At 45.3% G+C, this 71,066-nt stretch overlaps 2 protein-coding genes across 4 annotated transcripts; one reads left to right on the forward strand and one right to left on the reverse strand.

Moving 5' to 3' along the window:
- Positions 1–11,845: 11,845 nt before the first annotated feature.
- On the reverse strand, positions 11,846–39,439 carry LOC311586947 (putative olfactory receptor 2W6; the record flags this gene model as incomplete). 3 transcript variants are annotated; one of them, XR_014775704.1, is made up of 2 exons in its annotated part: positions 11,846–12,257; positions 31,805–31,971. XR_014775704.1 is itself a non-coding variant. In XM_084763269.1 (2 exons), the coding sequence occupies 2 exons, from the start codon at positions 39,437–39,439 to the stop codon at positions 28,562–28,564; spliced, it is 954 nt and encodes a 317-aa protein (XP_084619395.1). In that variant the 3' UTR covers positions 27,638–28,561. The 3 variants fall into 3 exon arrangements, 2 of the variants coding, with proteins under 2 accessions (XP_084619395.1, XP_084619394.1); XM_084763269.1 differs by lacking the exons at positions 11,846–12,257; positions 31,805–31,971 and adding exons at positions 27,638–29,167; positions 39,092–39,439; XM_084763268.1 differs by lacking the exon at positions 11,846–12,257 and adding an exon at positions 27,638–29,528.
- A 21,674-nt stretch (positions 39,440–61,113) lies between these two features.
- On the forward strand, positions 61,114–62,070 carry LOC311586376 (olfactory receptor 2B11-like; the record flags this gene model as incomplete). Its single annotated transcript, XM_084762323.1, has 1 exon — positions 61,114–62,070. The coding sequence occupies one exon, from the start codon at positions 61,114–61,116 to the stop codon at positions 62,068–62,070; it is 957 nt and encodes a 318-aa protein (XP_084618449.1).
- Between the last annotated feature and the right edge of the window lie 8,996 nt (positions 62,071–71,066).

Consider the following 71,066-nt stretch of genomic DNA (forward strand, 5'->3'; position numbering starts at 1 on the left):
GACTAAACCTCTGAAGCTATAAGCCGGCCCCAAATGGAATGTTTTCCTCTATAACAGTTGCTGTGGTCATGCGTCTCTTCACAGCAATAAAACCCTAGGGCAGTGCCCCTCGTGTTAGGAAAAGAATAATCTTGGTGTTGTACAAAGGAACACACAAAGTAAAATGATATGACAAGGTGATTTCCTTTTGCAAAAGAGGATTCTAGAATCCAAAGTGGGCTATGGACATATTGGGCCCAAATGACCCTTTGTGTTTTATCCCTAGCAGGATAAAAGGAGGTGGTTGCATATCCCTCCATTGGTGGGGGTTCAGTGTCACAATCTGACACAATTGGCTTGTGGGGGCAGGGGAGACTCAGGAAACATGGCCCTTGGCAGGCTAACTACCTTTGATAGAAAAAGGTGGGTTTTTTCCTCATAATTCCTACCTCTTTATTATATATTTTTTCAAGCTTAGCTAGCATATATTGACCATTTGAGCTCTCTGGTAACAGTAAATTTTTATTATGATAGGCAATGGCTTAAGCATTGTTTTAAAATGAGCCCCTTTTTCCTAAAGATGGTCCCTTGACAAGCAATTGACCTTGCCCAACTGTTGTATGAAAATCTTCATCCTGCCCAGAGATTCTGTTCTCTTGACCAGAAAGGGGTTTTTCTTAACAGACCTTTATTGTTATTTTATTATTCTCCTGTCGGGGAAGTTCACCCTAGAATCCTTTAGGAACTAGATCAGACAGCAAGGTCCCCAAAACAATTTTGGCACCACTCTGGTCTCTGAAAAGTTAAGGCTATCAAGAAGCTTAGTGACACATTTTGCTTTTAGCCAAAAGAGAAATTGGTTATTTTTCTCTGGACTCTTTTTACTCTAGTCTGTTGGGCCAATTACACACACACACACACACACACACACACACACACACACACACACGCACACACTCATCTTCACCTCCTATTACTCTGAAGAGGCAATCCTAATAGTGATTACAGAATTGGGGCAATTGTTGATCTTGTTTGATCCATGCACTTGGAAGCATGTAGAAAAATGTCCCCTTTGTTGGTACTGAACACTGTGGTTGGAGTTCACTGGGTAGGCTCTCCATGGCCTTCCTGAACAAGAGAACACAAGAGACTCCCCACAGTTATGGGGCCTTTCAAGAGATGTCCCATAGTTCCCTGGCATCTAGTTGACCTTGAAAAGCAAGGGGAAAATATTTTCCTCCTTTAATTCTTCTGACCACATCATTATAGGCTTCCAAATATGGTTATTGAACACTCAGAAAGTCAGTTATACAGTCTGGTACTTTTAACTGCTGTGTAATATTTATATAAAGCTGAGGCAAAACCAAACATTTAAAAATAAACTTTGATTATACTTACATTTAGCCAGACGTGTTTCATTAATGTATTGAACTTTGACCTTCGAAGTTTTAATGATATATACCTAAAGTCTCTTCTTTTACATACCTTATGTTACTTGCCCAAATTGTTGTAAAGCTGCTTAATTTTTACAAATCTTTTTCCATTCTAAACACACACACACACACACACACACACACACACACACACGCCTAATCATCCTAATCTTTGTCAATGATTAACAAGCTGAACTATGATACTTTGCCGTAGCTATGCTCTTACTTTTGAATGAGTGCAAATCTCCGATAGAGAAACACAGCAATTCACAGTAAAGCATTGTCTAATTGGTGTTTACGACCCCCAGGAGAGCTTATCTAAGGAAGCCATACTAAAACTATGATGCTAGAGGTAAAAGAACTTAGGCACAGTAAACATAGCACAGAGGAGTTTTGAGAAGCATGCTGTGGATTGAGATCAGATAGATTTATGAATGCTGAAGAAGTAAGGAGATGCTCTGGGCCTGCCCGAGGAGAGAGTGACCAGTGTCTGAGGGAATCTGTTTCTTTGGAGTTCTTTTTACCTAATTGTTTCCCATACTCACTTTGTAAGAGTTAACTTGTCAACATCTCAGTCCTGTAAAACAGAGATTCCTCCTGCTCCAATAATAAATCAAAAGCTCAACCTTCCAGAATAGATGTTTGGTTTTGTTTAATACTCTGATTTTGAATGCTTCATCCATTTCCAACTGTTTCTCCTATGGGACAGTATCCCGTGTTAGGTGTGTCTTAGCAACCAGAATTCACCAAAGACACCTATGAAGGAGCTATGGGTCAGGGCTCCACATTTGCTTCATGTCAGTGACACAGTTCATTTGCTGTCTCTTATTCGACCTCCAGGTTGACTCAAGCAATGGAGAAGTGCTTTACTGTTCTTTGTGTTTCCCACCTTGGTTTTATGCACAAGAATTACTTTGTTACTGCCGTATTTTCTTAAGCCTTCCCATGTTTCCGAGGAACTTTCCACACTGCTATCATTATTGGTCTGAATGAGATCCTGGAGGCCACTGTCCTGAGGATGGAGCAAGCCTCCTCCAAGGGAGAGGATCTGAATACTTGCCTGATGGACTTGAAATTCCGGAGAGTTTCCAAATTGTTGAGAAAAGAGGAATCTTGGTGTCTCCTAAAGGAACACACGGGTGAGGTAAAGGTAATTTAAGAAAGGCAATGTGCTGGGTGTGGTGGCACACGCCCTTAATCCCAGCACTCAGGAGGCAGAGGCAGGTGGTGAGTTCGAGGCCAGCCTGGTCAACAACACGATTCCAGGACAGCCAAGGCCACACAGAGAGATCCTGTCTCAGAAAAACAAAAAAAGAAAGAAAGAAAGAAAGAAAGAAAGGCAATGTTGCAAAAGAGGTGTGTCAGAACAAAACTGGCCTAGCAAACACACTTACCCAAAAAGGCCTTTGTCGTTAACCCCTGACATAGGTGGTGATTACATCTCATCCCATTGGTGGGAACCTGACTTTGAACTCTGACTTGATTGGCTGATCAGCACAAAGGGGAAGGAGGTTGCTTCAGGGACTATGGCTCTTGTGAGGCTAATTATTTTTGATAGAAAAACAAACAAACAAAACTTTTCTCACACTGGTATGCTCAAGGTTCTAGGGTCAATCTCCAGTAAAACACACACACACACACACACACACACACACACACACACACACACACACACAACAATAGAAACCAAGGATGTGAGACATGATGGCACACATTTATAGTTGCCTGGGAAGATAAGTCAGGAGGTGACACAAACTAGCAGGTATAAGGGTCCTGAACAGTGAGGTGTTGAGTGGGAGAACGAGGATGAGGAATAGAGAAGACAGAAATAAGGAAGACAAAAGCAACAGCTGGGACCAGGAGGTCTTGCAAAAGCTGATGATTTCTACCAAGCAAGTTTGTTGAGAGGTGCAGCATCCTATGCAGTATATGCAGGAGGGGGCGGGGGATGGCCAAAGGCAGCAGAGCGCTACATTAGGCAATGCTGGCAAAGAGAATACAGGTTACCTCAGATGCGGCTGTCTAAGGACTCTTAACAACAGCCCAAGTGTCCTCCTTCTGAGAAGGTTCTAGTCCAGCCTTGCAAAGTCCACTCATGGACAAGAATATAAAACTAAATTCCCTTTTCCTTTCACCAAGGCCTCTGAAATTCTTGGGTCGATCTGGCTCCGCACAAGGAGGATCTCTTGAACCTAGGAGTTTGGAACCAGCCTTGAAACATAAAGAAACCTCATCTCGTTGGGCGTGGTGGCACACTAATCCCAGTACTCTGGAGGCAGAGGCATGTGGATCTTCGTGAGTTCGAGGCCAGCCTGGTCTGCAAACTGAGTCCAGGCCAGGCTGGCCTGGAACTCATAAAGATCCACATGCCTCTGCTTCCAGAGTACTGGGATTAGTGTGCCACCACTGAGTCCAGGCAAAAAAACAAAAAAACAAAACAAAATCTTAAAAGCCAGGCGTGGTGGCGCATGCCTGTAATCCCAGCACTCGGGAGGCAGAGGCAGGTGGATCACTGTGAGTTCGAGGCCAGCCTGGTCTACAAAGTGAATCCAGGACAGCCAAGGCTAACATAGAGAGACCTTGTCTCGGAAAAAAACAAAAAACAAAAAACAAAAAAAACCAAACAAACAAAAAAAGCAAACTGAGTCCAGGACAGCCAGGGCTTTTACACAGAGAAAACCTGTCTTGAAAACCCAAAAAGGAAGGAAGGAAGGAAGGAAGGAAGGAAGGAAGGAAGGAAGGAAGGGAGGGAGGAAGGGAGGGAGGGAGGGAGGGAGGGAGGAAGGAAATCTCATCTGAAGAAGAGTAACTCCAATTCCAGGAGATGCAATGACCTCTTCTGGCCTCCGTGGGCACCAGATACATACATGTTGCACAGACGTATGTGCAGGCAAAATACTTACACACATTTTTAAAAAATTAGAATCAATGGAGCTGGAGAGATGGCTCAGCAATTACGAGCACTCTTTGGCTGTTCTTCCGGAGGACGCAGGCTCAAGTCCCAGGACCCATATGGCTGCTCACAGCTGCCTGTAACTCCATTTCTATCAGATCCAGTGCCTGCTTGTGACCTCTGTGGGCACCAGGCACACATGTGGTGCACAGACATATGAGCAGGCAAAACACTCACACACATAAAATAAAAACAAAATTAAATACTTAAAGAAAGAAAAAGAGGAGAACGAAGAAGGACGAAGAGGAGGAAGCAGGAAAGGCCTTTGTGCACCTGTAAAGGAAAAGGACTCTCTTAAAGGAGAAGCTACAGCACCATCATCATGCCTAAAACCTCCTCAAGCACAATCTACAGTAGCATCAAATTTCCATAAGTAACTTCCAGCTATCTCATTAAAAAAAAAAACATATTTGTCTAGGAAAAAACTTGGTCTACAAAGTGAGTCTAGGACAGCCAAGGCTACACAGAGAAACCCTGTCTCGGAAAAAAGAAAAAAACAAAAACAGAAAACAAAAAACCAACCAAACAAAAAAACCAAAACTTGGAAAAGAAGAAAAAGGTTAGTCTAGGGAGTAAATGTGTATAACTTCCTCTGAGTTTTGTTTAATAATACTATCACAAGCCTTCATACTATGGTTTGTTTGTTTGCTTGTTTGTTTGTTTGTTTTCTTGCCCTGGCTATGCTAACCCAAGAATTTATATGAAAAGAAAGAGATGCCTGTAAGTGTAGCTAGCTGAGCACCCCACTGCACACGGGGAAGGTGCTTGGAAATACTTGCTGCAGGTGAGTTATAGCACTGTTAATTGTGACCTTGTCTGTAGAAGAAAAACTAAAAGTAAAGGAGTGTCCAGCTCACCAGCAGGATAAATCCCTATATGGTGCACTGTTTGCCTTTCAAAATGAGAGATTATTATTATTATTATTATTATTATTATTATTATTATTATTATTATTTTGGTTTGGGATAGGTTTCTCTGTGTAGTCTTGGCTATCCTGGAACTCACTTTGTAGACCAGGCTGGCCTCGAACTCACAGCGACCCGCCTGCTCTGCTTCCCAAGTGCTGGGATTATAGGCATGAACCACCACACCTGGCCCAGAGGCTATTATTGATGCTGTAGAGACTGGGGTGCAGCAAGTGTAGAAATGGAAGTCCTTTACAGAATAGAGAAAACAGACAGCACAAATCACATAGGCTGTCACATACCTGTGATGTGTGTAATGTCAAGGAGACCCCACCTTTTTGGTCTTCTGTCCCAAACCCATATCCTCAGACTTATGAGAGAAACACTAGCCCAACACAAACAAGGAGCATTCACAGAGTACTTGAGTGCTCTGCACATGTCCCCAAATACGTGATAGGTGTTCACAGTTCCCTGAACTACCTGAGCACCCTTTATCATTTTCAAAATATATCTTAGAACTCAGTTTCCCAAATACCTGATTGCTGTCCACAGTTCTCCCAAATGCTTGCGTGCTCCTTATAGTTCTCAGAATACCCAAATACTAAGCGGAGTGTGGTAGCGCATGCCTTTAATCCCAGCCCTTGGGGAGGCAGAAACAGGTGGATGTCTGTGAGTTTGTGGCCAGCCTGATTTACAAAGCGAGTCCAAGAGAGCCAAGGCTACAGAGAGAAACTCTGTCCTGAAAACAAAACAAACAAAAACCAAAACCAAAGAGCAAACAAACAAAACCACTTCACACCATTTTTGAACGTTCCTGAGTGCCTTGAAAAGCTGCCAAACTATCTGAGAGCGATGCAGAGTTCCCCAAGTACCTGAGCACCATGCTCAGTTACCATGGATACCTGAGCACTGTGCATAGATCCTCAAGATGCTTGAGCGCTCTTCACTGTTCCCAGAGTGCCTGGGTACTCTGCACAGCTCCCCAAGTATCTGAATGTTCCTTCTTGTTCTCCAACCACATGAAATGTTCTGCACCATTTCCGAGAGCTCTGTACAGTTCCCGCAAATACCTGAGCGCTCTGCTCAGGCCCCACACACTGTACAGCGCAGATCATGGCTGCAGCAGACTGTCCTGCCACATGAAGCTCTTGTGTGGTGTTCAGAGCGGGTCTTGATGGCTGAGGATGATATCTGAGCAGTACTGTTGAGTGGCACTAGCATGTTGTACCTGCAGAGCCATAGCACAAGCAAAGGGTGTGAGGTAGAGATGAGCAGGTAAGCTCAAGGGCAGAGGGACACTCAGCCAGGAGAGAGGAGTTGGACTCAGGGCTTATGGGTGTGTGTGTGTGCTTTGGGCTTTAATAGGAGGCTCTGCTTTATTTTAAGAGCATCCAGAATCCGTGGGGGGGGGGGTTGTTACACACACGTGTGGCTTTTAACATACATGTAGGCTTTTAACATATGGGGGGACGGGAATAAAAGGAAGGAGAGACCTGTAATGATGAGGCTGGACTATAGAAAAGGAACATGGCTGAGATTTAGGTTTTACAGTCAGAGTAGGAGAGACACGAGCTACACATAGCCAACCTCAGGATCACAAGTCTTCTCTTGGTGACTAGGCACTAAGCTGAGCAACGCCCCCCCCCCCATACCCCTACCTGGCTCTGCCAGTCTCTGTCAGATCACTTAGAGTGGGTGCCAGCTTCACGTGGTGCCCTGGGTCTGTTGTCTTTGCCAGGACCTGGCCCTCATGCTCTCTTGGGCAGTTCTGAGTAGTTGCTTTTAGTTAATGGGATGATACCTTAGGCCATTCAGGTTTTTGCTAGCTTTTCTGGGAGCTTGTATGAAGGAGGAGGAAGGAACCAGGTTGCTCAGGCGTTAAGGGGCCCTAAAAGAATTACTTCAGTAGCACCAGATGGGGCTTTGGTTCAAGCTAACAATGATCATTTCTTTAAAAACAAAGCCAGCAAGCTGGATGTAGGCCACTGGTAGAGAGCACTTGTTAGCATGGACTTGGCTCAACTCCCACCACTGAAACCAACCCCAAAAGACTGACATTGCAGCCATGAAGGGGTCCTCTGAAGGCCCCAAGAAGGTGACAGCTCCCTCCCTGAGAGGGCACTGCTGAAGCCTGCTGCCCTTAGCCTAGAAGGTTCTTTTCCCGCACCCCAAGGGGAGAGCTTTCTCCATCTCACCCAAGTCTCCTCCTCAGAGGTGGCAGTGTTTAGCTTATGCATCACATCTCCCTCGAAAATCACCTTGTGAGGCTGGAGAGATGGCTCGGCAGTTACGAGCACTAGTAACTCTTCCAGAAGACCCTGGTTCAATTCCCAGCACCCACATGGCAGCTCACGACTGTCCGTAACTCCAGTTCCAGGAGATCTGACACCCTCACACAGACACACATGCAAGAAAAAACACCAATGCACATAAAAAATAAATAAATAATCTAAAATCACATTGTTTGTCCCCTGAGCAGAATGTTAGCTCTACAGGTTGTTCTGTCCTGAGTCCAGCTGAAGCCTGGCACATCCTGGGGGCTCCATAAAGCTTGGGGATGATGTGAAGGGCTTGTGTAGGTGAGTAGGTCCTCACACAGAGCCAAAGACATACCAGCTTTGCCAGTCTGACTATATGGTACCCTGCAGCATCCCCGGTGAAGGAGCCATGCACCAAGACCCATCCCCAAGGCAGGAAACTAAGGTCAATAATTGATGAGTGCCCAGGCAGCATATGGCCGACTCAGAAGGTTCTTTGGAGGACCAGAGGCTGGATACAGGTCTGTAGGTACACTGCCTTTCACATACCAGTTCTCCATCCATGGACAGGCTTTGGTGTTCTCTGCCAGCCCTGCCTGGAAGAGTGGCAGGCCCAGTGGCTCAGAGTTACATAACAGCTGGAAATCATATTGGCCCCGGCCTGAGCTGGACCCAGCCCTGGGCACACATGTGGCTCCACCCGGGTGGGGCCTTCAGACTAGCCCTTCTAGGTGCTGTTTGTCATGCCTGGGCTGACATCAGCTGGGTGTACTTAGGCAGCCCCTGGAATTTGAAAAAGCCTTGCTGCCTGCCTGGTGAACACTTCTTCCTCACTCGCCCCACCCAGAGGTGAGTCAGCCCAGGTTGAGCAATGACCAGTGGGAGCCGATGTAGCTGCCCCTCACCAGCTGGTGGCAGAGAGAGGGGTCCAGGGATAAGGAACAGCGCGCACGTCTCCATAGACCCTTACTGCCGCACATGCGCACATGACTTTCACCATCACGTGCGGTAGAGACAGCCTCCGTCTGGTGCGCTCACCTCAGGCCTGAGCTAGGCAGCAAGTCATTTCATCCTCGCTATCTTTCTGGCTAGGAAGCGGTGGCGGCACTTTCGTCACGCAGAGAAGAGACTGAAGCTAGGGGACGCGTCCACGTACGTAGAGCCAGGCGACAGGAGCTAGGAGTCAACTAGAATGGCCCTGTGACCTCCTACTTGTTAACCAGCACAGCCAGCAGCTTACAAAGTCACAGTGGATACCCCGTGGAAGGGTGGAGGGAACCGGAGGCATTTGTCCTGCTCTGCTCCAGCTGGGTCTTACTCTTGCAGTGACACTGGTTGAGCACCCTGGTCTCACTTGAGTTTCAGTTTCATCTCTGTGAAGGGAGGAGGGGTGTACACACCTGTTCTACCTCCACGGGTAATAAAACCAAGACCTGGGTAGAAACTGTCAGATTCTACACACACACACACACACGCACACACACACACACACACGCTCACATCTATTCTGCATGGTCTGTGTTCATCTCTTCCTGTCCATGAGAAGCTCCTGTCGTGGAAGAGACATGACAAAGTGACATGCCCCTCCATAGTTCTCAAAAGAATCTCTTTCAGGCCAGGCATGGTGTTGAATGCCTTAGGCCCAGCACACTGAAGGCAGAGGCAGGTGGATCTCTGTGAGCTTGAGGCCAGTCGTGGTTTCAAAAGGAAAAACAAAATTGGCTGGGGTGTGTCTCTGTGGTAGAAACTACCATATGAGAGGCCCTCAAAGGAAGAAAAGCAAGAAAAGTCAGTGCTGCCACAGGTAAGATGCTCAGCCCAGATACCGCAGGTCCCCATTAATACATGGGCAAGGGCTTCGAGAAGACAGAGGAGTGTCTGAGACCACATGCCAGCCACTTTAGCCACTTGTGGGAATTGGGGTGACAGGTGTGTCCATCTCCGTTACGTGGTCAGTGTTTCTGTGAGCCCCACACTTCAAGTGTAGGCTTGTGTGAGAACAGACGCCATTTTAAAATTTTAAAAATTTAAAAAGTCTGAAAAAAAAAAACCAACCACAGACTCTGTTACCTTGGTTAAGTCTCAGGTTTATTGTTTGTGAGCTGGGTGACTTTCGTTACTCCCACCTTTGTCTCTGCAGGTTTGAGGGGAAAATGGCAGGTATGAGGGGAAAATGGCAGGTGTGAGGGGAAAATGGCAGGTGTGAGTGGGAATGGCAGGTGTGAGTGGGAATGGCAGGTGAGGGGAATGGCAGGTGTGAATGGGAATGGCAGGTGTGAGTAGGAATGGCAGGTGTGAGTGGGAATGGCAGGTGTGAGTGGGAATGGCAGGTGTGAGTGGGAATGGCAGGTGAGGGGAATGGCAGGTGTGAATGGGAATGGCAGGTGTGAGTAGGAATGGCAGGTGTGAGTGGGAATGGCAGGTAAGAGGAGTGGCATTACCCTAAGAACAGCAAGGAAACTGTGGAGAGGAAGAGCAAGGGATCCAACACACAGCGCCAAGCCCAGAGCACAGGGGTTCTTCAATAATTGACAGCTGTTATCAATAATGAAAGAGTGACACTGGGAACCACAAATATTTGCTAAGCACTCTGTGTGCCAGATACCCAGCTGGGTTCTAGAGAGAAAACAGACCTGGATGCTTTGCCTGCGCGATTGACCTTCTAGCTCCTCTCCATCAACAAGTTCCCCCACGACATGCCCAAGCTGCACAGCTGGTAGACACCCTGGCTGGGGCCCAGGCTGTCTGTCCCCTGGTGCTGATTCAGATGTCCTGGCCACATCCAGACGCTCTCACCAATGCCCAGAGGAGTGAAGCTTTCCTCTTCCTGCTACTTTCTCTCACTCTACTGGTGTTTCCTGGGATCCTGCCACTCGAGCTGTGGGCTCAGCATTGGCATCCTTGTCTCAACATCTCCGAGACAGTGGGCAAGTGATGTGTAGAGGCAGTGGGTAGAGCAGTTTGAGGGGAGTAGGCTGGTGTCAGGTGGGAACCCTACTATCCTCAGGAAGTGCAGTTGCAGCACAGGGTGCCTTGGACTTCACTATACCCTGGATCTCCAAGACACTCCTGGCTGCCTTCCTCTCAGTCCTGCGTGACAGTCACCTTGAGGACAGGAGACCCACTCACCTGAGACTCCTTGGTAGACTTGTGCTTCAGGGGTTGGTACCCCAGCCTGCCATGAACACCTCCCCCCCCCCTTTCACTTCCAGCCCTACAGAGGCTGACTGCCTCTAGACAGCAAACCGAAGCTCTGAGCTGAGTGGTCCTTCCAGAAGCCGTGTAGCCAGTTACTGACATTCCCCGAGGCCTGTTCTCAGGCTTTTATGAAACATGGCCCTGTGAACTATAAGACACAGAGCTGAGTTAAATCAGACACCTAGGGAGCAGGTGACAGAGGCTCATCAGAGGGAAGGGAGATACTGCAGGTTTGGGTTTAACATCGAAGGATGCTCTCAAGACCCTGCCTCTGGCTACGAACCCGGCAAACTACGCTTGCAGCCGCATGGACCACTATTGCATCTTCCATGGAGACTTAGTCATCTAGATGGCTCCACCACAATAGCCTAATGTCCTCATATAAAGGTGAAACTGGGTACAGATGCGCACACTGAGGGGGCCTGGCGAAGAGGCAGGTGATGCTACCACCTGTGTGCCAAGGCAATTTGGCCTGCAGGACGGCCTTCCCACGGGGTCTTGGGTGGGTCAGCCTGCCTGAATGGGGAGAGTAATTTATCATGTGAACGCTGCCCGGCTTGTGGCATTTGGTCAGACCTTGGCAGACTAACCCGCATCTTTATGGAGGCATCATTTATGTATTTTATATCATCTAGATACCTATTCATCTGCTTCCTGTCCCATTTTGCAGTGTACAACTCCCAGCACAGCCTAATTGTACATGTTTTCTTTTTTGTTAATTTATTTTTACGCATGGGTCCATGCATGTGTCTGTGTGTGGGTATGGGCACATTGGTGCTGTGCCTGTGCAGGTCAGTGTCAGGTCCCCTGAAGGTAGAGTTCAGGCTGTTGTAAGCCACATGACATAGGTACTGGGAGTTAAACTCAAGTCCTCTGCAGTAGCAGCAAGTGCCCTTAATAACTGAGCCACCCTCCAGTCCCTACGTATTTTCCTCATGCCTAAGTAAATCTATATGCACACTAGGCTGTAAGTCTAGCCCCTGATGTGCCACGATCTGTACAGCTTCAAGGATTGGCCTAACCGGGGTGACGAAGGGATGAAGAAAAGGCAGATGTACAGAAACACTGGCATCAGGTGGGTTGGACTTAACGCCCGTGGAAGGTACCAACTGCATCATCAGCAACACGAAGCCTCAGCACGTTTATTTATGCATCTCAACCAAGGCGGAGAGGGCTTGCTGTATACAGCCGAACAAGGAAGCAGGCTCCTAGCTTATACGTGAACAAGGAGACAGGTTTGGTTAATCTTAGTAGTGGTCTTTGTAGGAGATTAATCTCGGGCTCCAGTCATCCCAGCGGAGGAAGCCGGCATTGATAGTTTCTGAATTCACTGCCTGTATTCACACGCAGACCAGAGGAAGGGCTTTGCCGGTTCTCATGGGGCTGAGGCACTGGGGTCCTTGACATGGCTGTGTTCATGTCAACAACATACATTGGCTCAGGACTTTGTCCTCTTCTTACACCGTCACTCAGGCCTCTCTCTGCTCCCCCTCCTGATGGCCCTCATCTGGCCTCTGACTCTCTGGTTTGCCTGTTTGGACATTTCATGTAATCAAGTCATATGGCATGTGACCTGTGGTCTGCCACTATTCACTCAGTATCATGTTTTAAGCTTCACCCTCCTAGTACCTATGGGCATATCACCCTTCTGTGGCCAACTCATTGGCTCATTTTACTTATTCATTACTTGCTGTGTAAACGCGAGCACACGCACACACACACACACACACACACACACACACATACACAATTGAAATAGGGTCTCACTGTAGCTGTGGATAGTATGGAATTTTTTTTTTGTTTGTTTTGAGACAGGGTCTCTTTGTGTTAGCCTTGGCTATCCTGGACTGACTTTGTAGACCAGGCTGGCCTCGAGCTCACAACAATCCGCCTGCCTCTGCCCCCTGAGTGCTGGGAGTAAAGGCGTGTGCCATCATGCCCAGCTGATAGTATGGAACTTTTTGTGTAGACTAGAACAGGCTGGCCACCCACCCAGCAGGTCCACCTGCCTCTGCTTCCTCCCGAGTGCTGGGATTAAAGGCGTGCGCCGCCACCACCCAACCAGACTTCATATTTTAATGTTAGCAAATACATTTCAAAGTATATGGCGAAAGAAGCCAGGCACAGTGTCTTCTACCTGTAATCTGAGCACTCAGGGTACTTAGGTTGGAGAGATGCACCAGAAAAAATCACCCTATCTGAAAAAAAATTCAAAAAATTAATAGATGTGGAAAGAGACAGAGAATGCATGTCAGGGCATTAAAGGGAGAAAATGAGTTGCTGACACACAAAAGGAAGCAATGGCCCTAGTATTAAAGAGAGAGAAAAGAGCCGGGCGTGGTGGCGCATGCCTTTAATCCCAGCACTCGGGAGGCAGAGGCAGGCAGATCGCTGTGAGTTCGAGGCCAGCCTGGCCTACAAAGCAAGTCCAGGACAACCAAGCCTACACAGAGAAACCCTGTCTTGAAAAACCGAGAGAGAGAGAGAGAGAGAGAGAGAGAGAGAGAGAGAGAGAGAGAGAAAAGAATCCCACACTCTTTCCCCAACTTCCTGATCTCTTGAGAGAGCCATATAAATAAGGACATTTCTCAAGCCGTGGTCTACAAGGCTACGTTCTGTTTGATGCTTTCTTGTCTATATTCCCAGAAGACCAATGCTCAGCAAAGGTATGGGATGTTTCCTGAGAGTAGAAAGGTGTAACCACACCCCACTTAGCCTATCGTGTGTCCCTAGACACCTCAGCCAACCATAGACGACCTGCCACAAACACTGAAGAGGAACTCCCTCCTTCCCATGCTAACCACTGGGATGGGTGCCTGGGTCACTTCCTGCTTGAAAGATCGAAAGCTTGGTGCTTACCCCCAAAGCTCAGAGGTTGACACGTTTGGGAGCTATGTTGTGGGCTAACCTGTCACCTCAGCTGACCACTATGCACCTGTGTTCTATTCTCAGTATTATGGTCAATCCTCCAAACAGATACCGAAAGGAGACTGTGAGTCATACCTACCAAAAGTGGAGCTCAGAGAGGTAAAACATGGACCAAAGGTCTCAAGATCTGAACTCAAGATCTGTTTAGCAACTGCTGCTGACACCCCCTTAGTAAATTTGACAGGATATTCTTGGACGGTGGGACTTGCTGTGATCCAGAGCCATCACATTACGCTGACCTGTGAGGCTATCTGCAAGGCACCTTTTGACTGACTAATCACTGTCCCCCCCCCCACCCCGCCACCCGACCCCCGTCTATACATACGAGCTTGTTTGGCATGTTGGTAGGCCATCAGCATAGCGGTATCTGTGTTTCTCCCAGCCCCCGTGGACTTCTCCTTGAGGTCACCTACGACAAAGACTTATCTGTGCCATACTGATGGCATTTCGAGCACTGCAGCCATAATACAACCTCAGCCTAGAGAAGAAGCCTTGTCAGACCGCTTTGTAGGCTGCAGATGAGGAGAACAGGCTTGCTCACATCATTTACTCACTGGCCTGTGTCAGTCAGCCCTTGACTGTCCTCCCCAAGGCTTTGCCTAGCACTGTGTCAGCCAGTCCTGTCTGTGCACATATGAGGAGGTTTCCCTTCTCAGTAACAAGGAGCCAAGCGGCAGGGGCTGGGGGATTGGGAGAGTAGACACAGACTCCCCGCCTTCAAGACTGGCATTTTCCCCCTTAAGTCCTTGCAGAACGAGACTATGTGGTGTCCCTACTACATCTTGGGTGCTTGTGGCATTGTTGAAATGCCAGGAAGGGCTGGCACCCCTGCTGCCAGTAGCCCAAACAGCCACTGCCCGCCTCTTGGCAGCCCTGAGCTATGTGGTAAGCAGGTGGCCTTTCCCACTCAAAGCTGAGTCCCAAGAATGTTGACATCTGGTTGCTCAGGGCCTCTATCAGCGTGGCCTTTCTTATGGTGGCTGGGACAAAGGGCGTGGGTGTCCTCAGGACTCTGGGGGATTCTGGGAATGTATCTTTGCCTCCCCCCAAATTCCAGCTGTCCTAGCTGTGTGGAATTCCCGTCCCTCTCCCTGCTGAAGTGATTTGAATCCTGTAGTGGAGCCAGGGTACAGCTCAGCTCCTAACCGCTTTGTTAGTGTGCATTGAGACATGCTTAGGGACTTCTTACTGTTCTGGGTCATGGATTCCCTTAACAATGAGAAGAAAGTTCTAGATCATCACTCAGATGCCTAAGAACTGGGCACATGTCATCAAGAGATGGAGTGGCTTGGTAAGAGGGCTGTGTTCTTCATGCCTTTCTAACAGAGGCGCCCTTAGGGCACCAGACCCATTTTTCAAAGATGCAAAAACAAACAAACAAAAATTAAAAAACTAAACAAACAAACAAACAAAAACCAAACAACTGTATTTCTATGGGGAAACTACTGATATTGGCAATGAGTTCAAATTTTAAAAACTCAAACTGTCTGCCAGATTAGGCACATCTGTTGGCCAGATGCAGGCTGGGGATCGCCAGGCTGTACACTGGCTCTCAGCCTGAACCTAGGAAGCACAGGCCCTCATCTGGAGGTGCTGCAGCCACAGGCTGGAGGTGACAGAACGTGGGTAAGAAGTTGCAGGTCAGGCTTTGACCTCCACTTGCCCAGACTTGTTAGCAAGAACTCCAGGGACTGCCTGGTTTCAGTGTAGGAAACACCCACAGTGGTTAAACAAGCCAGCTGGGTAGCTTGGGGAGCAGGAGGAGGAGCTGAGATCAGAGCAAGGAGGCCGCCCCAAAGTCGTACCACACAGCCTGGGGGTGGGGGTGGGGGGCATAGGGAGGTCGATGGTCAGCAGGAGAAACCCAGTTCAGTTTGTTCCGCCTCTTTAATTCTATAAAGGTTACCACTGACTCATGTAGGGTCAGAGAGACCTGGAGGCAGGGGATGGCTGAGCACAGCCACCCTTGCGGGTTTGCTCAAGGACCTCGTGCACATGCTCTTGTGGACTTCGAAGCTCACCTAGATTGTACAGACCACCCAGCACAATGTAAACACGCAGACCACTCTATTGTTTAGGATGTAATGACATTTTAAAAAAATAGTCTGGAGCTTTTAATCCCAGCACTTGGGAGGCAGAGGCAGGCAGATTGATGTGAGTTCGAGGCCAGCCTGGTCTACAAGGTGAGTCCAGGATAGTCAAGGCTACACAGAGAAACCGTGTCTCAAACACCCCCCCCAAAAAAACCCCAAAAAACCAAAACAAACAAAACAACAACAACAACAACAAAAAGTCTGTTATATTTAACATAGACATGGTTTGGGGAGGGTATTTTCTCTTTTCTTCCCTCCTTTTTATAGATGCAATGCATCATGTGTCCCAGGCTAGCCTGGAACTCACTATATGGCACAAAATGAATGACCCCTGAGCTCCTCCTCATCTTTTTTTTTTTAACTTTTAATTGATTCTTTGTGAATTTCACATCATGCACCCCAACCCCACTCATCTCTCCCAGTCCCCTCATGCCCACCCTCCGCCCTGGCAACCTCCCCCACAACAGAGAAAAAGAATCTTGTTGTGGAAGCTGTAGTGTGTCACAGTGTGCCCCACGGTGTGCCCTTTTGTCCACACTTCTTTACTTGCACGTGTTTGTTGCCATGACTTGTTGGTCTGATTCGAGGCCCTTCGCTCCTGCTGCTCTGTCAGTACTGGAACCTCGCTGGGACGCCCTTCAGATTTCCCATTGCTGCCCTGTGTCGTGGAGATCCTGTAGGTTTTGTGTACCTTTCATGTACCTCAGCAGTTCATCAATGAGGTAGATCTTGGGGTGGGCCAATTCGAAGCCTTGGATCTGGACCTGAGAGGTATCTGAGCTGATCAGCGAGCTGGCTCTCCTGCTCTCACCTCTTTGGGGCTGGCTCACCAGCAACACCCTGCTCCCCCCCACCCCCGCCCCAATCCTGTACTCAGGGCCAGTTCTACCCTGCTGGTCAGGCAAGGTGCAGGGCTCACTCTCCTGAGTGTTGCAGCTGGTGAGGGACATGGCCCGTTCTCCCACTCTCATCACCCCAGAACCAGCTCTTCTGTCTACCATAGATGGCAAGGAGTTAGGGGGAGACCTTTGCCTTCTCAACGCCATTGCATGCTCATGCTGGGGCCGGCTCACCTGCAACTCCCACAATGTGCAGGCCCCCATCTCCCCTGCAGCTACTTAGGGACAGGGTCACCTCTTCTCCTCTCGTGCCCCTGGGCCAGCTCTTCCCCGATGCCCCAATGAGGGGTGTAGCCAGTTCTGCAGAGCTCTCGAATATCAACATGTCCCTGGGAAGCAGCCCAGACCACAGACGTCAGCCTGGACTTTCGTGGTAACAGACCTCTGCTGCTGCAGGGCCACAGACCCAAACGTGGCTCCAGGTGGCAGCACAGGCCAGGGCCCTGTCATAGTTCCAAGTGGCATCCAAGTGGCTGTTCCTCACTACCCTTGAGTCTCCAGTTCTGCCTCTATTTATTGTGCCCAGTTCCGTTGCTCCACAACGTACTTGCTTTTCTTAGTGGTGCCCAGGGTCTCTAAGTGTCTGGGGTCGCCTCAGGCGCGGTCTCAGGAGTGCCTTGCCCACGCACTATGGCGCCGCTCAAGGGTCATCTCGGGCATGGTGTGCCCCCACCCTCAGGCCTGCGCTGCACCAGACTCTCAGCCAGGTCATCTTGGGATAGCTCCCTGTCCGGGGGAGGGGTGGTGGTGGGGGTGGGGAGAAGCATAGAGCCTGTCTAGTAGTCTGGTGGTTGTCTCAAGCCTCGCCCACCCAGCTTGCTTTTTCAAACCGGGCCGTCTGTCTCAGGCTCACTCCCGCCTGGGCACGTGGGCCCCACGCGAGGTTCTTAGCCTTCTGGATCTACCTGATGCCTGACTGGTAGTCAGTCTCAGGCTCGCTCTTTTCAGGGAATGTTAAGCGTACATAAGTCAGAACCCTGAGCGTAGACATAGCCTCTCTCTTCTCTGCCACCTACTGACGCACGTGTGACACAGCAGCCACGCCTGCGGCGCCTCTAGGGGCGGGCTTCTTGTCTCGCCTCCACCTCATGAGTGTGTATCATCATGCAGTTTTTAATGCAGTACTGGAGACAGAAGCCAGGACTTCATGCTGGACAAGCAGTGTACCAACGAAGCCACATCCTCAGTCCCTTTTTGGCTTTTTTTTTTTTTTTGAGACGTAAAATGTCTAACCCTGTAGCCCAAGGTCGCCTTGAATTCAGTCTGCAGCTCACACTGGCTTTGACGTCACTGCGAGCCTTTGGCTATTTCCCAGCATACCTTCCCTGACTATCTGTCCCTCTGCTCTTGGTTCAAGTTGCTACACTCCCCATCCCTTCCTCGTGTTCTAGCACCTGTGACCCCATATTCCAGACGCTTCACTTGCTTCTGATTGTCCTTCCTCTGAACAGCCAGAAGCTCTACCGTGGGCAGTGGACTCCTGTGTGTCACATGTCCTCAGCCCTAGATCAGGTTATTCAGGATCCACCAAATGAATTCTGGAATTCAGTTTGGCATCTTACAAAGGCAAGGACTTCATCCCTCTCTGGGTGTGGCCTGGGAGATCTGGAAGGAACCCTGTATACAGAGGCATCCTGGATTGGGAAAGCCACCATGGCCCTGGCCTGATACTACCTGCCTTGGAGTGCGGACTGCGATCCCCAGGCTCTGTACTGGCTGGACAGGTTTTCCGGCTGGCTTGACAGGATTGCTGGGACAGTGACAGAGTGGCCTGTCAGGATGCTTGTGGGCTTGGTGGATCAAGGTAAGGGCTCCCTGACTGTCTCTGTGACCCAGTCCCTCTGGCTATGTAGGCACATACCTGCCACATACCAGCGCAGAGCTCTTGCTTGGGGTCCCAGGCTTATGCAAGATGCTGTTGTCTGGGAGGGGGATGCACCTGGTTTCTCGGCAGGACTTGTCCCTACAGCGGTTTTCTCCAGATTAATCCCAGGATCTAAGGGCAGGTGGCTCCTTTGGGGTCCAGGGGTGACCAAGGAGGTGGCAGGAAGTCAGGCAGACAACAGTGCAGGAATGAGCCAGTGACCATGGGGGACCTTCCTTCTATTTTTTCCTGGTAGCATTCTCCACCCTGAGCTCCTCCTGTGCGTGCGTGCGTGCGTGCGTGCGTGCGTCTGTGTGTTCCCACAATGAAGGGATCTTGCTGGGTGGGCACTTGCCAGTTCTCAGCCTGTTTGTGTCCTTAACATAGTGTGTTAGTTACATTTTCATTTCTTTGATAAAACAGCAGGACCAAGAGCAACTTCATAGAAGGCAGAATTCATATGTGTTTATGGTTCCAGAAAGACAAGGGTCCGTCATGCCGGGGAAACACAGCAGCAAGTGGCAGGTAAAGGGGTGGGAGCAAGAAGCCGCATGTTCACCCCTCAACCGTGAGTATAAAGCAGAGACTGTGAACTGGGATTTGCTCAAGGCTTTTCTTCTCCAAGCCCGCCCACAGGGATGCACTTCCTCCAGCAAGACTGTCCTACACAAACCTCCCCAAACAGCGCCATCACCTGGACACCAGGTGTTTAAATGACTGAGCCGATGGGGACAATTTCTCTTTCAAGCCACCCCACACAGTGACCAGGGAAGGCTTGTTAGGCCCCACCGCCTCTGACCTTGGGGAATCTCATGAGTAAAGCAGCCACCCCCTGTCCGTGCTTCAGAGTCTCCAAAGATAGTCAGTCATATCACCTTCCAGTCAGTGGCAGTGAGGCGAGGCCAGGCCAGAGGAGGCTGCGGTACCCAAGTCTGTGCTGACTAAGAAGGCTTAAGCGTCACGTGCACTCAGGTTATAGGATGGAGTACTCTCGCTTAGAGGGGAGAAACTCACTGTTCAGACCCTGCTTCTAAGAACCTTAATGTGGTGAGATGCGGACATCAGGTTTCCTTTCACAATCCAAAACCAACTCTGGGAATTTTAGCCAGGACAAAACAGGCAGGGAATGGGAAGACAGAAAAGAAGAATCAAAAATATGAGGGGCTGGTCTGGACATGAGACCTAGGGAGCAAAAGTAGTGTAGAGGACAGACTTCCTTTGCTTCCATTGTTACGTCACTCCACACAAGACTCAAACTTCTTTCTTTTCCTTTTTTCCCCCTTTGAGACAGGGTTTCTCTGTGTAGCCTTGGCTGTCCTGGAACTCACTACATAGATCAAGCTGGCCCCGAACTCAGAGATCTGCCTGCCTTTGCCTCTAAAGTGCTGGGTTTAAAGGCATGCGCCACCACTGCCTGACCCAAATTTCTTTACTATGTAAAATATTCCTATAAATCAATAAACTAAAATGACAAAAGAAAAATGAAAATACAAAAACAGGCAGTTCACAGAACAAGAAACACAAATGGCTCTTAGATGAAGGAGAAACATTTAGTCATATATAATTGGAGAAGTGTAAGTCTAAATTGCAGTCTGAGACTTATCAGATGGGCAATGCTCTGGAACTGCCGTAATGTGAGTTGGTATAGACATTATTAAAAATGTTAATGTACATCTCCATGTGCATTATCCCACATGGACACTTTGTGTCTTGCCTGTGACAAGCTAGTTTATGAATATTTATCACAGAACGATTTTCTGGTAATAGAAAGATTGGGAGCAAATGCTCACCAACAGAGGTAGGTAATATACACGATAACGTATCCATTAATGAGTGCTGCATAAAAGCCAAATAGAAAGAAGGTGGGATGCTCCCTGGTGGTCTAGTGGTTAGGATTCGGCGCTCTCACCACCATGGCCCAGGTTCGATTCTCAGTCAGGGAAGCCTCTCTTCTCTGAGCTGGAGAGATGGCTCAGTGGTTAAGAGCACTGTCTGCTCTTCCAAAGGACCTAGGTTCAATTCCCAGCACCCACATGGCAGCTCACAACTGTCTGTAACTTCAGTTCCAAGGGACTGACACCCTCACACCAATGCACATAAAATAAATTACACACACACACACACACACACACGCACACACGAAGAAGGTAGTTTATAAGCTGGGGCCTGAAACTGCCTAGATATACTATTTTACATATATATTTAACTACACGGTGTGCTGCGTAAAGCCTCAGTGTCTTGTCTCTTTGCTGGGAGTGTTCCCATCTGTCTTGTGGCTGCTGTCCTCGCTGGGTGTATTCTGAGTCCTCTTGCCACTTCCTTATGTGCGTACGGCTTAAATATCCTTTTGCTCAAACTCTGAACACCTGTGGCTCCTTGTAGGACAGTCACAGTCCTCCCAGGGCCACTTCAGTTCTACCCACAGGGCTGGGAAGTGCCACCACCTTCCATAGAGACCCTGACTTGATGACTAACCAGGAGGAGAGGCTGGAAACCCAGTAGCTCATGGCTGAGTCTTGCCATGAGACCTTGGGCACACTGCTGTCATGCAAACCTGTTAGATTTTCTTTTTCTTTCTTTCTTTTCTTTTTTTTTTTTTTGTTTTTTGGTTTGGTTTGGGTTTTTTTTTTTTGTTTTTGTTTTTGTTTTTGTTTTTCGACAGAGTCTTTCTGTATTAGGCTTGGCTGTCCTAGACTTGCTTTGTAGACCAGGCTGGCCTCGAACTCACAGCGATCCGCCGGCCTCTGCCTCCTGAGTGCTGGGATTAAAGGCGTGCACCACCACGCCCGGCCCCTGTTAGAATTTCAAGAGAGACCCAGTGTCCGTTTTCCTCTCAGCACAGAGCCTAACAAACTTTTAGGTTAATTAGCATCATGGAAAAAAAAAACAAGAGCCCCTCTCTAAACACCAAGTCAGAGAAGGGGAGGAAAGGAAATGGGCTGTGACTCCCCTCCCCCACAACCCCACCCCACCCCCCATTGCTCACAACCTGCCAGCAGGTTCTGAGAGCAGGCGTGAGGCAGGGCCGGCTGTCGCCAGTCAGTCTTATTGTATGTGTGTGGGAACAGGCTCTGTGGAGGGCAGTTAGAAGCGGCGAATGAGTCCATTTCTAGAGAGACCAGCTCAGTGTCAAACTCATACTCACAGAGCAGGAACGCCCCAAGAACGAGGAAGAATGGCAGCTTTGGAGCAGGCCAGGGAGGGAAGAGTACTCCCCCCCCCACCCCCACCCCGGCAGTCATCTCTTCCTAAGCACAGATCCCACTCTCGGATGATTCCTGGGACTAGAAGTGGAGTCTGGAGGAAAGCTGAGCTCTCCCCGGAACAGCAGCCTTGTGGAAAGGGAAGGGACTTTGTGCTGACTTTGTTTCTGTGCTACCTCGGGAGAGCCCACCTGGCTCTGCACCCTCAGCTGCTAGGATGTCTCTCAGGGTTAGAACTGTGGGTGGCCGGCAGGCACATGGACAGACCACAGGAAGGACAGACTGACTTTCAGTCTTGTTCTTTTCCATTAACTGCATGTGATGGCTACTCTTGGTTGTCATCAGCTTGGCTACATCTGGAATTAACTAAAACCCCACAATAGAGGGGCACACCTTTGAGGGATTTATTATTATTATTATTATTATTATTATTATTATTATTATTATTATTATTATTATTATGCCTAATTTGAAGTGCAAAGTTCCACTTCTAATCTGAATCTTTGAGGTGGAAAAACATACCTCTAACTTGGGCCACATCTTCTACTGGAAGCCTATAAGGTTGTGGAAGAACACACACACACACACACACACACACACACACTATGACTCCATTCCTGGCTCAACATTTGTATCCTGGTATCCAGATGACCAGGAAATGAACAGGAAAGGAAGAAAGATTCTGCGAGGCCAGTCCCACCTGGAGTAACAGGAACAACCCATCTGTGCACAAGAAAAAGCCTGTAAACCAATAAAATGCAGCCTTCTCAGCCTACCACACACCAGCTCTAGTACACCTCCACACAGGCTGGAACCTCATACAAGGTGACAGAAGGAAAACAGGGTGGGGAGGGCCTGGGGTCTCAAGCCAGATGAGTGGTTGTCAACCTCATGCACAGGAGAGCTATGTTTTTTGTTTGTTTGTTTTGATTTTTGTTTTTTGATACAGGGTTTGTCTGTGTAGTCTTGGCTGTTCTGGACTCAGCCTTGTAGACCAGGCTGGCCTCGAACTCACAGAGATCCACCTGCCTCTGCCTCCTTGAGTGCTGGGATTACAGCTATGTGCCACCACATCCGGCTTATAAAGGATTTATTAGAAAGCGGTGCACATGAGAATATTTTTATAACAGTGCACCCGGACATTGAAGAACTTGTTCAGATGTAGAGCAATTCAACCGTTAACCTATGATCCGTGAGGCCAAGTGTTTACAGCCATATTTGAACATGTTGTACAAGAAGAGCTATATACCAGCATCCTTTTACAGTGAAATCACCCAGGTGAGATAATTATTGACAACCATACTTGATTAAGTTAATTCAAAGTTTGGAGTCTTTTTTTTTTTTAAATTAATCGCCAGTCCAAGAGTTGCCTGTGTTACTGCAAAGTCTCTAGGGGCCCAAGATCAGGTGTACGGCATTTTTTTTAAAGACAAAAGCCACATTACATCAGGCCTTGACGTGAGGATTACATTAGTGAAGGATTTGGAGTGGCCTTGAGACATCTCCTTCCTTTACAATGCTCAGCCGTATGTTCCAGACACTACATAATACATTTGGACCACAGTCAAGTTCATGAAGTGTCCCGAAAAGTGTTGCCAAGGCTTTTGGGGGACGGAAGGCTGAGAAATGTCTAGGCAGACATAAAATAAAGTTGGCAAAGGATGGTGTTTCCTTAGTCATTTCAAACTCCCCCACCCCACCACACACACACACCTTTTTTTTTTCCACACACCTTTTTTGTTATTGTTTATACTTCAAATCTTTGATCTTGGCTAAGGCATAAATACTGTGTCCTAAGGATCATTAACTTACCCAAGACAATTCTTTGTCTAATGAACTTTAAAAAGCAATTTTAGTATATAAGGCCTCCCAGCAAGTCTTATAAACAGGAAGAATAAGGTGCCATTCAGGCCAGTGAGGAGGGTTGTAAGCCATGGATTTGAATCAGACATTTTATCATAATAAGAATTATTATTGTCTTTCCCCCCCACCCCACCCCCCCACCCCGAGATAGGGTCTCACTTAGCTCTGGCTGTCCTGGAACTAGCTCTGTAGACCAGATTAGCCTTGATCCACCTGCCTCTATCTCCTGAGAACTGGGATTAGAGGCATGTGTCACCACCAATTGGCTATTATTGTCTCTTATCTAAATTATCTTTAATCTTTTGTAATGTTTCTTTTAAATGTTCGCACAATACTGTGGGGCTTTAGAAGGCATTTTCCCCAAGCCTGTCAGAAGGTAACTTTTAGCCTTGACTGTGGGAAGGTTTAGGAGTTTTACGCCAGGCGGTGGTGGTGCACAACACACCTTTAGTCCCAGAACTCAGGAGGCAGAGAGGCAGGTAGAGCTCTGTGAGTTCGAGGCCAGCCTGGTCTACAGAGTGAGTTCCAGGATGGCTAGGGCTACACAGAGAAACCCTGTTTCAAATAACCCAAATAGTTTCATGAGATCAGTTTTAAACATAAGCTTTTTGGCTTCAGTCCAGTGAGTCTCTGTCAGGATTTTCCCGGTGTGGAAGGAGATGAGAGTAAAGGAATAAGTAGACGGTCTAGCCATACTCAGAGGGAATCTATAACCAAAGAGGAGCCCAGATTTGGAGATGGTCATAGTGGATCCAAGTGAGCTAGTCCAGGTAAGCTGGTCTCCATCTCTGGCCTGGTCTGGAGCAGGCTTGTTATGGGAGTGACGAGTGACACTCATGAGTTCTGAGTGACAGTATGAGGTCCTTTCCAGGCAGATGTCAGTCCTTATGTCTGAAATATTTTCTATGTATACTGGGTCCCCAGGTCGGAATGAATGACAGGGCACCAAGGAGGGACCCTGATGGGTGACTGCAGCATGGACCTGCTTGGGAGACTGATTAGCAATGCCCTCGGTGATGGTCTCTCCACCTCCCCCCCCACCCCCGCTTTTGTGATGGTCTCTTATGCAGGTCGAAGCAGTATTTTGTGTGTGTGTGTGGGGGGGGGGTGGAAGGGGGAGGGAGGAAGTGGCTTGTAAAGGTAGTCTATAGGGGAGGAATCCTGTCTTCTAAGGGGTTACCTAGGCAGGGCCAGGGGTAAGAGGTTGGGATAATTTTCACTGGTTTCAAATTTTAATATAGAGAGGCTGGGTTTAAAAGTCTGGTCCACCCCTCTGGCCCGTCCTGAGCGCTGAGGTCTGTAAGTGCCGCACAGCTTTCAGTTTACATTTAGAACCTTATTGACCCTTTGAGTGACAGGTGAGATGAAGGCAGGTCCATTATCTAATCCAATCGACAGGGGAAGCCTGAACCTAGGAATAATATGATGTAGAGGAGTTGTGACCACTGTCACAGCAGTCTCCCTCCAGGTACCAAAGGCTTTTACCCATCCTCTCTAGGTGTCCACAAACACTTACATGCTTAAACTTTTTCTATGTGAAGTTGGCTTACTGTTTTTCACCAGGGCCTAGTCCTCTCAGATGACATGAGAGGGAGCAAGGAGAAGAAGAAAGGGGAAATGATGGGACTATATTTTAATTAAAAATTAAGTTTTTTAAAAAAGAATATTTGCCAAAAGCAATATGCTTAATACAATGACAAAAAAAAATCTCTGGAGACCCAAAATACCATGACACATTTAAAAAATACTATAGATGATCTAAGCAGCACTGCATCTATTAAATAAGTGAGTTCCAGGAGAGCCAAGGCTACACAGAGAAACCCTGTTTTGAAAAATGAAGAAGAGGAGGAGGAGGAAGAAGACAAAACAGAAGCTGGAGGGATGGTTCAGCGGTTAAGCACACTGCTGCTCTTCTAGAGAATCTGGGTTCAGTTCCATATAGTGGCTCAAAAGTACATCTGACTCCAATTCTAAGGGATCCAATGCCCTCTTCTGGCATCCACAGGAAATAGGGATGTACATGGTACACTTACATACATGCAAACCAAACACTCATATGCATAAAATAAATATAAAAACAAAACAAAACAAAATTGAGTAAAATCAGAATATATCTTTAGATAAAATTCCACTTGGAACACATCCAGAAACTTTAATTATATTTAATAGTTAATCTTAATAAAACTCTTAAGCATAAATCCCTTACAGTTGAAAAAAATGAAATAGTCCCCTTTGTTCAGAAAGCAAAGGATATAGAGAATTGTGAAGTAGAGCCATTAAACCACTCACCATTTTTACTCTCTGTCTTATTGTAACAGTTATATTTATCCACTGAAAATAAGCACTTTTAAAAAAAGGGAAAACCAAAAGGTTTCATATTCCTTTTCCAAGCTAGGCTTTGTGTGTCAGCTATGGAAGCTATAGTTCAGCAATTTTATTAGAAAGAATTAAGTGTATGCATTAAAAGTTGTAAATTAAATTTTATACAGTAGAAATTGCTTGCAATTTTGTGATAGTTAACCTTACCAGTATTGTTATAATTAATACCCCAGACATACGGAAATTAGAAGAATTCTACAAATAGAAAGTTGCTGATTGTATTCTCCCTCTTTGGGGGGAAAAAGCTGCAAGAAAAAAAATTCAAACTGTAACGGATTTATTCCATCATAACATAAAATTTTGTTTTAACACAGCTGTTTAACCCAGTTTGCAGAGACAGGTAATGGTAAGTGAAAGACCTCTGAGTGGTGTGCAAGCGCCTGGACAGTGCCTGCGATGCCCAGTTGATACAGAACGGAGACAGCAAATCCATAGATGGAAAGAAAAGCAAAAAGGACACAAAGAAAAAGGACTACAGCTGGGTGTGGTGGTGCACACCTTTAATCCCAGCACTCGGGAGGCAGAGACAGGCGGATTGCTGTGAGTTCAAGGCCAATCTGGTCTACACAGGAGTTCAGGACAGCCAAGGCTACACAGAGAAACCCTGTCTCAAAAATAAAAATAAAAACAAAAACAAAAAACAACCCCCCCTAAAAAAAAACCCCGACAACAAACAAGTCCATCAGTTTGCCTTTCTTCTAGAGAGACTGGAGAGCAGAACAGTGGGACCAGGACCTGACCCCTCCCTGCTCCACTGCCCACAAGTTTCAGCCTGTAATAGCCTGGACAAGCAGATCACACCTGGACAAGCAGCGAAGGTCACACTCTTGAAGAAAAAGCCATTTGACCACGAGGAAGTGGTATGAAAACTGTAGAACCTACAGTTTAGGGGTTTTGAAAAGAGCAAGCACAGTGCTATTGCCTAGCTGTCCAGCTCTTTGGGAGCGAGCGCAAGGCCCTGGGTTAAATCCCCAGCACTACAAGTAGACAAATGTATGGCTAGTCAAACACGTGAATCTCACACAGCTTTTTGGAAATTAGTAGTGAAGATTAAGGACTGCTAGTCAGGGCTATCCAAACAGAACTGAGAAAGGGAGAGAGGAGACAGAGACAGGCAAAGACCTTCAGAACTGACTCAGTTCAGAATCCATAGGGCAGGACAGAGACTAGAAATAGGATAATGGCACTGAAGTCCAAGAGAGGACCACAAAGTTTTCCTCTTCTTCCAATGTGTTTCTTCTTAAAGCTTCCGCTGGTTGGGAGAGGCCCATCAACTGTAAAACATAGTCGGCTTTACCTAAAGGCCGATGAGTAGAGTCAGTATTACCTGACAAGCTACCCTCACAGCAACATCTGGCTGGATGTGTGGTCAAACATAGCCAAGGTGATATATAAAACTAACCATCCAGAGACAATATAGATTCCAGAAACTAGAAACACTTAAGTGTTCATTTATTTTACAATATAAGGGCACAAGGAAGAGGAAGAGGGCAGCCTGGATCCAACCAATCAATATACACTGTATTTGTACAGTAAACCCCACCAATGGGAGCAACTCATATATTCATATAAAGTGTTAAGAAGAAAAGAAAAAAAGAAATTTTATTTCTTCATAATTATCATCATCATCATTGCCCTTGATTTCCTCATCCTAGCTAGCCCTCCTGCAATAAACTGGCTTCCACACTAGGACCACGAAGGATTTTAAAGAAATAGGAGAAAGAGAGAGAGAGAGAGAGAGAGAGAGAGAGAGAGAGAGAGAGAGAGAGAGAACAACTGAAGCAAAGCTAAACATGATAATCCAAATATTTGCAATTCCAGCCTCTGGGAGATGAAGGCAGGAGGGTCACTGGGCTATATAGTGAGACCCTGCCTCAAAAGCAACAAAAGAAAAGAAAAGGAAAAAAAAAACCCCACATTTGTCACATCAAAACGCACAGCTGACTCACCCTACCGCAGACCGGCTTGCTCTGTTTTTCTGCTACTTTTGAAATCCCTGCTACAGTCAGTCAGCTCATTTTGTGACCTATACGTAGCCCATGACTTAAAATTTAAAATAAGCAGTGCTCGTGGTCAAACTGTGAAGTTGTGTTGTCTGTGCAGGGTGGGGAGGAGGGTTGGCTGGAGACAGCCTGAGGAAGTGACAGTGTCATCTCCACAGGGTGGAGCAATAGAGCTGGACCCTCCCCCCCAGAACACAAGTTATATGGGGGAAGAAAGCATTCTGCCATTACTTCTCCAACACACACGTGCATGTGCACACCCATTCTGCCATGTTGTGTCTCCTTGTTCTTGTGTCTGAACTGCTGTTGGCATTGCAGCATCACAGCACAGGTCAGCTGCTAATAAGTCATCATCACCACCCTGTGCAAAGAGGAAGCCACCTGTCTCTTTTCTTCCCATCTGTTTTGCTGTCTTTTGAGAGCAGCTCTATCTCCCCGAATGCCGCGGGGGGCTCTATTCCCGGCAGGCAGTAATATACACCACTGATCTGGGGCCTCTGGTGGATGTAAGACTCCCACATCCTCACCACCATCGGCTTACTGCCACTCTGATTCACGCTGGTTCTGAAACAAATGGACCACCGAGGTGAGTCCCGGGCCCCATCAGTGCCCTCCAGCGTCCAGCAAGCTTCTGTCTTTCCCAAGAACCTTCAACATGGCCGCCTTCATGTCTTTATTTCTCAGCGAGTAGATGAAAGGGTTCAGTGTGGGAGTCACCAGGCAGTAGAACAGTGTGAGAAACTTGCCCTGGTCCTGACTTTCCACATTCCCAGGCTGCATGTACATGTAGATGATGGTGCTGTAGAAGAGAGACACCACCACCATGTGTGAGGAGCAGGTGTTGAAGGCCTTGCGCCGGCCAGCTGCAGACCTGATCCTCAGGACTGCGGCGGCGATGTAGCCGTAGGAGACCAGGATCATAGTGAGAGGCACAAGGACGATGGGGATCGCCAGGAAGAACGCTAGGCCCTCTACCCGGCTTGTGTCCACACAAGAGATCCGGATGATGGCCGGCATCTCACACACAAAGTGGTTGATCCGGCGATGACCACACCGCCCCAGAGACATGGTCAGTGGGGACATGAGTATGGAATTGGCGATGCCGCTGAGCCAGGCAAAGGCTGCCAGCTTCAGGCACAGCTGCGGGTGCATGATGGTCAGGTAATGGAGTGGCTTGCAGACAGCTACAAAGCGGTCGTAGGCCATAACTGACAGGAGGATGCACTCAATGCCCCCCACAGACAGGAAGGCAAAGAGCTGAATGACGCACCCTACGAAGCTGATAGTCTTCTGAGGGCCCCAGAGGTTAACCTGCAGCTGGGGGATGCTACTTGTGGTGTAGCAGAGGTCGAGAAGGGACAGGTTGCTGAGGAAGAAGTACATGGGCGTGTGCAGCCGGAGGTCCACCAGGCAAAGGAAGATGATGGTGGAGTTGCCTGTGACGGCCAGAAAGTAAAAGACCATATTGACAACGAAGAGGACCATCTCCAGCCTGGGCCGGTCAGAGAAGCCCAGGAGAATGAAGTCCCCAGAGCTTTCATTGGTCTCCATTGGCTGTGCCCTCACATACCTGTTTAGAAGGCAGGACATATGTGGCAGGCATTAGAAAACAGCCAAGCTGATCTAGAAAACAAACAGTCCCCCAGCAGGGACACAGTTCGCCACACCATCCGCACTGTAAGCTGTGGGGACTTGCTTAACGCTCGGCTGTCATGCGGCATACTAGGAAAAGATATTTGTCAGCCGTGGATAACAGCTCAACACCCTCCCCACCCCCACCCCCACCCCACCCCCACCCCCGCCACCACCACCACCAAACAGCGTTCTAATCCATCAATTAAGGTTCCTGGATAAATGTTCAGAAAAATCTTTATTTTGAAGAAAAAAAAAAAAGAGAAGCTTTTATTGATATTTTCAGAAATAAAGTAACATGTTTAAAGTCACTTTTGCGAGAGTCTTCTAAGATTGCAGTGCTTTCCAAAAATTTGATACAATCACCTTTTCATTTTGTGAGATTGTTTCATGCAATCTGATTGGATCTCTCATTTCCTCATTCCGTGTCCATGTTTCGGTTATCATAGATCATTTTTATTGCCTACTTTTCTTAGAATCTTGTGCCACGAATTATAGGTTAGAAGGGATTGAGGCACAACATGACAAGTCACTCACAGTAGCTCTGCTCCCAGGAAATTGAGAGCCCATGGTCCTAAATGTCCCAGCCTCTGAGAAGTTACTGATTGGGTCCTATCTCTTGACCTAGTGACTCAAGTGACATTGCCTAAGAGACCCAGAGCAGCTTTCATTGTGCAGAGTTTTTATGAAAATCATGGTGTGCAGGGAAAAAAAATGAGCAAAATATCTCACAAATACGAGACTTGTTGGATTTTCAAGTTTCCCAAAGCACCAGTGTTCGAAGATGCTGTCCTGCAAGCAAGAATTCACCTGTAAGCAGTCTGCTTAGAAATACCAGGCTGCTATACTTTTGGTTGTGAGCTTAGCCTTTAATGGCTGAGCCATCTCTCCAGAGCCAGGAGTGGTGGCACACACCTTTAATCCCAACACTTGGGAGGAAGAGGCAGGTGGATCTCTATGAGTTTGAGGCCAGCCTGGTCTACAGAGTGAGTTCCAGGACAGCCAGAGCTCTACAGAGAAACCCTGTCTTGGAAAAAAAAACAAAAAACAAAAAACAAACAAACAAAAACAAAAACAAAAACCTACAGCAGCATCTGGTTCCTCAGAATGACCTACATCTCTAAGCGCTGCCAGAAGAAACTGCGTCCATCCGGGATTGAGATGTTGCACCCAGATGAGGTAACAAAACCATCTTTTGTTAAAAGGGACGAAAGGGGAGCCAGGACATTGTCCCAAGTGAAAACCTGATTGCCAAAGGCTGAAATACACCCAGAGATGGTTCTCAGTGCTTGGCCTTTCCCGTAAGAAGAGTTGCAGCCCCGGTCTTGGGCTATGGAAGCCGGTAGCTGCCCTCCAGCACACCCCACCATGCCCCAAGCCTGTTACATGCCTCGTGTTTACACTCTAACCACTCTTTGGTTCCACTTTTAGAAAAGGAAATCCAGTAATACAATGAATGGAAAGTAGAAGATGTAGAAAGTAAATATAACACGTTCAAAGATACAAAAAGAAAATGCCTGAAGGGGAGGCTCTTTTGACCACATTCTTTTTTTTTTTTTTTTGGTTTTTCGAGACAGGGTTTCTCTGTGTAGCCTTGGCTGTCCTGGACTCACTTTGTAGACCAGGCTGGCCTCAAACTCACAGCAATCCGCCTGCCTCTGCCTCCCGAGTGCTGCGATTAAAGGCGTGCGCTGCCACCACCTGGCCCTTGACCACATTCTTTAACTGAAGGTCATGGACTATTTTCTCGGGTAAAGGAATGCCGTGGTCCGTGGCTGCTGATGAAAACCCAACTACAAAATCATAGAAGACAAGTTTTTAAAAACAATATGTAGGCTATCTGAGGCAGACTCTTGGAATACTGGTGATATAAATAAATGAACGGGTTTAATTCATTGCCTGTAGCAAACCCACATTTTCTGATAACGTTTAGAGCAGCGTGTAGTGTAAGCTGACAGGTGTAAAACTGTTAAGTGCTCAGCAAAAGGTGGGGATGCTTTTCTAGTCCATTCTATGCTGCTGCAACAAAATACCTGAGCAAGGATGGTCTGTAACAAACAGAAATGTATTTGGTTTACAGTTCTTTCCAGTTTTGGAAGCTCAGGACCATGGGGACACATTTGTTGAGTACCTCTTTGCTCTACCATCTAACACTAGGGCAGAAGAGAGATTGGAGTCATTATTCATTCAGAGCTCACCTATAGGATAACTTACCCAGACCCATGATAATAGCAGCATTAATCCGGTGCTTCGGGAAGAGCCTTTGGGACCCAAACACCTTTGTCAGACCCCGCTCTCACTCAAGGCTGCTGCCCTGGGGAGTCAGGGTCCAACACATGGACTTTGGGCACGTAGTCAAACCATAGCAGTAGCTTCGCGGATGATAAAAATTAAAGAGGGTTTTCTGAAGAGAAAGATGATCCTCTGTTGATGGGAAACCTTAACTTAGTTAAACAGCAGCTATCTAAAGAGTAAAGTCAAGAGTGGTCAAACATTGACTTGGTGTTTGCTTTCATTTGCCAAGTAAAACTTAAAAAACGAGGAGAGAAACGTTTTCTTTGAAAGACTGGCCTGGAAGTGAGATTCAACTATTCAGGACTTGGTGAACACACCATGTTTACCGTGATAAGCACCCTTCCCTGACTACAAACTCTATCGCCCTCTACTTACTCCCTGGAAAGGGGGGGGGTGACACAGAGTCCCTGTCCCCACCCTGGTATTTCTTTCCCATAGTGAACAGGAGAGACTTATAAAGGGCCCAGCCCCACGAGGAAGTCAGGAAGCTCCTAGAGAGTTCTTCGTAAGAAGATAAGTTATTTATAACTCTGAATTCCCTGGGTCCCCTCCCCCCATTCCCACGAGTTGGAAGGAATAACTCAGAGAAATGATACTCAAGAGACTTTTATGTAGTGGGTATAGAGAAAGGCAATTAGTCTCGACAGTACGTTAATTTAAAATACATCCCTTAAAATGAACCAAATCCACAAACAGGAGGAGAAATAATTTCTCCTTAGTGTATTCATTGTTTGACTACAGTGGATTGGCTGAGCACTTTTTTTTTTGAGTTGCAAAGTTATTGGGTTAGTTTCTCCTGTCCTTAAAAAAAAAATCCACATTTCAAATTACAAACTGTTTTACATAATGAACTTTACTTTTAACCCAGTCTTCCTCAAGCTAAGATTTTAAAAAAACCTCACAGGGCAGCTTGTGGAAGATTCTCAGATACACATGAGAAAGAACATGCCTTATCTGGTTTTCTGAGTCTGGATTACCTCACCTAATATAACAATTTCTATACACATCCATGTTCCTGAAATTTCATAATTTTGGTCTTCTTTATGGCTGAGTAAAATTCAGTTGTGTCGCCTGTGCCGTGTTTTCATTACCCATTCATCCACAGATGGACATCTAGGCTGATTTTGCTTCCTTAGCTTTTGTGAATAGTGAACAGTAAGTGTGTGTGGGGGTGCGAGAACCTCTGGGGTAGACTATGGAGTCCTTGGGTTGGATGTGTGTCCAGCGAATGCCATGACGAAGCCTGCAGCATTGTGTGTTTACTTTATTAAAAGGCTTTAAAAGAAAGTCAGTACATTAAGAAAAATGCATTTCAATGAATCCTTCCAAAATGGTTCATTAAATAGTGCCCCTAAGCCCTGACTCTCACCCGGCGTCTTTTGCCGCAACTTCTGCACTTAATTATAGAAATCAGGAAGTAAAGAATAATAAATAGAACTCCACTGTGTGGTTCATTCCTGTTAGATAGGAAATGTGTAAGGGCTTTTACTTGGATGCTTTACTTTTTTTTTATTTATTGAGGTATTACATACATCAAACCTCATATTTTTGTTTTTGAATTTTAACATGACATTTGATTAGTAGCTTGATTATTTCATATACACTCACATACTTACCATGCGTTGTGATCAGAGTCACTTTCTCTTCTTCTCCTAACACCTCTCAGAGCCATTTTCGTGTCCTTCCACCTTTCCTAGTTTTGTGTCCTCTCTCTCTCAACTGCCACTGAGTCCACTCAGTGCTGCCCATATGCACAAGGGTGTGGCGCCATCCGCAGAAGCATGATCAGCCTACAAGGGGGCATTCCCTTAAAGAAAATGGACTTCCCCTTCCCAGCAGCCATCAACTGTCAATTGCTCCTCGGGTAGGGTGGGGGTTCCTGTGTCCCTCCCCACTCAGTGCTAAAATGCTTACTTCTTTGATCTAGGCTGTATTAGCTTCCAAGCCATAGATTCTTGGCCAGATTTACAGTAGCTGACATGTGCTTCCTCCTGTAAAGTGAGCCTTAAATCCAATAGCAAATCAGTTGGCTACTTCTGTAACATTCCTACCACTGTCACGCTGTTGGTGTAGCTTGTCAGATTAGTGCACACTGTGGTTCACAGGTTCATGGGTGCTTAGGAATGCCATTGACTTCTCTCCTCCAGCAGTCCTCACAGCGCCTTCCAGTACTGTAAAAGCAGGCAACAGGGAGGAAGGGTCCCAGTCACTACCCACTTTTGACTGGATCTTGAACAACTGATAAGAGAGAGCCATCAGATAGAAAACATAAAGCTGTTTCTGGGGGAAAAATGTATCAATTAGTAAGCAATGTAAATAAATTTTAAAATCATCTGACTTGCACAGAAACACTATAATATTTGTCCAGCTGTATGACTGTGCTTTACTTGATAAGTATTTGTTATGCATGTGTATGGAGTGCATTATGATGCCCTGACTATATGCAGTAGAAAGAGAATCAGAAAGTTATATTATAAAAACACCACCAGCAAAAACTGTTAACAATAACAAATATTGTTGTCTCTACTTAATTTCGAGCTACATTAGTTATATTTAATAATATAATACTTTGAAATTTAAAGAAAAAGCTCATCCTGAAGTCTTTTTCTCACTTAAGAAGATGAAGTACAGAGACAGAGCCTGCATAAATCCAAGGATGGGGTGGAGGCAGAAGAAAGTCCACTGAAACATAGAAAGCCTACAAATTTATGGGAACCGAACAACTCAATATTGAATGAAAAAAAATGGGTCAAGACAGAAACCAAAAAGGAAATGAAAAATTTTTTGAATTAAATGAAAATAAAAACACAACATACCCAAACCTATGGGACACAATGAAGGCAGTTCTAAGAGGTAATTTCATAAAAATAAAAAACTGGAGAGATTTCATATTAGTAATTTAACAACACACCTGAAAACTCTAGAACAACAAGAAGAAATATTATCCAAATTGAATAGATGGAAAAAGTAATTAAACTCATGGCTAAAATCAATGAAATAGAAACAAACAGTTGGGCGGAAGTGGCACACAGTTTTAATGCCAGCACTTGGGAGGCAGAGGTAGGTGGATCCCTGTGAGTTCGAGGCCAGCCTGGTCTACAAAGCAAGTCCAGGACAGACAAGGCTACACAGAGAAACCCTGTCTCAAAAAACAAAACAAAAAAGAAAAACTAAAACCAAACAAACAAAAATCAGTGAAATGAAGAATTAATTATTTGAGAAAATCAACAAAATTGGCAAGCCCTTAGCCAAATTAACTAAAAGAGTGAAAGAGAACATCCAAATTAATAAAATTAATGAAGAGATGAAAAGGGAACATGACAATAGACATTGAGAAAATTCAGAGAGACATAAAGACACACTTTAAAAAGCTCTACTCTCCCAAACTGGAAAACCTAAAGGAAATAGATGAATATCTTGATATATACAAAGTACCAAAGTTAAATCAAGATCAAATAAGCATTTTAAAAAGACATGACCCTTAGTTAAATAGTTAAATAGAAGCAGTTATTAAAACTCTTCCAACAACAACAAAAACAAACCCAGTGCCAGATAGATTCAGCAGAGACTTCTAACAGATCCTCTCAAAATAGAAACTGAAGAGACATTTCCTAATTCTGTTTTTTTTTTGCAAAGCCACTATTATCACTATTTTGATATCAAAACCACCCAAAGACCACCCCCAAAAGAAAAGTATAAACCAATATCTTTTATGAACACAAATGTAAAACTTCTCAATAAAGTACTTGCAAACTGAATTCAAGAACACATCAAAAAGATCATCTGCCACAGTCACGTTGGCTTCATCCCAGAGATGTGGGGATCGTTCGCTATGTGTAAATCATTAAGTGCAATCCACCATATAAACAAACAGAGACAAAACACGATCATGTTGTTAGCTGCAGAAAAGGCCTTTGATAAAAGCCAACATCTAGCAAGGTGGTGGTTCACGCCCTTAACCCCTACACTTGGGAGGCAGAGACAGAAGGATCTCTAAGTTTGAGGCCAGCCTGGCCTACAGAACAAGTTCCAGGGCGACACAGAGAAACCCTGTCTAGAAAAACCAAAGCAAGCAAGCAAAGAAACAAGCAAATAAATAAATGACATCTCTTCAAGATAAAAGTCCTGGAAAGACTAAGGATACAAAGGACATCGCTCAACATAATGAAGGCGATCCCCAGCAAGCTTGCTGCCAGCATCAGCCGGATGGACAGAAACTCAACATTCCCTACCAAAGCGTGATCAGGACAAGACTGACCTCTCTCCTCACAGTGGTAGTACTTAACATCTCAGGCAGAGCAATAAAACAACTGAAGGAAGTCAAGGAGGATACAAATAGGAAAGAAAAAGTCAAAGTATCTTTAGTTGCAGATGATATAGTTTTATATTTAAAAAGGACCCTAAAATCTCTACTAGGAAATTCTGTAGCTAATAAGCAGTCAGCAAAGTAACAGGATTCAGAATTAACGCACACAAATCAGTAGCTTTCCTATATACAAATGATAATGTGTGTAATGTATGTCTATCTGTCTATATGCACAATCAAGTGAAATAATTACATAAGAAAAAGATTTTAAGACATTGAAGAAGAGCCAGGCATGGTGGCGCACGCCTTTAATCCCAGCACTTAGGAGGCAGAGGCAGGCGGATCATTGTGAGTTCGAGGCCAGCCTAGTCTACAAAGGGAGTCTAGGACAGCTTAGTGACCCAGAGAAACCCTGTCTTAAAAAAGCGGAAAAAAAAAAAAAAAGACATTGAAGAAGATACCAGAAGGTGGAAATATCTCTCATACCCACAGACTAGTATGATCAATATTGTAAAAGTGGCATCCTACCTAAAGTCATCTACAGATTCAATATAGTCCTCATAAAAATTCCAACACAATTCTTCACATAACTTGAAAAAATTCAACTTTATATAGAGACCCACCTAAATATAGTCTAAAGCAATACTGAATAATAAAAAGAACTGCTAGTGGTGGTGTGGCAACACAACTCAAGCACCAGGTCAATGCAGATGACAAAAATTTATTGTAATCAAGCCACTAGTGATTGATCAGGGCCACAGAGCAGGCTCAGGAGCTGAACAGAGAGCAGGAGGGACCTCGGGAGCTGGAACGTTTCTGCACGGTAAACCACACCATCCTTCCAGCAAAGCAGCAGCTGCAGAATAGGGAACGATCCTTATTAACTATATGTCTCATAGAGGGTTAGTATCTAGACTACATAAAAAAAACTGACCATCAGAACATCCCAGTAAGAACTGCTGTACATAACAGGGTAGAGGGCTCTCAAAAGACGAAACACAAATGGCCGGGGAACACTAAGGGAAATACACAACACCCTTAGCCTCAGGGAAATGCAAATGCAAAACTACTCTGAGATTTCAGCTTAGACCACTTAGAATAGCCAAGATCAATAAAACAAATGACAGCTCATGCAGGAGAAGACGTGGAGAAAGGAAAACTTTTATTTATTGCTGGTTGGGCTGCAAAATTGTGCAGCTACTATGGAAATCAGTGTGGCAGTTCCTTGGGAAGTTGGGGCCAGATCTCCCTCAGGATCCGGCTATATCAGTCTTGGGCATGTGCCTAAAGGACTCAACATCCTGCTACTGAGACACTTGCTCATCCATGCTCGTTCTTGCTCTGTTTATAATAGGCAGAAATTGGAAACTGTCTACAGGTCCATCAACTGAGCAATGTGTCCTTTGCTTTCCTAACCGTAGTCAGCCTTCTTGGAAGCACTTTGCTATGGAAAACACCGAGGAGGAAGGTGCGGGTGACGGAGCCAGCTCTTCCTATTCAAATGGCGGCTTAAAGGGCGAGCCCCTTTAAGGGAGCCTGCACATCCCTAGAACAAAGAGCTGTGATTTTACTGATGTTGATGTCTTCCAACATGAACAATACCACAGTCATAAATGTGGCAGCTTTGGAAAAAAGGCCACTTTGTGGTCTCATTTTCTTTGGTGTCCACCACACTGTGCGAGGGCTGTTTAGTGTCTTGCTGTGATTAAAATAGGTCTGTGGGTGCCATGGATTTGTGGAATTGATAAAGATAAGGAAAACGTAGAGGAAAGGCATCCCAGAGCCACGCCTACAGATATGGGCAAGATGCTTCCCATCTGAAGACGCAAGATCAATTCAGTCTCAGACTTAAAGGCATTAACGCCTGCCAACTCTCCTTTGATCAGTAGTTATCCACATGGGTGCCACACACCTAAGATACCAATGCAACACACATCACCTCCTCAGGTTGGGCACCCTCAATCTGAAAATCCAAAATCTAAATTTCCAGAATCCCAAGCTTTCTGAGAACCAACATGACACTCACTGTGAGTGGGGCATTGCAGCTCTGACCTCATGAAACGAGCCATAGGCAAAGCACAGGTGCACTAAAAATACTGTGTAAAATTATTTTCAGAATATGTATATATGATATTTATGAAATATAAATGAACTTCATGTGGCTTAGAGGTTCTTCCCCCCAAGCTATTTCATCACATACACGCAAGCACATTCTAAAAATGAAACTCAAAGCAGTTTTAGTCTCAAAGACTTTGGACTAGGCTGCTGTGCCCACCTTGTGTTGGTCAAATTATTCCTTTCGCTTAAGATTCTCCAGCCCCTTTCTCCCATCCCAGGAGCTTCCGCACTGCCCCCTTCACGTCCTTGTTCCTCAGAGTATAGATGAGGGGGTTGACGCTGGGCGTGACGATGGTGTAGAACAGAGTCAGAAATTTGCCTTGATCTTGGGAGTAGCTGTTGGCTGGCTGCAGGTACATGTAGATGATGGTGCCGTAGAAGAGCGAGACCACGATCAGGTGCGAAGAGCAGGTGTTGAAGGCCTTCCTGCGCCCTGCCGTCGATTTAATCCTCAGCACAGCGGCGGCAATCAGGCCGTAAGAGAGAAGGATGAGGGAGAGGGGCACCAGGAGAAGCACCACCCCCAGGACGAAAGCGCAAGCCTCCACAAGCGTGGTGTCTTCACAGGACATGGCAATAAGGGCAGGCATCTCGCAGAGAAAGTGGTCCACCCTTCGATGCCCACACCGGGAGAGCTGCATCGTCTGAGGACACATGACAAACGAGTTTAGGAAGCCACAGCACCAGGCCACACTCATCAGCTGCAGGCAGAGGCGCGGGTGCATGATGACAGTGTAGTGCAGGGGCCGGCAGACGGCCACGTAGCGGTCGTAGGACATAACCGCCAAGAGGACGCACTCGGTGGAGCCCAGCACCATGTAGATGTAGAGCTGAGCTACACAGCCGTGGTAGGTGATGCTCTTATCTGGCCCCCAAAGGTTCCACAGCAGCTGGGGGACAATGCTGGTGGTAAAGCAAAGGTCCAGGAAAGATAGGTTCCCAAGAAAAAAGTACATGGGCATGTGGAGCCTGGAGTCTATGACTGACAGGAAGATGATCGCGGTGTTGCCCAACAGAGTGAGGACGTAAAAGACTAAAATAAAAGCAAATAGAATCATCTCCAGTCTAGGCCGATCAGAAAAGCCCACCAGGATGAAGGCCTGTAGGGAGCTGCCATTGTTCCTTCCCATCACCATCACCAGCTCTTGTGAAGAAACAACATAAGAAAATGAGAGGAAAGTTATTTGACCTTTCTTTCTTTCCTTCCTTTTCTTAAAAGCATGCACTTAAGTAATAGTCATATGCAAAGCTGTGTAACTGAAGGCCTGGGGGGTGGGGGGGGTAGGACTCTGCAGCTGCCCTCTTTGGGGGCCATTGAATATGAATATTGACAGAGAGCAGGAGCAAGCTAAAGTTCATGATAATAATACTCATTAAAATGCTGTTTGAAAAATGACTCCCAGAGGATCAGGAGACCCCAGGTAATAGACAGCATTATAGAATTCTAGGCCTGAGAGTTGTTTCTTTGCAGTTTCTGTACAATTTGCCATTGTATATTTCAAATAGAAGAATTTGGCATGTGGCAGAATAAGCAAAATTTACCAAAAAAAAAAAAAAGGCAAATAGTATGTATAAAGGTATGAAAGACCAGCTAATTCACGGATGATGCTAGGGGACAGCATTAAAATTCCTATCAGTCGCAGATAATGTTAAAGGCAGGGGAAGCAGACATCAGGCAACTCCTTAAAGGTGTGCGATTTGATTACAGTTGATCTTACCTACCTTACAAGAGCTTGCATGAAGAGAAGCCACCACAGAGGTAAGCCAAACAGCAGGCCAGACACTTACAGACCTGTCACTCACAGAGAGTCACCCTGACTCTTTGCTGTGAGAGAAGAGCATCCTCCATGGCAAAAAAAGTTGAAGAAAAGTGAGCATAGATGGCAGCTCCACATCAAAGGGGGATTCGTGTGCCTACGAGCCGAGCCGCTAGCCCAGAGTTAACGCTCTCTGCACTCTTTAATCATCCCTCTCTAACTCTCGCCCACCAGGCCTGTGGTTAGCGTTGATCATTAGCACCCCATTTCCACTGACTGACAGGACATGGCAGCCTTCTGGTAAAGCCAACACTGTGATGAGGCTCAGTGGAAACAAGCGTGAACTTATTCTCAAAATCTTCTCAAAAAGAAAAAATTAGAACAGTTGATTTGTCCTCGGGCTAAGACAGACCCATACACAGGCTTACTGTCCAAATTGGATAGCTTTTTTATGTAGGAGACTAAGGGGAGGGTGTTGTGGGTCTCAGCGGGAATGGGGACATAGAACAATGTCACAGACTAGAGTACCTCAGATTCACCGTGGCCAACTCCGATTCGATTGCTCGTGTCTGAGCCGGCCGTGTCCAACTCCGATTCAATTGCTCGTGTCTGAACCGGATGCAGATGTTGTCTTCCAAGACAGAATTCCAGATTGCAAGTTGGTGCCGGTGCCGGGGCCTTTCTCACTGGTGCTCCAACACAGGGAAATGTCAGCGGTAACCATACATCTACACGTGAGATTCCACAAACCCAGGTCTCAGACTCATCAAGGCAGGAAAAGTGATGCTTCTTCCCACCGTGCGGGATGCCTAAGATCCTGTCGTCTCTCCTTACTCCACGCCAGAAGTCAGCCAGATGCTTTCCCAGGAACAAAGCAGTCACTTCTGGCCACTTTTTGTTTCTGGAAATTCCAGTAAAATTTTTGATGGAAGAAAAAGCATGAAATTGTTATGTGACTCACCTATTGGCATGTTAACGGACAATTAAGTAGTAGAGTGTGGGGAAGAACTGAGTAGCCTTGGGCAGGCACAGCCGCAGATGGCATCTCCTACTATGGCTAAGTGGGAAGTGCGGGCAATGTTCAAATCGTGGTGTCTTACCTCATTACTGGGTACAAACGCCCTAAGGTTAAAAGACGGAAGACTGACGCAGGGGCAAAGGGGGGCTGAGGACTAACAGCTTGGAGAATATAGACAGCATCATTTTATTCCTTTGTATGAGGTAAATAGGAGGACAATTTTGGTAACCTGTTGATTTGGGGATTTGGGACAGTCTGGGGACCAGAGGAAAATCATCACCTCTTTGTTTTCAGAGCAAAGACCTCAGGGAATGGTGTTTCCTGTGGGTGCCCGTCCTCCCTCCTCCCATTCAAAGGTAGAACTCCCAAGGTGACAGTGGTGGCAAGTCCCCAGCATGCGTCTCAGGGGCTCCAGAAGAGAAAAGTATATTCTAGGTTTATGTAAATATATATATTTGGCCTCAATCCAAAAAGTTAATTTTGTCTTTTACTGAAAATAGATTATTTTCATACTGTATATTCTGATTGTGTTTTTCCCTCCCTTTCCTCCTCCCAGATCCTCCTGACCAGATCTACCGCTTTTCTGCCTCTCATTAGAAAACAATCAAGTATGTAAAGGAAAACAATAATATGAAATTTTAAGTGTGGGGTGACAGAGTGATGAGTTAGAAATACACCAGGGGAAGGAAAGGTGACAGGCACAGGGCACTCTAGAGTGGCCAGAGGACACGTTCTCTCTTCTCTGTACACTATACAGTATGTGATTTCCTTCTGCTTCGATAGTACCAGCCAAGAGTATGGAATGCAGCTGGCGCAGTGACAAATGACCACATAGGAACCATTTTTCCATGCAGAGAGTGTGAATTCCAAAGGCCAAAACGGACTAGTGTCACCTCTGGCAAGACACTCATTATATGGGAACCCCAGCTCTCCACACAGATGCCACACAGCTACACAGATGCCACACAACTACACAGATGCCACACAGCTACACATATGCCACATGGCTACACAGATGCCACACAGCTACACATATGCCACATGGCTACACAGATGCCACACAACTATACAGATGCCACACAGCTACACAGATGCCACACAACTACACAGATGCCACACAGCTACACATATGCCACATGGCTACACAGATGCCACATGGCTACACAGATGCCACATAGCTACACAGATGCCACACAGCTACACAGATGCCACACAGCTACACAGATGTCACATGGCTACACAGATGCCACACAGCTACACAGATGCCAAATGGCTACACAGATGCCAAATGGCTACACAGATGCCACACAGCTACACAGATGCTACACAACTATACAGATGCCACACGGCTACACAGATGCCACACAACTATACAGATGCCACACAGCTACACAGATGCCACACAACTATACAGATGCCACACAGCTACACAGATGCCACATGGCTACACAGATGCCACACAACTATACAGATGCCACACAGCTACACAGATGCCACACGGCTACACAGATGCCACACAACTATACAGATGCCACAGAGCTATTTGACTGCAGATAACCTCTAGCTTTTCTTGATTTGGTTTGGGAAACAAAAATCTCACTACGCAGCCCTGGCCAACCTGGAACTCATCATGTAGATCAGGCTAGCCTTGAGTTCACTGAGATCTGTCTGTCTCTGTCTCCCTGGTGCTGGAATTACAGGTGTAAATCACCATATCTGACTTGCACTTAGCTTTTATTTTTGTTTTGTTTTAAGTACTATCGGTATTGCTACTTGCTTGGAGATAGTAATTTTTTGCGATGTGCAATATAAAATATATGTTCGGATTCTAGTTACTCACATTTTTTTATTCATCAGAAAAACAATCTTGCATACAGTTTGTAAAAGAGACTTTAGTGTCTAATTTTACCTATGAAGAAACTAATTTCCAGTGATATTGGCTTGCTTAAGGACAAATATCTAGTGGCTATTGGCCGCCCAAAGAACTAGTTTTCTTTCTTTCCTTTTTTTTTTTTTTTTTTTTTTTTTTTTTTGTTGTTGTTGCTTTGAGACAGGGTTTCTCTGTGTAGCCTTTGTAGACCAGCCTGGCCTTAAGCTCACAGTGATCCGCCTGGCTCTGCCTCTCGAGTGCTGGGATTACAGGTGTGTGCCACCACCGCCTGGCCTTTCTTTCTTTTTAAAAAGCTTTTTGAAAGTTTTTTTTAAGGGGTGTCCCACCACGCCTGGCACAGCTTTTTTTTGTTGTTGTTAAGACTTATTTTTTTATACAGTGTTCTTGCATGTACACCTGTACATCGAAGAGGGCACCAGATCTCATCATAGATGGTTGTGAGCCACCATGTGGTTGCTGGGAATTGAACTCAGGACTTTTGGAAGATTAGACAGTGCTCTTAACCTCTGAGCCATCTCTCTAGCCCAGAATATCTTTCTTTACACATCCCATTAAATTAAATAAAACAGAACTTGAACTTACTAAAGTGGAAAAAAAAAGTAATGAATAACTCACATTTCAGTCTTCAAGACTAAATAACCAAGTTAAATCCCCTCTTCACAAAAACAAAAACAAAAACAAAAACAAAAACAAAAACAAAAACAAAAAACAAACCAAAATGTGTTTTTACCAAAAACTGATTTGGACCTCTGCTTTATGTGTATTCCTTCAGAGCATAGACAATGTCTCTAAAAAGGTTTAGGGAGTGTTTTGCTCACAATGAAGTATTTCTTCAAAATTCTTCTGATTCTAGTCTCTGGCTCCTCTCTAACGTTTATTGGAACAGAGAAGGCAGTCCAGGGTGGTATGAAATTGGAGCTGTCAGTCCATTTGAATTACATTCAAGAGTAAGTAAGTATATTTTCCATACCACCTGTTGCTTTTAAATTTTTTTACTTTGAAATTTATCTTTCAGTGTGGAAAAGATACATAGAAACCTTGACAGATTAACTTTGTCCTATTATTAGTGTTAGCTTGTACAAAAGGCATTTCAGACAGTACTCTACTGAGAACAAGTACTGGGGTGTGTTTCTGAGCTAGCAGTGTTTAGAACTAGTGGCTTCGTTTACAAAGGGAGAGTAAAGCCAATGGGACAGGTAGACTGTGCAGAACACAGCCTCAGGCTGTCTAGGAACATGTACAGACCTACGCCTTAACTTTATATGTTATGCAAGTTTGCAGAGGTAAATATGGAAGTTTATTACATGCACCGTGTTGGCAGAAGGTTATTGTGTAATTTAATGTTGATTTCTGTATCCGCCATATCTGGTTGCAAGCCTTGTTCTGAGAATCTCCTGTCTCAATGTTGTATAAACTCTGTTCCTCAATTGTCCCCCGTATGCCAAACAAACAAACAAACACAAACAAAAACACAAAACAACAAACCCAGCTTACAGCCAATAGCTGAGCAGGGGAGAAAATAGGGCTGGACTTCCTGCCAGCCAGGGGAGGAAGAGGAGGGGTGTCAGAAGGGGACTCAGCCATAGGCAGAGATGCAAGAAAGATGAAGAAGAATCATCTGGAGCAAAGAAAGAACTAAAAAGCAAGTAATGTGGGATTTTGGCAAAGATGGAGTTAGGATAACAGAAAGGATTAAGAACAGACTTACGCTGCTCAGGATTGTGTTGTAAAGCTTTATAAACAAATATAAAAGAGTCTCAATTATTTGTGTGATAACTGGGTTAAGGGAGAAACTAAGAGAAGCAAACAAACAAACAAACAAAAAACCCTTTAATATAAAGTAACCAATAAACATTCCTCTTTGTGGAAAATTCATTATATCTCAACTACCAATACATAAAACAGTAGTGAGTTACTGTTGACATTTCTGCTACTTTTATTTTACTTTTTTATTTTTTATTTTTTGAGACAGGGTTTCTTTGTGTAGCCTTGGTTGGTCTGGACTCTCTTTTAGACCAGGCTGGCCTCGAATTCACAGAGATCCGCTTACCTCTGCCTCCGGAGTGGTGGGATTAAAGGAGTGCACCAACACACCCTGCTGCTACTTTTGATTAGTGTTATTTGAATGAAAAGCTTGCTATCTATAAGACCCTGGTCTATATCTATCTGCCATGACTAAATAATTAAAAATATGAATTGACCTAGACAGTGACCTAAGCACCTTGAATTAAACAGCACAAACTGCACAATATGAACTATACAGTATATAAAATATTGAACAGAATATTTTGTATCCTGATGACTTTACAAAGTAAATAAAATAAAACCTATGTAGAATACGCAATCTAAAATAGAGGCAGAACATATTGACTTCGTGTTTGTTTGTAATAAACTCAGATATGCACCTCAGGACAGCCTGGAATTTACTAAATAACACTTTCAATTTAGGATTCTACTGTAACAGTCTATAAGCATTAGGATTGTAGTATGCTGGGGCTGGAGAGGTGGCTTGGTGGTTAAGAGCACTGACTGCTCTTCCAGAGGACCCGGGTTCAATTCCCAGCACCCACATGGCAGCTCACAACTATCTGCAACTCCAAGATATGACACCCTCATACAGACATACATGCAGGCAAAACACCAATGCACTAAAAATAAAGAAATTGTTTTTTTAAAAAGGGGATTACAGTGTGTGCCACCACACCTTGGCACACATTTTCTTTTCTTTTTTTCCCTTCACTTTCTTTTTTTTTTTTGTCTGTTTATTTATTTGTTTGTTTTGTTTTCTGAGGCAGGGTTTCTCTGTGTAGCCCTGGCTGTCCTGGAGAGCCAGGACACTGTAGACCAGGCTGGCCTTGAACTCACAGAGATCTGCTTGCCTCTGCCTCCCAAGTGCTTGGGATTAAAGGCATGTGCCAACACTGCCCAGCCACATTTTCATTCTTAATACATCTAAACAAGCTTGGGCACTAGAGAGATGGCTCAGCAGGTGAGAGTACTTGCTGTTCTTGAGAGGGACTGGATTCATTTCCCAGAACCCACATGGCAGCTTACAACCATCCATTCATAACTCCGGCTTCAACGCATATGATGCCCTCTTTTAGCCTCCACAGATACCAGGCATACACACAGTGCACATACATGTGTTCAGGCAAAACACTGATGCACATAAAATAAAAATAATTAAAACCCTTTTAAAATTAAGAAAAAACGAGCCTGCTTGTGCCTTTCTAAATATGATGATATCCTAATCCCAGACAGAGGTTATGATCCTACAAAAGCTGAATGGGGACTCCCAAGACACAGGAAACCCAACATTTAAAGAAACTCGCTACATGTAGCAGTATATACAAAGTAGGCTAGGTCCATAAATTATATTATGGTAACAGGAACGGTCACGTCTCACGTTAAAGAGACACGCTTCCCTGACAGCTTGACTTTGCTCCTTCTCTATCCCTTCAATTCACCTTTCTTTCCTAGGCTACTATTTCCCCACCCACCTTCCCTAAACTTGACAGAGCTGGTCCTGTCGTTGAAGTCCACACTCCTCTCCATGTAGAATTTAAGCCTTAGATGTCGGTTGGTGTAGACCTGAAGGGCACAGGAATGTACTGGCTTTTGCTGTGAATAAATCTACCTTCCATCTTAAGGAGGCAGCAATAAAACAGAAGGGAACAGTGACAATACTTCAAATGTGGGCAGACGCTCAGGTGGAAGAAGTTGTGACCACTCTAAATATGTGTGGGGCCCGCATCCATCCACTCACCACTAGCTGGGTGTAGAGTAGTCATGGTGCCCAAGGCCGTTTTTAAAAAAGAGGAGTCTGAGCAGCTGGGTCTTCAGTTTTCATTTTGAAGGTTGATGATGGGAGAAAACACGGGGAAACTGGAGAAAATATGAGTGTACAGTGTGGAGAAAGCAACTGTCTAGGAAAGTAGTCCTATGAAGTATATTTCCTCCAGGTGCCAAAAAGTTGCCCCTCTGTAGTGACAATTTTGAGAGCTCTGGAATTTTGGTTTCTTTAAAAACCACAGAAATATTATAAGAATGTGTTTTCGTTTTAATCCCAGGCGTGGGATGTGGGGCTGCTTTGGGCAGTCCACAGCAGCTGACCATGATCTGCCTCCTGCTCTAGCAGAAGCATGGTTTTGCCAGCTGCTGATAATTTGTGATTGTGCGATGCTTGGAATTCTGGGAAATTTTCAGAGGGTATAAAAATGCCCTGATAGGTGGGATTGGGGGTGTTGGTGGTCGGTCAGGAAAGTTGGTTGTAGTTTATTAGTAATTGTGGTCAAAGAAGAAACTAAACTCTCTCTCTCCCCCCCCTTCCCTCCTTCCCTCCCTCCACTCTATCCTTTTTTTTCTCTCTCCTATCTAGTGATGGGGGGGGGGAACTGGGGGATATAGAGGGGGATAAAGCAGAACCCACAAGCTGGGCGTTGGTGGCGCACGCTTTTAATCCTAGCACTCGGTAGGCAGAGGCAGGCGGATCACTGTGGGTTCAAGGCCAGCCTGGTCTACAGATTGAAGCCAGGATAGTCAAGGCTACACAGAGAAAACCTGTCTCAAAAAACAAACAAACAAGAAGAAGAAGAAGAAGAAGAAGAAGAAGAAGAAGAAGAAGAAGAAGAAGAAGAACCCACAAAATAGCAAAGACTAGTTACACCCCTATAATAAGAAAATTAAAATCTAGCAGGGCAGTGGTGGCACACACCTTTAATCCCAGCACTTGGGAGGCAGAGACAAGTAGAGCTCTGAGTTTGAGGCCAGCCTCGTTTACAGAGTGAGTTCCAGGACAGTCAAAGAGAAAAACACCATCAAACACACACACACACACACACACACACACACACACACACACACACACACACACACAAACAAAAACTAAAAAACAAAACACTGTTTCAAGACAAGAAATAAACAAATAAATAATAAAATAAAATCTACACAGAAAAAAAAATCTATTGATACGATTTGGTTATGTTTGAATCACACTGTTTTTCTTTGACATCAGACTGCCTATATCACACTCTTTTTTCCCCTTTGTTCTTTCTTTTATTTTAATTTTTTACATATACACTTATATTATTACACATATATACAATAAACTGCCTACAGCAAGAAGAACCACAAAACAATCAGTAATTATATAAATGTTATATTCATAGTGTTTTGGCTATTTGTATTTGGCAACCTTGAAGAGAACATCTTTCCTATCTTGGTGCGTCTAAAATTCTGAATGTAAATCAGTATCTATCATATCTCATCTTTATCAACTTAAAACATCTATCTAGATCTAAAAACATCTTAACCCCAAAACAACTAAGCTTAATTGTAAAACTAAATTATCCGGTCTTCAGCCCCTTCAGAGACTTGAGAAGGAATAAAATTAATTTTCTGAGTAGACAGGAAGGGCAGGTTAGCAGCTTCCCAAATGAGAAGATGACAGGGACAGTTTGATGTCTAAACAGTCACCCAAATCTCTCTATAACGTTGGAGCATCATCTTCAGCCTTCTGGCCCAATATATCTGACAGACATAATTGCAGAGTCCATGGCCAAATTCTGCCAAGGCAAGGTAAGCAAGTCCTCAATAGTTCCTGCCTCGCAAACATGTCTGCCACGTCACACTCTTAGTTGTGAATCCTGGGAATACAATGAGACCACAGACTGTCTCAATTCCATCTTATGAAATAGTTTTTTGTTTGCTGTCATGTGCATAGCTCTCTCAAGCACATTCCCCAGAGCAAAGATGGTTCCTCACACAATAAATTAAGGGAAGCACAAATCCCACTAGCTTACTGTGTTCTGTAAACAGAGCCTAGACTTAATTATCTACACAAGACAGTCACCTTAAATCTCTGAGGAGGTGAGGAGGAGGAAGCCTCAGAAATTCTGTTCTGCCCAACCTTATCAAGTTCCCCTTCCTGGCAGACTGTGGTGGTTCTACCTTCTGATCATGAAAAAGAACTGCATCTCTTTGACTAAGGTCTCAACTTTCCCATTGCTGGCTCCTAGCTCTGTATCCCTTCCTCCTTCAGCCTGTGGTAAGTGGACGGCCATCAAGGGCTCAGCAGTGTGTAGTAAGACTACCTTCTCCCTAGTGAATCTCACAAAGAATCAAAAAGAACATTCTCTCCGTCACTGATGGGGGCTAGCAAATGGGATACAAAAAAAAAACTTTAAAAATAAAAGCTGTTGGAGATGTTCTTCAGCCTAATTGTACCCTCCTTGCACCTACCAGCTTACTAGTTTTCACATCCAAAAAGTAAGTTGGCCAGGAGATGTTGTGTGCTTTGAGATGCTAGTGGTAAATAAAATGTGAACTTCAAAAAACAAAGCACAAAGAACAAAGTCAGAACAGTGAATCCAGGACATGTTAAATCTCTGGTCCTAAAGTATTAGGCTACATATTTATATAAAAATTATAAGACGACAAACTAAAATTTCTGTCACCTCATATTTCATGATAATACAGGATAATAGCTTCATTAAAGCAAAATCTGAACCAACTCTAAAGTGATGGGTATCATCTGAGATAACAAATGGGAAGTTTCACAGAGAAAGCATTAGACCTAGGAACCACAGAGGCCTACACAGCAACTGTGAGAAAAGGCGGAAAGCCACATGGGCAGAGGAGGCAGATAGACATCAGTGCTTTTATTTGGCAGTTTTGACAATGGTAGAGAGAATTACTCCTGTGAGTGAGGGAGTCAGGAATAACACAGAGGCATGCTGATGCTTTGAGGGTTCTTATGGGCTTTAACATAGGGTGATAAAATAAGGACCGCAGATGGCTCAAGCAGATTCGTGTGAATAAGTTGGTGCCTGTGTAAGCAGGATCATCAAGGAGAGAGAGAACGAATGGCTCCTTGATTGGGCAATTAATTTATTCTTGGAACTCATGAAAAATTCTTTTTTCGGGGGTGGGGGGTTCAAGACAGAGTTTCTCTGTGTAGCCCTGGATGTCCTGGACTCACTTTGTAGACCAGGCTGGCCATGAACTCACAGCGATCTGCTGCCTCTGCCTCCCAAGTGCTGGGATTAAAGGCCTATGCCAGCTCATGAAGAATTCTTATCTTTGTATCATCCACCAAAATGAGTGGCTCCCCTAGGCCTGGTCTTTATCAATCGCTGTGCTCTTTTTCTGGGGAAGAGGACTTCTCCCAATGGCAGCTGTCCTCAGTTGCTTGTAATTCTTTTGTATACGGTTGAGGCTTCTGGGTTTCCCCCAACAATTTTAGCATGTCTACTGTTCTTGTCCTTGTTCAGCTGATGTCTAATCAACATGTCGGTGACATGTTTCTGACATTCCTAAGAGGCACAGTCTTACAACAAACTCCCTGATCTTCTGGCTCTTAAAGCCTTTCCACCTCTTCTTCCAAAATGTCCCCTGAGCTATGCAGGGGCGGGAGCATATTATAGATGTAGCCACTGGTGTCTGGGCTCCATAAGCTCTGGGTTTGTATTAGTTGTGGTTTTCTGCAATGGTCCTCCTCTGTTGCAAAGAGAAAATTTCCTTAGTGGGGGGATGTCGCGCCTCGCTCGACCAGCAAGAAAGACGCGACCACCGGTTCTTCTCTCAAGCAGTTTTACTCAGGCTTTGTTTCCAGGAGAATCCCCCGAGCCACTCCCGTCACGCTCATTTATACCACCCAAACAGCCAATCACACTAAGCCACGTCTCACACGCTGATAGGCTCGTAGAGGCGGAGCTAATGCAAGCAGCGGGCATCTTCCAAATAAGGACTTGTTTACCTCCACGGAGGCAGCTCTGGCTGCATGCCAGGCACCATCTTGGGGCGAGGTCCACAAAGGGACCTGTGGCTCTCCACAGGGGGAGATGAGAACTAAAACACATCAGAATATAAAGACAAATATTTAGTGTATAGTTAAGGATTATGGTGGCTTGGTAAAGCAGCAGTTGTAGGTTCTCCTCCAAAAACCCCGTGACTTCACTAGCCCTGAGTAGTTGGCTATGGTTTCCAGGACCAGACGTGACTTCCCCTCTTGTTGAACAGGCCTTAAGTCCAGTTAGGGAGCTATTGGTTCCTGCCAAGGCATGGGTGTCACTACTGTACTCTTAGGGTTTCTGTGTCATGCTGGTCCTTTTTCTGGTTCATAGGTCTTATAGACACGTAGGACTATTGGTTGCTTCATCCTTTGGAAGCTTGCGTGGAGTCTCCTGGTACCATAAACGTTAGTCCTCAGGGAGGAGGCAGTTAGGTCAGTTCCAATTCAGGTACCTCTGGGCCCTGTGTCTTGTGTGCATGGTGTCTTCAGCAATAAGAACTCACCTTCCACCTCTGGAGGGCACCCAAGGGCACTAGCAATAGCCTGTAATGTTTTGGGAGTGTCTTGGACAACCCCGACCAACAACTCAAAAGGAGGCTTCTCATTCTTAGAAAAAGGGGGTTTTGCTAAGCATTCTTTGGCTCTTGGAGGAAGCAGTGTCAACCCACATGAGACATTTTCATTTAAACTATGAATATGTATACACAGACTTAAATGTATTATAGACAGTTTTGTTTTTCAGGTAGACAGTTAATAGTTTGATTCATTGTGCTTTTTTTTTCAGACATCCTTACTGTTACTTACCCTCCTCCCTCTTCCTGTATTTATCTTCCCTCCCCCCTAACTAGAGCCTCCCCCTTCCTATTTCCCCCATCAGGGCGTTCGTGCTCTTCTATTCCCCTCTCCGTTGCTCCCCACACCTGTACACTGGCAACGACCCCATTTTACTTTCCTGGCCTCTGTGGTTGCTACAGGTTATATATTCTACCTGAAGATTTGGAGCTAGAAGCCTCAGGTGACCGAGAACATGTGTTATTTGTCTTCCTGAGCCTGGGTTTCCTCACTCAGTATGATCTTTTCTAGTTCCTCCATTTTCCTGCAAAGTTCATGAACACTTTTTGAGATTTTTTTTTTGTTAGATAATTTGGGGAGGGGGATATAGTGTAATTAGAGCATTTCTTTCCCTTTCTTTTCTTTCTTTCTTTCTTTCCTTTTCCCTCTCTCTTCCATATAGCCATCCTTGCTCTCTTTCACATCCATGACCTCTTTTTTCATTAATTGAGATATTTCTTTTCTTTCATCTTTTGAGAACTCTCTGTTTAGGTCCCAAACCTGTTTTTCGAATGGGTCTGTGTTGGCAAACTTGCTTGTCAACCTGACCCTATATGAAATTAACTAAGGTTCCTAAAATGGACGGGCACATTTGTGAGGGATTTTTTTGCTTAATTTGGAGTGGGAAGAGTCACTTCTAATCCAGGAAGATGCACCTTTAATTCAGACCTTTTGAGGTGGGAAGACCTTGAAGCTTATGTAAGGCCATGGAAGGAGCCTCATTCTTTGCCTGCTTGGCCTCAAGTCCATTCCTTCTTCACTGGCAGTAGAGCCTGCTTCTTCAGGATTCCAGTGTCTACTGAAGACCAGCCGAGACAGCCAGCCGTGTGGATTAAATAACTACTGGATTCTTGGATCTTTCATTCATAGGCAGCCATTGTTGGATTAGCTGGACTGCACAGCCTCTAAGTCATTCTAATAAATTCCCTTCATATATAGAATGACTGTGTGTGTATATATATACATATATATGTATATATGTATATTTGTACATCTATATATAGAGAGAATGATATATAGAGAGAATGAATAAATATGTATATATGTGTGTATACACACACACACACATATATACACACACATACACTATATATATATATGTATATATATATATATTCCTTGTATAAGTTCTGTTACTCTAGAAAACCCTGACTAATACAGGGTATTTTATTGTTTGTTTGGATTTGGTTTTGTTTAGTCTTTTGTTTGCTTGCTTGATTTTTTTTGCTTTTTTAGTTTTTTATAGAATCTGCATATTAATTCTGTTAGCTGTATGGCTGGCAAAGCTTCTCTCCCACTCTGTGGGAGTGCAGAGGAGTGGGTTCTCCAGTTTCAGCGGACACATCAGTGACTCTGAAGGATGTAGTGTAAATGATACAAGCCACTACACGTTGATCACAGAAGGCAGTCAGGACAGGAACTCACGCAGGGCAGGAACCTGGAGGCAGGAGCTGGTGCAGAGGTTATGGAGGACTGCTGCTTACTGGCTTGCTTCCCAAGGGCCGCTCACTCAGCCTGCCAGGTCCCAGGACCACCTGCTCAGAGATGTCTTCACCCACAATAGGCTGGGCCCTCCCACACCAATCACTAATTAAGAAAAGGCCCGACAGGTTGCCTACAGCCCAATCAACCGAGGTTCCCTCTTCTCAGATGACTTTTGCTTGTGTTAAGTTGACGGAAAACTATCCAGCACACTGGTGAATATGGGGTTTTGAGAGGTTTGCCATGGAGTTATCTTGTTTTGTTGTTGTTGTTGTTTTTTCTGCCCAAGACAAGGTTTCTCTGTGTAGCCTTGGCTAGTCTAGACTCACTTTGTAAACCAGGCTGGCCTCGAACTCACAGTGATCCGCCTGCCTCTGCCTCCCAAATGCTGAGATTAAAGGCGTGTGCCCAGCATGCCAGGGAGTTATTAGAGTGGAAAAGCCTCATTTATCCTAATAATCTATATGATTCCCTTTAGGCATAAGTTATGCAAGTAGTGACGGAAGGACGAAATGTGAGTTTCCCAAGTGCATCTGCCTTGCTGGGCTTCTTAGATCAACCACGGCTAGAGACTCCCCTTTCGCGTGGTCCTGGTCTCCTACATCATCACCTAGATGGGAAACACCGCCATTATTTCTTCTCTCCCTCATGTGTCCAGACACCAGTGTACTTTTTCCTGGATAGCCTCGCTCTCCTGGAACTCTGTCTCCCTCGTGTCACCTCGCCACAGCTGTGGCTTAACCTCTCGGACCCAGAGAAGACAACTGCAGCTACGTCACAAAAGCCTAGGATCTCAGCTGAACGGACTGCAGTAAATGTGCGCTGCTGGCCGTATTGGCCTTTGACCACTGCCCTAGAGGGCCTTGGTTACAAAGGGAGAGAACAGAGCATGACGTCAGCAGGCGTGTCAGATGGTTTGCAGAGCATGGCTGCAAACACACGTGTCTGAGTGTGAGATGCCACCTCACAGCCACAGGGCCCATTCTACTGTACTTAAGAATCACGAAACAAACCAACAAAGAATCACGATGCTGGGTAAACGGATACAGGTAAAACCCTTACATCACCTAACCAATAACTAGAAACCGACTGCATTCTACAAGAGTGCAGAAGCCAAAAGCAGTAGCTACTTGATGGATCCTGTTACTAAATGCGAGAGCCTTATTCAACCACCTGCATCCACCCCCACGGAACGCATGTTTCCATAGTGAGTTGACATCTTATGGGATGCTCTTCCTTAGGTACCAATGCTCTGCTGTTCAATTCTTAGGTGCATTCCTGTGGCTGCTCTTCTTTTCTAATAGACCCACTGTTTTATTAAATATCCTCTCCTTTACTTTCTAAGTACAAATGTCTGCAGGGCACTTTGCTTTAATATATAAATAGAAAAACATTATACATAGTGATGAGAGGAAATTGTATTTTGATGTGACTAATTTCAGTGAATGAGGGGTTTGTTAAGAGCCAAGATGGTTCGAAGTTTTTCCCTGAGGCCCTGATGTATGGAGAAGGAAGGAACATAGCTCCTTGTCTAAAGCCAAGAACATGCTTGGCAAAGCCAGGGACAGCCTGAGGCCAGGGCCTTGGGGGCAGTCTGTGGCTTTGGAACTTGTCTTCACCTTGGTTATCAGTCTCAAGGCAACTATGTTCTTGCTCTGTAACTCGCTTGAGATATCTTGTGTTCCCTTTGCACAACGTTGTTTGATTAGTTTCTTGCTGATTTCATTCCATTGTGTGATAGTTTTCTGCTAATGCTGTCCCGTTCCTCACCCTGAGAACTGTAAATAAGAGGCTAGAGCTAATAAGATTGCTTGACATAGACATGGCTTGTGCAAGACCTCCTGAACTCAGCTCGCCTATCTGTATCTTTTCGTTCCCCATCCTTCTTCCCAGTGACCTGTCATGGAAGAACAACCTGCCGGCCAGGTCAGTGGATTGTCTAGAATTCTCTTTGGATTGACCTTTCTTCATCTAGAAGACAATTCGATTATGTTCTGGATACCTGTTATGGACTGAACATCTCCCTCCCTTCCTCCCCCCTCCCTCCCACCTTGGAACACATCTCCATGTGATGGTATTTGTGGATAGAGTCTAAGTAAGTATTTGGGTCCACATAGTGTATCCGTGTATTCCTCATAATTAGATTAAGACCCATGAAGAAGAAGTAAAAAAGATGAACTATCTATCTATCTCTTTAAAATGATACAAACCTATAATTCAGAAAGAAGAGTTTTGAAAATAAACCACCTCTGCCAAGCCAACAGGACTTGCCAGTCTTCAGAACTATGAGAAATAAACACCTGCTGTTTAAACTTCCAAGTGTGCAGCACTCGTGATGACAGCTAGGAGGAGTAAGATGCTTTTCACGAGGATGGTCTCTTTCCCTCACTGCTGGAGCAGCAGCCTGTTGCATACTGAGATGTGGACCACACCTAACAAGACTTGTTTCCACAGAAGTAGCCTCACCCCAGAGCAGGCAAGATGTGCAACCCTCACTGGAATAGAAAGGAGCTTTCCAGCTGATACATAGCTCATGACGAACCATTTTTGCACCCTGAGCAGTACATCAGGAGGCACCGAGAGTCATAGGAAAAAAGTGAGAATGGGGGGCACCAGGGTACCAGTTCAGCTGAGTGACCAACATACCAGAGTGATATGTAACGGTTTGTAGTTTGGCGTGTGAATATGCTTGTGTTCAAAAGATGTTACCGTTTCCTCATTTGGGTTCGTAAAAATCTTCATACAAACCTCTATTAAAATGAATGAACTATGAAAAAATAATGACCTCAATGGCATTGGAAAAATGGCTCAATAATTAAGAGCACTTGCTGCTTTTCCAGAGGCACCCTACACTCGTGTTTTACACACACACACACACACACACACACACACACACACACACAAATAGATAAAACACTAAAAATAAATCTTTAAAATTTTAGCTTGTTGTTTTAAATGAAAACCCCAGATCTTTCTATTTTGCCAATAAAGACTCAGGAGACAGATGCTAGAGTAAAAAAAACTACTAGCTCAGAGAGTCAGAGAAAGCCCCTAGCTGACCTTTCTACTCAGCTCATGTCCCATTGAAAAGGCCCAAAAGATTCACTTAGCTAAGCTGACAGCAGAGAAGGAAAAGGCAAAAACAAAACAACAACAACAACAACAACAACCCAAAGTCAAAGGCTTGCTAGCTCAAAGCCCAAAGAGCCAAAGGCCAAGGAGCTGAGGAGCTAAAGAGCTAAAGCACCAAAGACCCCTTCTGTTTCCACAAGCTGTCTTAAATACCCTTCAACTCAAAGTTCCTCCTACTCTTTAATCCCTGTCAGCTGGGTTCTTGCTCCGCCTCTTGACCTAGGGTTAACTTTATTAAATCTTGTGTACAGAAAACTCTTGGATTAAAGTTTCATGCTAGGGCTAGCTGAAACACCGTAATCACCAGTTTACAATAAACATAAAGTTCTTAGATTAAAGCTTTGTGTAGGGCTCTACCACACTAAAGAAAAGAACAGGTTTTTACAGTTCACAATCTCAGGGATCATAATGGGATCAAAGATCCTGTAGCCGTAGCCTCACATTTTACATAGTTCTTAGATGCTGTCAAAATAAAGTTAGTTCATTTGTTAAGCAGTGACCTCAGTGCATTAGGGTGGAGTGATTCTGCTCATTTCTTTCTTTCTTTCTTTCTTTCTTTCTTTCTTTCTTTTTTTTTTGAGACAGGGTGGTCTACAAAAGTGAGTCCAGGACAGCCAGGATTGTTACACAGAGAAACTCTGTCTTGAAAAACCTGTTTTAAAAATATCGAACGCTTCGCTACAGTGGACATCAGACTTCTGATGGGAAACCCATAAACAGGCAGCCACAGACTATTTCAGTCCTGTTGCTCGAAGTTAACTCAGGCTTAATCTCCAGGGCAAAGGTGATTCTAAAGACAATATATTAAAAGAAATCCCTTCAGAATATTCCCCTGTACAAATACACCCTGGCTTAATTATCTACATGACATAAGTCAGGTCTCTGGGGATCTAAGTAATAAACCCAGGAGACCCCCAGTGTCGTCAAATCCACTCTTCCTTCTGCAGCCAGCTTTATCTATCCTTAAGCCCCTCCTTGTCTACGTGCACATTGACCCAGGCCTCAGTTTCCCCATTGCTGGGTCCTCACTCTGCTCCATTTTCTTCTTCAACCTCAAGGTAAGTAAGAGTATCCAGCTAAGGTCTCGTGAATGTAGTAAGTTTCTTTCTCCTCTAACAAATCCCACAAAGGATCATAAAGGACACTCTTATCAGCTGAGTGTGGGCTAGTCTAGGAAAGGAGATTTTTAAAATCAAGTAAAAGCATCTAGGATGCCGTGCTCTTCCACCTCATGACTTCCTCACCACCACCTGGGCTGACCTTCCTCACCCACCACCTGGGCTGACCTTCCTCCCCCACCACCTGGGCTGACCTTCCTCCCCCACCACCTGGGCTGACCTTCCTCCCCCACCACCTGGGCTGACCTTCCTCACCCACCACCTGGGCTGACCTTCCTCACCCACCACCTGGGCTGACCTTCCTCACCCACCACCTGGGCTGACCTTCCTCACCCACCACCTGGGCTGACCTTCCTCACCCACCATCTGGGCTGACCTTCCTCACCCACCATCTGGGCTGACCTTCCTCACCCACCACCTGGGCTGACCTTCCTCACCCACCATCTGGGCTGACCTTCCTCACCCACCATCTGGGCTGACCTTCCTCCCCCACCACCTGGGCTGACCTTCCTCACCCACTAGCTCGGTTAGCTTCACATCCAAGAGATAGTTAGATTGTAGGATTTGTGTATTCTAAGATACCAGGGTAAATCAAATGTCAACCTAAAAAAAAATAAGCCCACATAGTAGACCAAAACAGGATAATAACCATTCAAGGACAATTAAGTTGTACAAAAAGTATAAGGATATATTAAGCCAGTGATATAACTTCTGACATAGAATATTTCATGGTGATATAGAAAAATGACTTCAAAAATTAAAATCTAGGCTAAGTCAATAGTTCTGTGTAGCACGTAGGAACATAAATAAAAAGAAATTTGAGTTATAGACAAAATATCACTTGCAAGGAAATCTGAGTAGCGATCACTGCGCATTCTATGAGGAGGTATAGATCCCCCTGACTTGAGCACTTTTGTGGGGTGGGTATTTAGAGCAAGAACTAGGCCGATATTGTAGAATTTGATTCTATATCCCAACCTGAATAGCCCCGTATATAACCTACCCATTCAGTCATGGGCGAAGAAGTGAGGTATGAGGCACAAGCCAGACCAGAATCAGGCCCAGTGTCATATGTTGAGGTTTTGAAGGTTCATATGACCTTAAAAATAATGAACTAATAGAACAAGGACTGAAATTTCTGAAGATTATTCGAACAAGTTAATGTGAACACAAGATGAAAAGGATTTGAACTGAGTCTGGCTCCTGGCAGCACCTTACTCTTACTTTTCCTTCATTCATCACTGACCTTCACCGAGCAATGCTGTTCTACCTCATCATCAAGCTCTGCCAGTCTCTCCTCCGCCTGCTCCTGTCCGTCAGTGAGGATCTCTGATGAGCTTTTTGTTTGTTCCGTTGATTTTTATTCCCAGCATCATTTTAGCTTGATTTTTCTTCAGTAGTTCTATGTCTTTATTAAATGCTATTTTCAGATTTTAAATTGATTTTTTTAAAAAAAAAAATTCATTCAGGTCTTTGATTTTGTTCTCTTAGAGTGCTTTCATATCTTCCTTTTGTGTTTTGAACACAGTCATAAGCATTCTTTTGACTTCTTCATCTGGAAGTTCTTCCAGACCAGTGTCTGGGGGTACTACTGTGCAGTTAGTGATGTTTGGAGGTTTTTCATGTTGCCTGTGTTTCTGTGCTAGAACATGTGCATATGGAGTTAGTTGGCTGAGTCCCACTTCTTTTAAAGGAGGCATTTACAATATTCAGGAGAGGGCTATGTTGTAGGCTTAGCCTGGTACTAGGGCTAGAGGCTCTACTTTTTTGTTGTTGTTTTTTTGAGACAGGGTTTCTCTGTGTAGCCTTGGCTGTCCTGGACTTGCTTTGTAGACTGGGTGGCCTTGAACTCACAGCAATTCGTCTGCCTTTGCCTCCCAAGTGTTGGCACTAAAGGTGTGAGCCACCACACCTGGCCAGAGGCTCTATCTTTAATGTTTCCCTTCGGTCAGAAACTGTCCTGGCTCATCCCCAGTCTCCCGCCTGTGTATTTAGTCCCCACTCCATGTTGCAAAACTTCCTGTGCCTGTAGGTCTTGCTTTGGAACACGCCAGGCCTTCCTGGATCCAGCTGGGCATGTCTCTGCAGAGCAGAGAATGTGAATTAAAAGATTGGTAGATTTTACACTCCATGGAAGACAGATGAATCTAGCCTACATCTCCAGTGGAAGCCTTAAAACATGGGTTTTTTAAATGCACTGCACCCTTTCATAGCTCACTGTGTTAAAACAGAGTTTCAGAACTCATTAGAGATAAATTAATGCTCAATGGAGTTGATGCTTTTAAGAGTTTTTGATAGAAGTGTGCAATAATTGACTGTTTTACAGGCCTACAGAGAGGGTTATTGCAAAGAACATTAGTTTTGGGGCTACAGACAGAGTAGAAGTTGGCACACATCCCTCTAAACTTTAGGGCTAGGGTTGTTTTCAAATGACAACAGAGTTTTTTACAATATCAGCTGGAGGTGGTGTGCTTGCTGCAATGCCTAAGTTGAGAAGACCTTCATTAATTTTTCCATGTGAGCACAGAGTACCAAAGCAAGAATTAAGATGAAGGATCTGTAAACTTATTGCATGTGAGAATGATTTCCAGTTTTATCCTGAAGCATTGCATGCCCATTGTGAACTCAAAGGCATACAGTCCTCGGGGAAGCCTGGGAAGTTGGACTCTTGAATGGCCCTGCAGTAAGCTGTCATGGCTGCAGCTGCAAACTGTTGCGACCCTGTGTCATGTCTTGCAGACAAGGAATAAAGACCGTGGACTCAGGAGTTTATCACTTCAACCCACACTGTTTATTAGAGAGGAGAGAGAGAGAGAGAGAGAGAGAGAGAGAGAGAGAGAGAGATGGAGAGGGAGAGGGAGAGAGAGAGAGAGAAACCCTCTGAGGATCTGAGGATAAGGATATAAGAGATGATATTGAGCCGGGTGTGGTGGCGCACGCCTTTAAGCCCAGGACTCAGGAGGCAGAGGCAGGCAGATCGCTGTGAGTTCGAGGCCAGCCTGGTCTACAAAGTGAGTCCAGGACAGCCAAGATAACACAGAGAAGCCATGTCTCGAAACCCCCCCTCCCCCCTCCCCCAAAAAAAGAGATTCTGGTGAAGGGGCAAGAACTACGTGTTTTAAATAGTAACAGACAATGGAAACAGGAGCAGGTAGGAAATAAAAAGATGGCTTGTCCTCTTCTGCATAGATGACAAATTTCTCCTCAGCACTGGAGCTCCATCATGGGCTATCAGGGTTGTCAGAGGCCACCAGGCAGAAAGCGAAGTGACACTCAGATCAAACTCCCCTGTGTTTGACCGTTTGTTTTTTCGCCTACCTTGGTCCACTGACGCTTCGAGAACTCCCGTTCCCAAGGACCTATACCCGACTGAGACAGTCCGTGGCACGTTCCCTTTGTAGAGAGGTCAAACCTTCCTATGACGTGGGAATTGTGGTGGTTGTGACTGAATCTGGATAAAGCCTACATTTGTGTGGGACTCCGGCACACGAGCATCTTTATCTTCTCCAAGATCTGCAGCTGCGGCAAGCCTCACGCCCCACTCCCACTGTAACAGATGCAGGAAGTGACATTTAGAAAGACTGGCTGGCTTGGTGAAGGTCAGAGTGGGAGGTCTGGGAGGTGTACGTACTGCTCTGAGCCCTCACCCAGAGTAAGGAGGTCAGACAGGACTCAGCCTGAGGAAAAGCAGACACAGAGTGGGAAGACAATTCGTTCTCTCCCATCACACTTACTCATCCAGACTCTCTTGGCTTCGTTGCAGCTTCCACAAGATGCCTCAGCATGAGAAGTGACAACCAGAGCAGCTTCTGGGACTCCCCAGAGGACTTCATCCTCCTGGGCGTTTCTGACAGGCCATGGCTGGAGCTCCTCCTCTTTGTGGTCCTCCTGGTGTCCTACGTTCTGGCTATGCTGGGAAACATCTCCATCATCCTGGTATCCCAGCTGGATCCCCAGCTCCACAGCCCCATGTACATTTTCCTGAGCCACCTGTCCTTCCTGGACCTCTGCTACACCACCACCACTGTCCCTCAGATGCTGGTCAACATGGGCAGTTCCCAGAAGACCATCAGTTACGGAGGCTGCACGGTGCAGTATGCCATCTTCCACTGGCTGGGCTGCACCGAGTGCATTGTCTTGGCCGCCATGGCTCTGGACCGCTACGTGGCCATCTGTGAGCCTCTCCGGTACCCCATTATCATGCACCGCCCACTCTGCCAGCGCCTGGTGGCTGTGGCCTGGCTCAGCGGCTTTGGCAACTCCCTTGTTCAGGTCATCCTGACGGTGCAATTGCCTTTCTGTGGGCAGCAAGTGCTCAACAACTTCTTCTGTGAGGTGCCAGCCATGATCAAGCTGTCCTGCGCTGATACTGCGGTGAATGATGCCACGCTGGCTGTGCTGGTGGCCTTCTTTGTGCTGGTCCCTCTGGCCTTCATCCTCCTCTCCTACGGCTTCATCGCTAGGGCAGTCATGAGGATCCGGTCCTCCAGGGGACGGCACAAGGCCTTCGGGACTTGTTCCTCCCACCTGCTGGTGGTGTCCCTCTTCTACCTGCCTGCCATCTATATGTACCTGCAGCCCCCGTCCAGCTACTCCCAAGAGCAGGGCAAGTTTATCTCCCTCTTCTATTCCATCATCACCCCCATACTTAACCCTTTCATCTACACCCTGAGGAATAAGGATGTGAAGGGGGCTCTCAGAAGGCTCTTGGCAAGGACTGGGAGGTTATGTGGAAGGTGAGGCTCTAACCTGGGAAGAGCTACGTAGCTTGCAGGACCCTGAGCGAGGACTCTGGGGAATGGGGTTGTAGCTCAGTGATGGCTCGCGTGAGGTACTGAGTTCAGCTCCTAGGACTGCGGGAAGTGCTTGGGACACTAGGTTCTTTGAGGGATTTGAAAGCTTAAAAAAAAAAACCCATCCCAAAATATTTCACCTTCCCTGTGGTGATAATACTGAAGTCCCATATGTAAGAGTAAGGTCCATTCTCAAAGCACAATTCTAAGAAGCAATAGATCTTCAAGAATTGTTTAGGGGCTGGAGAGATGGCTCAGTGGTTAAGAGCACTGACTGCTCTTCCAGAGGTCCTGAGTTCCATTCCCAGCAAGCACATGGTGGCTCACAACCATCTATAATGTGATCTGATGCCCCCTTCTGGCCTGCAGGTACACATGCAGGCAGAGCATTTTATACATAATAAATAAATAATAAAAAGGAATTGTTTAATGAATACTTGGTGTTCATGAATACTTCTTAGACTGATTTTTAAATTCTTAGCTCTTTTCCTTTTCTTCTTCTTCTTCTTCTTCTTCTTCCTCTTCTTCTTCTTCTTCTTCTTCTTCCTATATTTACTCTATTGTTTTCCATTTACCTCTTTTTAAGCCTCTTTCTTCCTTTATAGTCACTCCAGAGCAGAGCAGAGAATGTGAATTAAAAGATTGGTAGATTTTACACTGTATATTTGCTTTGAGAGAATAATAAGTATTAATGGGAACGTGGGAAAACAGCCCCTGGTGGCAGGAAGGTAAAGCTTTACAAAGATTCTGGAATACAGCAGTAAAAATAGAACATAATAAAATGCAGAAGTTCTACTTTTGAGTACATACTGAAAGTATTAAAGCTAAATCTCAACATGGTTATTTGGAGAACCACATTCACAGCAGCCTTGTTTCCGGTTGGCAAAATATAGAGGCACTCAAGGGACACTTTATGGGTGAACACAAAAGACAGCATTGTAAACACATATTATTAGTATTAGCTGGCCTTCTAAAAAGTAGGAAATCCTGACTTAGCCTATAGTGTAGATGAACCTGGGTGAGACGGTGTGAGTGAAATAAGCCAACGACAAAGTTACAACTGCTGTTCAATGAATTTTCTTTGCGATAATTAGACTACTTGGAATCACACAAAAAGTACCTAGAATGGTGAGTGCCAGGCTCTGGGACTATGGTGGACAGGGCGATATTGTTCAATAGGTACTGACTGAGTTTGATCCAGGTAAAGACTCTAGAGGCAGATGGTGGTAGTAGCTAAATTGCAATATAAATGCATCTGATATAACAAAACTATATATTTAAGTGCAGCTAAGTGAATTTGATGTCAAGTTCACTTTGCCATGATAAAATCTGGGGCAAGAATGAGAGCTGACCCCTCCCAGCAGAAAGAGTTCACAGAGCTGTGTACACACAAGTTACAAATCCGAGCATCCAGCTGGCCGTCTGAGTCCCAGCATCCTTTGCCCAGCTGCAGTCAAAGGAAACACTGGATAGCATTTCTCTTCACGTATAGTCTGGAAAGCGATCTGCCAGATGGAAGGAAGAGCATGACTTTTCCCGATGACATCACAGCGCCATATTTGCTGAATGCATTGAAGGTCAGGAGAACACTGGGCTCACTTTAAAAGGAGGCGAGGAATGGTGGCAGGGAGGAGACAGAGGGGAATGTTCCCATGAGCAGATCCCTCGTTGACTCCATCAGGCTTTGGGTAAATACTTTCATCAGACCCTGCATATTTTCACTCTAACAAGACTTGAAAATTACTGCGCAATGTCTAGAACAGCCATGTGCTGGGAAACTATTCAAACACCTGTGGAGAACAGCTCACTTATGCAGTACCACAAAGGTGGTGGGAGTTTTGGGTTTTTGTTGTTGTTGTTGTTGTTTTGTTTTGTTTTTGTTTTCTCGAGGCAGGGTTTCTCTGTGTAGCCTTGGCTGTCCTGGACTTGCTTTGTAGACCAGGCTGGCCTTGAACTCACAGAGATCCACCTGCCTCCGCCTCCCAGAGTGCTGGGATTAAAGGCGTGTGCCACCACTCCTGGCTCAAACACACCACTTTTAAGCTATAATCATCTACCTCTTGTCTCAAGAGGGACCTATCCATCTTATAGTGCAGAGTACAGTCAGCCAAACTTCAAAAATTCTTATAGTCTTTAGCAGTTTCAACACTGCTGAAAGTCCAAAAATCTCAGTTTCATCTGAAACACAGCACAATCTCATAACTGTGAATCCCTGTATAAGAATAAAAAATAAATTATATATATTAATGTAAAATTGTACAGAATAACTGTTTCCATTTCAAATCAGAATAATGGAAGCATAGAAATCAATGATCAGAGCCAAACCAACACTGAAGTTCCAAGTCCTGCAGCTCCATATCAGGCATCTGGTGACCATGATAGAATCATCCTGACTCCGAAAGGCTTGACTAGTCCTCTGCATCCATCGTGGGCCACCTGCAACACACATAGCTTCTCTCTTGGGCCAGTGCTACTCCACAGTGCAGCTCTTCTCCGCAGACGTTCCTTTAGTTGATTGCATTGCCAATATCCTGCTCGCAGCCTTAAAAGAGTCCAACCTAGCCATATATTGCCCGGCTTCCATGGCTTTCTGGAACCCTGGCAGAAAAACCCATGATGCTCTCAATCTTGCATCTTTCATGCCTGAAAAGCCATTGCCTCAGGGATGACACTGTCAAGTTCTGCCTCCCTCTCAGAATGGAGTCTTTTCCCCTTGCACAAGAATTTCTGTCACCCTTCGTGTGGTACGCTAGGGAAACACTTTCCTTGGAAGCTGTTTTTGAGCAAAGAAGGCTTCCAGAGGCTCTTTAAGTTTAGGCCTCCTTTTTTTTTGTTTTTGTTTTTTGTTTTTGTTTTTTTCTGAGATGGGGTTTCTCTGTGTAGCCAAAGCTGTCCTGGACTCACTTTGTAGACCAGGCTGGCCTTGAACTCACAGCGATCTGCCTGCCTCTGCCTCCTGAGTGTTGAGATTAAAGGCGTGCACCACCATGCCTGGTTTCTTTTCTTTCTTTCTTTTCTTTCTTTCTTTCTTTCTTTCTTTCTTTCTTTCTTTCTTTCAACATAGTAGCCTGGCATGGTGGCACACACCTGTAATTCCAGCACTCAGGTAGCAGAAACAGGTTGATCTCTGTGTGTTTGAGTCTATCCTGACCTACACAGGGAGGTCCAGGGCATAGTGAAACCCTGTCTCTAAAACAATACAGGACAGAGCAGTGTGTTGTGGGCATGGCTGCTTACAGCTGTGATCCTGGCATTTGACAGGCTAAGGGAGAATTGTCATGAATTTGAGGCTACACTGGCTACATCCTAAGGTCATGGCTAGCCTGACCTATAGGGTAAGACTCTGTCTCAAAACAAGAACAGCAACACACCCACATGTGTCATTTCAGGGCTGAGGGAAGCTCAGTGTTCTGCAGAAACAGAAATCCAGAGCCTTGGTCTGTAGTTCTGGTTTGTTTTTTCAGCACCTGGACAGCGCCTCTCAAATTGCTGCTAAATCCTAGTTCATAAACCTGCAAGTAGATACAAGGAATTAAACAACAGCAACAAAAACAACAAAAACAACAACGTCTCGAAAGTTTATTACTGTTAGTTTTCCCTACCCATATTTTCTCCTTTCTCTTTCCCTCCCCCCAAAAAAACATGGAAACCTACTATTTTAGAAGCTTTTTATAATATATACAAATATGATAGGAATCTAAATGGAGTTACCAAATAAATCATAGTGGAGACAATGTCCCAACTGGACATTTTGTGCCATCAAGTAAAATCTTCCATGCCAGGAATGGTTACTTCTTGTTAACTCATTAGCCAAACAGGTCCTATGGGAACCCCAGACATCTCAAGCTATTTCTAAAGCCACTGGTTGCTCCACCCTCTTCCTCATTCACCCTGCATGGGTCCTACCACGAAGTGTGGCCGACATAGTGACATCAATCGCAAACATCTTCTTGGTCAGGGTGGTACTTTGTGTCCACTTCCCCCTCTCAGTGCTGAGGTTTTGTCTGGTTTGAGCCTGTGCGAGTCTTATGCTGTCACAGTCTCTGTGAGTTCATATGTGCGTCAGCCCTTTGTATCTGAAAGATGCTGTTTCCTCCGAGTCATCTACCACTCTGGCTCTTACCCTTTCTGCCTCCTTTTCTGCATGGATTCCTGAGGCTTGAGGGAGGGGTTCGATGAAAACATCCCACTTAGGGCTGAGTGCTCTAAAGGCTCTCACTCTCTGCACATTGACCAGTTGTGGGTCTCTCTGTTAATTCCCATGCACCGCAAGAAGTAGCTTCTCTGATGAGAGTTCAGCAATGCACTGATCTACGGGGAGGGATGGGGGGGAAGGATGGTATTATGTCACCAGGAGTCATTTTATTGCTTTGCTGTTGTTGTTGTTGTTGTTGTTTTTAGCAAAATAATAGTGGTAGGTTTTCCCTTGGGGGCCATGACCTACCTAGTCTCTTTAATTAAACAGAAGCAACGTAAAGTTGAAAAGATTAATAACAGCAAATGAAACAACAGAACAACCAAGAACCTATGGAAACAAGGTTCTAAGCAAGGTGCTAAGCAAGAAATACTCACATTAAAACCATGTTTTAAAAGGCAATTAACAGGCGGGCGTGGCGGAGCACGCCTTTAATCCCAGCACTCTGGAGGCAGGGGTAGGTGGATTGCTGTGAGTTTGAGGCCAGCCTGGACTACAAAGAGAGTTCCAGGATAGCCAGGGGTGTTACACAGAGAAACCCTGTCTCAAACAAACAAACAAAGTTGCAATGGTCATGGTGTTTCTTCACAGGAAAGGAAACTGACTAAGACCAAACTTGGTGCCAGTGAGCAGGGTATGGCCATCACAGGCTTGACCATGCTGCCTCTTGGTGGAATGTGAGCTTCGAAATGTTGAATTAGAAAAGCAGTTGAATTGGCCCTAATGGGACATATTCACAGGCACATGGAAGACAGTGCTGAGGGCAATTTGAACTGTGGTAGCCCAGCTAAAGAGGCTTCAGAGGAGGAGAATATTAGTAAATGGCCTAAAGACTGTTATTGAGACATTTTGCCAAAGAATGTGGCTGCTTTCTGCCCTTGTATAGAAAATATGCCTGAGGCTAAATTTGAAGACTTTTGACTTAATGGTGTTGGCAGAGGAGATTTCAAGACAGCCGAGTGTTAACTGTGCCATGTGGTTCTTATTGCTCACTCTTGTGTAGAACTAAGCAGCAAGCTGAGCAAATAAAACTATAAGATGCACAGTTTGAAAAGGAGAGCCAGGAAGTGCAATGGAGCTAAGTCCTGTGTTAAAGGAGATAAAATTTTAAGGAAAAGCTGATGCTAAATGAAATAAAGTAAGTGGTGACCTCAGGGCAAGACAACTCCCCACGCCCTCAGCTAAGCTTCCAACTTGTGAAAAGGAATTAAGGAAAAGCTCAGCAGTGAAGGGAACCACTGAAAACAGAAAGCTTATGCAGATGTAACTGAACAAGGAAGCCATGTTCTAGGTCCAGCAAGCAGCAGAACTTGGCATCTTCAACTACATGGTTCTAGCACGAGAGTCAAAAACACAAGGAAGGGATTGTGGAAGCTCCATCTGCCCCTAAGGAAAGCCACTGAGGCTAGGTGTGTGTGTGTCAGGAATGCCCTGGCCATGAAACACAAAGACGCCACTGCATGAAGATATGAAGGTGAAGCCTGAATTGCCTTGGAGACCCAGAGATGTTGGAGATGCTAGAGCCGTGGGATACCTGCCAAGCACATCTGCTCACAGGGAGTGGAAGCAGCCCAAGAGAGAGAAGTGTGCTGCATTCAACAAAGCTGAAAGACGTTGGAGATCTGAAGAGCACTTGGACATCAGGCGTGGAGATGCAGAGTTTGCCCTGCTGGTTTTCTGTCTTGGCTTTGGTCCAGTATTTCCTCACTATGCTCCATTTCCTGACTTTTGGAGTGGTGATGTAGATCCTGTGCCATTGTATGCCATTGTACTGGAAGTATGTGATTTGCTTTTTGCTTTTGGTTTTACAGGGAATTACAGTTAAAAGGTTGCCTTAAAGCTGGGCGGTAGTGGCACACGCCTTTATTCCCAGCACTTGGGGGGGGGGCAGAGGCAGGGAGATCTCTGTGAGTTTGAGGCCAGCCTGGTCTACAAACTGAGTTCAGGACAGCTAAGGCTACCCAGGAGAACCCTGTCTCAAAACACAAAACAAACAAAGTAACCCAAAAAGCAGAAGTGGCTCCCCATAGGCTCACAGATTTAAATGCTTGGTCATCAGGGAGTGGCACTATTTGAAAATAAGTAGGAGGTGAGGCTTGCTGGAGTAGATGTGGCCTTGTTGGAGGAAGTGTGTTAGTTGAGGTGGGCTTTGAGGGTTCAGAAGCCCAAACCAGGCCCAATGGTTCTCTCTCTCTTGCCATGATGACAATGGACTAAGCCCCCTAAACTATGATCCAACCCCCAATTCAATGCTTTCTTTTGTAAGAGTTGCCATGGTCATGGTGTCTCTTCACAGCAATAGAACCTGACTAAGACAAATAATGAAAGTAGCAACAACAAAAAAGGACCAGAAAGATGGCTGCTCTTCCAGAGGACCTGGGTTCAATTCTCAGCATGGACATGGTGGCTCACAACTGTCTGTAACTCCTGTTCCAAGGGATCTGTCACCCTCATACAGACATATATGCCATCAAAACACCATGTCTATACAATAAAAATAAATATATATTTTAAAAAAGCTAACTCATTTACAAAGACATGTTCATCAGAATAACATTAGACCTAGCAGCAGAAACACTGACATCAAGGAAAATACTGGGTGATGCAGTCCAAGCCCTGAAAGTAAATACGGCCAAACAAAATTATTGTATCAGCAAAGGTAACTCATGTTCTTTTTTTAAAATTTATTTATTTATTATTATATATACAGAGCTCTGCCTGCATGTACACCTGAATGTCAGAAGAAAGCATCAGATCACATCATAGATGGTTGTGAGCCACCATGTGGTTGCTGGGAATTGAACTCAGAACCTTTGGGAGAGCAGTCAGTGCTCTTAACCTCTGAGCCATCTCTCCAGCCCCGCAACTCTTGTTCTTCATTATGTGTACATGTGTGCCTGTATAAGCCACGTAGATTTGGGTGCCTGTGGATCACTGGATCCTGTGGATCACTGGGAGCTGGCATTACAGACAGTTGTCAGCTGCTTGACGTGGATATCCAGACCTGAATTTAGGTCCCCTGGAAGAGCAACATATGCTCTTAGCCTCCAACTTACCTTTTCATTCCCAAGCTCTCCCACTTTCTTTTTTAAGATTTATTTTTATTTGTGTATCTGTGTGTATGTTTACCACATGTGTGCAGGTCTGGCAGAAGCCAGAAGATGGTGTTAGATCCCCTGGAGCCGTTTGTGAACATCCTAAGGTGAGTACTGGGATTTGAACTCAGATCCTCTGCAACAGCATCAAGCACTCCTAATCACTGAGATGTTGCTCCAGCTCCCACCAAAGAAATCTTCTTAAGTTAATAAAGAAATAAAAAATCTTCTAGGATGCTGGTCGTGGTGGTACACACCTTTAATCCCAGCACTCGGGAGGCTGAGGCAGGGGGGTCACTGTGAGTTTGAGGCCAGCCTGATCTACAAAAGGAGTCCAGGGAAGCCAAGGCTAACATGGAGAAACCCTGTCTCAAAAAAAAATCTTCCAGGGTAAGCATGAACTAAAGCAAGTCACAACTACCAAGACAGCACTGCAGAGGATAGATTTTTTTTTTTAAATTCTACATACAGGAGAAAAAGAAAGGCAGCCACAGAACAACAGACCATGAAATGACAAATTTCCTAAGAATAGACTGACAAGTGAGAACTAAGGGAGAACCAGACATCATCCAACTCAGTAAACCCATAACATGCATGTGAGAGAAAGAAACGGGCAAATAGTTTATGAACCTGCCAGATAAAATAAACAAAATTACAGGCATCATTAGGTTGCTCTCAATAATAATCCAAATGGTATACACACACCAATTAAAACATGAAAATAAGCTGACTGGATGAAAATACAAGATCCAACTGTTTGTTGCCTAATTGGTAAAGACTCACTCAGATTGAAGGACAGAGGATGGGATACTGTATTCCAAGCAAACAGAGGCCAGAAACAAGAAGGAATAGCCATTTTGATCTAACACAGCGAATATCAAGCCAGAATTTCTAAAAAAGAGTTTTTAAGCCAGTATATTTTAATAAAAGGTTCAGAATATCAATAAGACACAACAATTGTGAATATATCTGCCCAAATGTTAGCGTATTAAATTCCATAAGGCAAACACTGGTCTATACCTATAGATAAAGCCAGTTTCTGTAATAGAGGGTGACTTAAGTAGGGAGATGATCCAGATCAGCTCAAACCCCCAAACCCTGAGGCTTAAGCTGTATCAGGCAGATGAAACGTTCATTGCAGAACTTTCCACCTTAGACCTTCAGGATGGACGTCCCACTCAGCACCTATGAACCCTCTCCCAAAGACACACACAACATTCTGGGCTGTAAGTCAAAGTTTAACAAATATAAAAAGACAAATTATTGTATCTTATCAGATCATAAGTAGAAACTATGTTACTTACTAGAAGTAGGTAACAAGAGAAATGACAGACATTATAATTAAACATTATGCTCTTGAGTGGCCTCTGAAGTCATTCAAGAAAAACACCTGGGGGGGGGCAGTTAAAAAAATTCCTGTAATCAAATAAAATGAAAACACAATTTTGGTATTCAGCGAAGGCAGTTCAAAGAGAGAAGTTTTTAGTTATGAGTGGCCATATCAGAAAGTCAGGTAATCTCCAATCAATGACCTGAAGATGTACCTCAAGGTCTTCAAAACAGTTAAAAATTATTAATACACTGATGTCTTCAATCCCAGCACTCGGGAGGCAGAGGCAGGCAGATCTCTGTGAGTTCGAGGCCAGCCTGGTC

The sequence above is a fragment of the Acomys minous genome (genome assembly GCF_964271855.1).
Source record: "Acomys minous genome assembly, chromosome: 16".
NCBI classification, from domain to species: domain Eukaryota; kingdom Metazoa; phylum Chordata; class Mammalia; order Rodentia; family Muridae; genus Acomys; species Acomys minous.